Source organism: Pinus tabuliformis, chromosome 9 (assembly GCF_031772625.1).
Source record: "Pinus tabuliformis cultivar Carrire ecotype Pingquan chromosome 9, CPIR1, whole genome shotgun sequence".
NCBI classification, from domain to species: domain Eukaryota; kingdom Viridiplantae; phylum Streptophyta; class Pinopsida; order Pinales; family Pinaceae; genus Pinus; species Pinus tabuliformis.
Genome location: NC_142307.1, coordinates 1,593,184,909 through 1,593,256,997, shown reverse-complemented (window position 1 = coordinate 1,593,256,997; position 72,089 = coordinate 1,593,184,909).

Here is a 72,089-nt window from a genome sequence, read left to right as displayed (position 1 = left end):
AAGTCTATGTGAGGACATGCAACAATTTCTCCATTGATTGAGGAATTTATCCATGAGTTAAAGAGATAAGGATGAGTTGTAATATTGAGTTGTAATTAGTTGGCTCAGTTAACTGAGTCAAGTCCAATTAGATTAGTTTAATTAGTTTGTTGAACTAATTGTGAGTTCAGTTAGTTAATGCATGCATGCATGTAAATGCTACACTTCAGATAACTGAATATTCTCACATAAATAACTCATGCATGTCATTTCAGTTAGAGACCCAGTTGAGATCAGGTAATGGTAAAGTGTACTATCAGTTGCAGGAATATTCCTTGGAGGATATCTCTTGCATGTAGAAGGAATTCATTCCTTGAGGATTGCATAGTTACTTATTCAGTTTAGTGAGTGTGAATGAGGCCAATTCACACAGGTGGCATCAGTAGACCCCAAGGAAAACTACGCAAGGAAATAGGAGGCTTGGAGGGATGGAGGAAGACATATTTTGATCTATTCAGTCTGTGACCTGTATTGTTCTATTGCAGAGAGAGCAGGATTGCTTGATAGCTAATTCTTTGTGTAATCTAAACATATTTCCACTTGTTTGATATTAAAAAGATTGGGGTTTTAGGCTGAGGCTTTTCCCAGGATTATTCTTCTATGTTCATGTGTGATTGCTTCTCATTCTCAGTTATATGTGTTCTTATTGATCTTACTCATATTCAATTAAGCTTCTACAAAGTTTGTTGTAGAAGCAGATCCTGTATTTTGCTTTAGTATATTGCATCATCTGTTGATCTACATTGGGAATTTATACATGGTATCGGAGCAAAGATGATCAAAGGAGATAACTGTATACAAGAAGGGAGAAGTTCGAAGTTTTTGGTTCCTGAATATTGAAATTAATTTCTGTTAAAATTGGAAACTAGGGAAAAAAAATTCATGTCGGTCATCTTATTCATGGCTGATAATATTTTTATTAGATTCCTCTCATCGAGAGGTGTAGGATTGATATAAATATCATCCGATTCCAATAAGTATTCATGGAGATATGAATTTATTTTGATTATGGAATTATTATCAAGTTGACCTACAACTCATGTAGGCTCAGAATCCCAACAATCGCATCTATTCAAACACCAACATTGTGGATAAATATAGGAGGACTTTTCCTCATTTGGACTGTTGAGCTAATTTGTGTACCTAAATTAACACAATTATTTCTTATCAATCCGGGTTGTTTATGCTTTGAAGCAAGTTCATTATATGTGAAGATCAAATGTAATCAAACCTTGAAAGATAAGTTATTCAAAAGCTTAAAATAATGCATCCTACAACTCTAATTCAATTAGTTTAAAAGAGGAAAAAACATTGAAATGGTTCTTGACTCAAGAAGTCCACTTTTGCCTCAATTACCACTTAATGAATCAGAGATTAAAACCAAGAACTTAAGATGGATAAATTATTAATGAAAGAAGATCTTAAATTAAGAGACACATAAGGTATTCCATCATAATTCATTCATCTCAATATTAAAATCTCAATAAGAAACTACTTGCATGCAAACAAAGGAAACTAGTTTTAATTCATCATTTTAGTAGAAGGGATGCTCAACTTGAACACTAGTTTTTCCAACTTAATAAAGTGATGAATAAGATAAGAACTAATGAGATCAATCACTATGCATGAACCATAAAGCAATCTGAAATAAATCTTTGAAAAACCAGTTCTACAATAACCAGATTACAAGAAATAAAACTAGTTAACAAGGAAGTGTACTTAGCTTGGAATGGGGGCCCTCCACCCTTGCCTTGCACACTTGAGAGGTGATATCAGAAGCTTCAATTTAGTCACACATCCATAGAATTGAACAGAAAAATAATAATAACACAAGTCTTCAAATTAACTCTTCAATCCAAAGGTGTCACAACATAAAAGTATAATAAGTCAATACATAAGCCATCAAAGTTTTGGTTTTTAAATAAGAAGTCTCATGAAACAAACTGATCTATATTCACTCAAACTAACCCACCTACTCTCATCCACCTATCTAAGTTGAATTCATTACTCCCATCCCAAGATATATGACCAATCTTATAGAATCTCAAAACTGCCCTATTTCTATGGGATTTCTGAATGACTAGTCATGATTGACTAGCACCAAATGGGCCTAATAAAGCTTGTTCTATTCGAACTAAGCATAGTTGGCTTAGTCCTAGTTCCCAAGCTTTCCATCCATGCATTCAATTCATGCCCAAGTGTCTTGCAACCATATCAACCATAGAGCTATTACGGGAATTTCTGAATCTGCCAATTTTGCACTATAAACCAAACTTTCATAAAAACTTTAGAAATTGAAAAATTAAAATTAAATACCTGAATGGGTATCAAATATACATTAAAATGGGATGAATGAAGGGAAAATGGATGGAAAATAGATGGATTAGTAAGTTTCTTAGAGCAAAAATAAGACCAAAACTAAGGCCCAACATCTCTCCCTTGCTTATCATCAAGCATGTCCCCATGCTTGCTTACTCCTCTTTGACCTTCTTCTCTCTGTAGTAGATGTTGTACTTGTAGATGCTTCCTGTTGTGCTGCCCTGACCAAACAATCCAAACCTTTGTCATGTCTATCCCTGAACAAAGCTTCTTTTACCTTCTGTTTTTCATACTTTGCCTACCACATATTCTTTTCCTTCAGCCATTTAAATGCTTGCTCAGAAAGTAGATCATTTTTCTGTTTCAATCTCCCCAATTCTTCATTTAACTTTTCATTTGCCTTGACCAACTTAGCATTATCTTTCTTATTTTCCTTGTTTTCCTCTTTTAATTGTTTTTCCAAGATTTTGCTAATTTCCAATTGGTCAGTTAAGTCCCTGATTCTTCCCAAATTGATTTCTTTTTCAAAATCTTGTGTTGTTTTCATTAATGATGCTGCTACTGCATCATCATATGAAGAATCCCTCTCAAATACTTCTTGTGCAATGTCATTTTCTTCTTGTTGTCTTGGGGAATATGTTTCTACTTCCTTGTCTAAGTCAATGGGACTTTTATTCCTAAATCCTCTAGGAATAGACATAATAGATGTTTCATTCTCTTGCATGGCCATGTTATTTTGTTGTTTAGCTCTTGTTCTGGGATACAAGGGTGAATTCATCAATCCTCTGTTTTCCTTCTCTATTTTATCTTGTACTTCAGTAATCTATTCAATGAACTAATTTTTAGACATGAACTCTCTCCATACTATGCCTTGTGACCTCACCTGATACTCAACTAGGATATTGATCAATCCTTGGTGGTAAATCTATCCTGCTTTAGGCCTGTGTTCATGTTTTACTATTTCAATCATTCTCAAGAGGCTCCTATATAGGAAATATGGCAAGTTAATCCTATCATATCCCTTAATATGCTGTAGAAGCCTGACATGATACAAGTGGGCAACGCTATATCCTCTATCACAAGTCAAAAACTTCTGGATGACCAAAACCAACTCACCCCATGGTTCATTGAACCATTCCCTGGGTATCCCTTTTGTTCTATCAAAAGTCCCTTTCCGGTTCTTCTCAAGAAAAAAAGTCCATGTTTTCTCCTTGAAGTGCAGGCCTTTGTAATATTTCTCACCTATCATGGGTAGATCTAAAGCTTGGGAAAGATATTCCTAAGTTATAGGAATAATAACATCTCCTACCCGTGTCTGGTCCTGAGTGAAATTATTTATAAAGTCCCTGGTTATCTGTTCAGAGTGGCCATCAAATTTTTGTAAAAAGCCTATCATCCCTTCTTGGTAAAGTTTTTCTATAGTTTGCTTCCCCTAGCTCTCTATCTAAAATTTTGGCTCTACTCTGGCTGACATTGTTTCTGAAAACCAGTGAATGTATGCCTCTGCTGTTATTAATTTCATCTTGACAATAAAAATTTATAACTATTTTTCTTTTTCAAAATGAAATTTTGAAGGCAAAGAAGCTTACCTTCCTCCTCACAACAATTTAACTCTGATTCTCTGTTTACTCTTTCTCTGCAGCAGCACTGTTTTAACTCCCTGTTCAAACACCTATATATCCCTGTCAATTTGCTAATCTCTGTTCTTGTAAACAAAATATATATGAAAACAATTTTTCATACTGTTCCATGTCACCAAAATCAAGCCATATTTTCACTGTGTATGTACAATAAAAAAATAAGCAGTGTTTTGACTACAACGCATGCATATGGTTCTCGGCCTCATCATAAAAATTTTGAAAATTTCCACAATGCTCTCGGCCTCAAAACAAAAATAATAAAAAAAATAGCGCATTTCAAATGAGTTTTAAATGGATCGGCAAATGAACTCCCTTTGGTAATCAAAACTCGGCCTTATTACACAGCAACTAAATCACACAGCTCTTCATTTGAACATGACATGGCTCGTTCGGCCCACATAAACTTCAATCCCTTGTTTTGGTCAAAACAAAAACGCGCAACAACAAAAGGGTTTATAACATAGACATATCCATTGTGTTTGTTCACCGTTCGGCCGTTTCCATGCATATGATATATCAGTGATATGAATGAGGACAACGCGCAATAAAACAAACTGTGTAATTAAAACAAGGCGCAGTCAAACAATGGTGTGCATTTCAACCAACAGTGCGCATTCAACAGTGCCATGCAACAAAAAAACGCCACAAAAATCACATTTCGGTGCCTCCTCTGTTCATATATTTCGTTGTGAACACGCCATGCCGTTAAAACTTCACATATGATTCCATACCCTAACGTGTTACCCATGCAATGAGTTTACATTTAAATGCTGCGTGATTCACTAGTATTTTATGCCATAATTTACGCAGTGAATAAACCGACTTATTGCTGTGGTTTCAGCGTTACCTGGTTGTCAAAGAGCACTGAGGAATATTAAACGGCGCTCCAAATCCCTGTTCAATCATTCAATTGACTGGTGGCAAGGATAGAATAATGTAACCATTAATAACAGACATTTCACAACTATACTCCATTGTTTGTCGAGCTTAAACAAACTATTCCATTACCTGAATGAATCCTGAAAATCGATGATCACTTGTTGTTAAAACCGGGATAATTTTCCTTCTTAAATCTGCCTAAACCCGCTTCACTCTCCTTTTCACTAGTTTGCAGCTCCAACCACCATCATTCTGAGCTATTTGGCAATGAGGAATGAGGTTAAACAGTGCAAGAATTCGGTCGGTTCATGACCGTTTCATGGGTGTACTGTGTGCTTCTCGTTTATTGGTGTTACAGTGCGTGGTTGGTATGGGTGTCCTATTTGACCAGTCGCCTGACTGTGTCATGAGGATGGCCTAATCATCGTTCTAATTTGAAATGCATGCGCATAACTCTTGTACAGTGCCTTGTCCAATGACAAACAGTTGCCATGCCACGGTGTTGACCCCGTACCTGTGTGCTGGCTGGTATTTGTCGTTTTGGTGATGTTATTTCATTCATTGCTTAACCTTTGGCTACACTCAATATAATTGCCACCGTTGCGTATTCATTCCCGTGCTCCTCATGCGTGAAATGATATTCAGTCATGCATTTGTATTGCAATGAGCTTGTTATGCAATTACCATTTAAACAATACCCCACCGCAATACTCCTCACTTATATGCGTAGTCATGTCATATGGTTTGCGCGTGGCCTTCCCTTCATACACCATACCTTGTATTATATGCGCCCTTCCTTTCATGCCCTAAGTTTATACCATATATATATATATATGCTCTAACTTATATCATATATATATATATACGCTTTGGGTTATGATATATGTATGACTATAGCGCATGCAAACCATTTGGACTATGGCATATAGTTTCATATGGTATATATTTGCTTTGACTTTCATATAGCGCATGATTTTTGTTTGTTTTGATTATGTAGCACATCTTTATAATTTTAAAATGACCATCTTGGGTCATATTTGAAATTATCACCATCACTAATTCTTGACTTGTATGTGCAGGTTGAAAAGTTGTCCCAGTTTGGTATTTTTAAGTTTCTAAAGAAAAATACTTAGGGGTTAATGGGGTTAATGATCATGAAATAAATAGGGAATATGTATGGAAATGAAATGGAATATGATGTATAAGGGTTATAGGGTATGTATAGGGAATATAGGATATGAAATGATAATGAATATCCTCAGGTATTAATTTCAACTTAACAAAAACTAAAAATTTCTAAGAAAAATTTGAATTTTCAAGCACAAAATGACTATACATATACTCCCCTGGATGATGTCTGTACAAGTGAGATGAAAGCAATTGATCAGATGTTGTAGATGGATTAAAAAGTAAACTTTATTGCTTCTCCTTGTTCTTCATGCTCTGGTTCTTGAATTGTTGTTCAGGTCCCTTTGTAATGATTTCTTGTTTCAGGTCCCTCTGCAATGCTTACAGAATATGTACATGTTGTTTTGACATTGGCAGGTCTTTCAGGTCCCTCGGCAATGATTTCTTATTTTAGGTCCCTCTGTTGACAATACAAGTTCCTTCTATACTTCAGCTTTCCAGCTAAAGATTTGATGCAATTCTCCCCCTCGTTTAGGATGTGAATTGTCCTCAAGTCAGTTGTTGGTGGAGAGTTCTTGCATTGAAATTATGTGAGAACACTAGAAAAAGAATAAGGAATTCATAGAGTCCAAGTTGCCCTGGTTTTCCCCTATGAATTCATGTTTGCTAAGTGCCAGTTGCCTAGTTTTCACTAGCAAACAAATTATTTGTTTTTTTTTTTTATGTTTTTTTTATATGTTTTTTTTTTTTTTATTCAACTACAAGACTGGAAGATGGTTGAGCCTGGTGTGCCATGATTTCCAGTTATGTATCTTCTATCAGTTGTTTCATAAATGCTTCTTTACTAATAGGCCTATTATAAACTTTGAGCCTATGTCCATTCACTATAACTGAGGTGGAGTCTTGGTTGATTGTCCTGATCTTTACTGCTCCATTGTCAAAGATTTCGTCAATTTCATATGGGCCTAGCCAGTGTGTTGTGAACTTTGCTTTGAATTCTTTGAATTTGGAGTCAAAAAGTAATGCCCAGTCTCCCTTGTGAAATGTCTTTATTTTGAGATAAATGTCGTGCCACTTCATTCTTTGTTATTGCACCAATGTAGTATGTTCTATGGCTTGTTGATGATGCTCATCCAATTGATTCAGTTCCATGATCCACTGCTGTTGTGCTTCAGTCAGGTCTAGTCCTAGTTCAACTGCTAGTCTGTATGTTTGTATCTGAAACTCTATAGGCAATAAGGCCTCTTTTCCATATACTAACTAGTATGGACTAAAACTAGTTGTATTCTTCCATGTGATTCTGTAGGCCCATAGTGCATCTTTTAATTTTTCAGACCAATCTCTTCTGTTCAGCTGTACTATTTTTGTCATGATATTTTCTAGGACTTTATTTGTTGATTCAACCTACCCATTTGCTTGAGGATGATATGGTGTAGATTTCCTATGTTTGATCTTGTATTTCTCTGTTAGATCTCGTACCAGCTTTGATGTAAACAGTACTCCTTGATCTGTTACAATTTGTCTAGGTACTCCATATCTGACAAATATTTCTTCAAAAAGAAAGGTGACCATTATATCTTCTGTTGCTCTGTTCACTGCTTTAGCCTTTGCCCATTTGGTTACATAATCTGTACATACTAGGATGTACCTCTTTCCATTTGATGGTGGATTGATAGGTCCAACAAAGTCAAGTGCCCATTGCTCAAATGGTTCTATGAGGACTTGTGGCTTCAGCGGCATCTCATCTGATGTGATTGGTCTCCCCGTTCTCTGGCAACTGTCACATTGCTTGACATATGCCTTAGAGTCTCTGAAGATGGATGGCCAGTAATAGCCCAATTGTAGCACCTTATATGCTGTTCATTTGTCTGCAAAATGACCACCACATGGTTCATCATGACATGCTCTCAGAATGTCTAATATTTCATCTTCTCGCACACATTTTCTAATCATCAGATTTGAACTAGTATAAAATAAATCACCATTTACCCAACTATACCTAGAACTTTCTCTAACAATTTTTCGTTTTTGCTTTTTAGAGAATTGAGTTGGAAATTTTCCAGAAGATAAATAGTTTTCAATGTCTGCAAACCATGGTGTTTTTACTGTTATGGCAAACAGGTGTTCGTCTGGAAAGTTATCTACAACCGGATTTGGATCGTTGGGTGAATGTATGCGGGACAGAAAGTTAGCCACTTGATTTTCCTTGCCTGGCCAATCTTGTATTGTGATATTAAATTCTTGCAATAACAGTAACCATCTTGTTATTCTTCCATTGGTGATGGGTTTATTCATCAAGTATTTGATTGCTGAATGATCTTTATGAATGAAAACTTGATATCCTGTTATATAGTGTCTGAATTTGTTTATTGCATGTATAACGGCTAACATTGCTTTCTCTTTGACTGTGTAGTTCAATTCTGCAGGTGTTAGATTCTTTCTTATAAAGTATATTGCATAATTGAACAAGTTCTCTTTCCGCCCAAGAGAGGCACCTATCGCAGTATCAGATGCATCAGTTGATATATGAAATGGCAAAGACCAGTTTGGCCCACAGAGAATGGGTGCAATTGATCATTTTTCTTTCAGAATTTGAAATTGAAAACATCTTCCTTTGAATCTCTAGATCGACAATACGCTTGATATTTTTTAAGGAAGACTGATCTCATATCATCCCAAGAAGCTATTGTTTGTTCTCCTAAACCCATAAACCATTTTAAATATGTTGCTTTTAAGGTTGCAGGAAAAGATGAAGTTTATGAATGTCATCAGTGTATCCATATGTTCTACATAAAATATCAAATTCAAACATAAATGCATCAGGATCTTCCGTGGACATTCCATAAAAATTTGGCAATACAGAAGGTGGAATATTTTTCATTTTCACTTCTTCTCCTAATATTACACTTATGTCTACTATTGGAAAGCAAAAGGTAGCCTCTTGGTCATTACCATCTTCTTGTCTTTTCCGATCATTTTCTATATTTCTACCATTTTCTTGTTTTGCCTCCTCCTCTCTCTTTCTTCTCCATTCTCTTTGTTGTCTTTCATATTCAGCTCGTTGTTCAGGAGTGAAAATAACAGATCCATGTCCCTCTTCTGCCATTGGTTGATTTGTTTCAATTTTGAGTGGAGTTTCAGGTTGTTGAAAGATAGGAGGATTTATGGATGAAAGACAGGTTGTTTTCCTTTGATAATTTCTTTTTGTTTTCCAGAAATTGAAGATTGTTTTGCTTTACTTCCAATCTAACAAAGTTTGCCTCTCAATCAAAGTTAATCTTTGTCCAGTTCTTTGTTTTTATGCCAATTCCTCAATTATTGGATTACCAGTAATTGGGGTGTTTGATGATCCTATCTCTATTTGTGGGGGGTTTTTAATAAATCTACCTTGAGGATCTCTATATCTAGGCATAAAGAAACATAACTAAAAAGGGATGTAACTAATTTTTTTGTTGTTTTTAAATTTATCTTCCTATTGACTATGCCGATATTTCGATCCCCGGCAACGGCACCAAAATGTTGAGCTAATTTGTGTACCTAAATCAACACAATTATTTCTTATCAATCTAGGTTGTTTATGCTTTGAGGCAAGTTCACTATATGTGAAGATCAGATGTAATCAAACCTTGAAAGATAAGTATTCAAAAGCTTAAAATATTACATCCTACATCTCTAATTCAATTAGTTTAAAAGAGGAAAAACATTGAAATGGTTCTTGACTCAAGAAGTCCACTTTTGCCTCAATTACCACTTAATGAATCAGAGATTAAAACCAAGAACTTAAGATGGATAAATTATTAATGAAAGAATCTCTTAACTTAAGAGACACATAAGGTATTCCATCATAATTCATTCATCTCAATATTAAAATCTCAATAAGAAACTACTTGCATGCAAACAAAGGAAACTAGTTTTAATTCATCATTTTAGTAGAAGGGATGCTCAACTTGAACACTTGTTTTTCCAACATAATAAAGTGATGAATAAGCTAAGAACTAATGAAATCAATCACTATGCATGAACCATAAAGCAATCTGAAATAATTCTTTGAAAAACCAGTTCTACAATAACCAGATTACAAGAAATAAAACTAGTTAACAAGGAAGTGTACTTAGCTTGGAATGGGGGCCCTCCACCCTTGCCTTGCACACTTCAGAGGTGATATCAGAAGCTTAAATTCAGTCACACATCCATAGCATTGAACAGAAAAATAATAATAACACAAGTCTTCAAATTAACTCTTCAATCCAAAGGTGTCACAGCATAAAAGTATAATAAGTCAATACATAAGCCAGCAAAGTTTTGGCTTTTAAATAAGAAGTCTCATGAAACAAACTGATCTATATTCACTCAAAAAAAACCATCTACTCTCATCCACCTATCTAAGTCGAATTCATTACTCCCATCCCAAGATATATGACCAATCCTATAGAATCTCAAAACTGCCCTATTTCTATGGGATTTCTGAATGATTAGTCATGATTGACTAGCACCAAATGGGCCTAATAAAGCTTTTTCTGTTCAAACTAAGCATAGCTGGCTTAGTCCTAGTTCCCAAGCTGTCCATCCATGCATTCAATTCGTGCCCAAGTGTCCTGCAACCATATCAACCATAGAGCTATTACGGGAATTTCTGAATCTGCCAATTTTGCACTAAAAACCAAACTTTCATAAAAACTTTAGAAATTGAAAAATTAAAATTAAATACCTGAATGGATTTCAAATATACATCAAAATGGGATGAATGAAGGGAAAATGGATGGAAAATAGATGGATTAGTAAGTTTCTTAGAGCAAAAATAATACCAAAACTAAGGCCCAACATGGACTCACTCATATCATCACATCTCTCTCTCTCTACTGCGCAGAAAAGAGTCTCTTCTCTACTACGCAGAAAGGGACTCTCCCTCACACATGTGAAGCCAGAAGTTGCTGAAACTGAGGTTGAAACTGCAGAAGTAAATATTGACCTACGTGGATTAGAAGATCTCCTCATCTAAACTGCATTGTAGGTTCATCTGAACCTCCTTTGAAAGCTATAACTTTTGGTGGTGGAATCAATTCAATTCGACAGACAGTTTGAAGATATTGACTACCATAGTTTGAAGCCAGAAGCTGCCAAAACTGAAGCTGCAACTTTAGAAGTAAAGTTTGACCTGCGTGGAATAGAAGATATCCTCATCTAAACTATGCTATAGGTTCATCTGAACCTCCTCAGGAAGCCACAACTTTTGGTGGTGGAATCAAGCCAATCCGACAGTCAGTTTGTGAGATATCGTCTACCCTAGTTTGATGATGAGGCTGCTAATGTTGATGTTGCTGATCTAGGGTTTGCTACTATTGATATGAATTAGATTTATTGTACTATTTCTCTCTGCTGAATTATTGAAGATAAAAGAAGATTTGATCGAAGGGTTTCCCCACACATTGTGGGGTTTGTCCCTGGGTAGCCGCCACATCTTGTGTCTCTTGTCTTGGCTTGTTTTCTGTCGATAGTTTAATGTTCTATCTGGACTTTACTTTATGTACATGTGATTGCTAATCTATGGAATATAATAAGGAAAAGAAGTAAATTTCGATAAGCATAGAACATACCATATCTCAACATGGAATCAGAGCTGAGGTGAAGACAAAGCCCGAGCAAGAGCAAGAGCAATCACCGAAGAGAAGATAGGCAAGACTATCTTAAAATAAATATGGGGTCCTCAACACTCTTTCCTGCCGAAGACAAGCTCCGTGAGAAAGTTGACTATCATGGATGGAAGATATCTATCAATCTAACCCTAGAAGATCAAGGAGTGCTGGACCATGTAAGAGGCAAATTGTTAAGCCTCCATCAAATGCATCTATTGTTACCTGGAACAAATGGAAAAACAGAGAATTTGAAACAAACAAGATCATCTAGAACTCTATCGACAAGCACTTGGTGGCCTACATCTCTGACTTGAACACCTCCAAGGAAATCTACAATAGACTGGTGAGTTTATTTAAAGTTAATGATGCAAATCAAGTTTTGTTTCTTAGAAATAAGCTAAGGGAAATCAAGAAGGGTAAATATGAGAGTATGCAAGCATACTTCTTAAGAATCACCGAGATCAAGAACGATCTCCTATATATTGGGGAGACTATGACTGATAGGGAAATGGCAATCATGACTCTTGGAGGATTACCATCTAAATGGTACGTGTTCAAGACTACTCTTCTGAACAATCATGTAATTCCTAGTTTCAAGGAATTAATGGCTAGATGCATTCTAGAAGAAACAATGGTAGAAGAGTAAGAAATGCCCTTGCCTAAAGGTCCTCCTACTGCCTTTTCTTCTCATGCTAAGAAAAGAAATAATTCCAGGACTAAATCAAAAGGAAAGGCTGGACCTAAGGGTGGAAGAAAAGGATGATGTTACATTTGCAATAAAGCAGGTCACTATGCAAGGGAGTTCCTTGATAGAAAGGACTCACACTGGGATGATGATCAAAATCCCTCTGATGGAAATCAAAGGAATGACAAATTCAATAGCAAAGGTAAGAGGAGAGCTGGGAATCAAGGAAGAGGACAAGCATTCAAGAAGGCTTGAAATTCTAGGATGTAATAAATTCACCTGACCTCCGAAAGAACTTGGTGTCCATCTCGGCAATGGAAGACAAAGGCTACAAGGTAACCTTCAGCGATGGCAAGGTATGTGTATCAAAAAATAATGTTAAAGATGCCTTTATTCTTGGGTTCTATGTTATCAGGCTGATGAATGTCAGGTAGGTGTCATGTCTTATGACACATCTATTCATTCCAAACTTTGGCATTGGAGTTTTTCCTACCTTCATTACAAATATCTACTCGATTAAGACATATGGTAACAGGGATGCCCGAATTCCAAGTAGAAAAAGAAGGTGTATGTTTGGGATGTGCTGAAGAAAAGCTAAAAAGGGGACCATTCCCCTCAAGCCTAAGCAAGAACTCCGATATATTATAGTTGGTTCAATCAGGCATACCTGAGGTTGGCATTAAGAGGGAGACTACTACACCACATACTCCATAGCAGAATGGTGTGGCAGCGTATGATTGTGGAATCTATCCCTATGATGATGTAACAATGCCTGATGTGCAAGAACCGATGGATCTTATTTATCCACTTGAGCCTTCCTCTTCCAGGAAGAGGCCTTCATGGCTTAGGGGGATACTTGATGATGCTGAAAGACATGCTGCACCATGAGGAACCTTCCATGAAAGTAGGAAATCCAACAGGTATCAGGGATACCTGACCTGTGAGCACAATCATACAAAATGAGCCTTCATCATTCTCAGATGCTGTCATGCATCAAGTATGGAAGGATGCTATGACCATTATGGAGAATGATGTCTGGGATATAGTTCCCAGACCCTAGGACAAGACAATTATTACTTCAAAATTTCTTTACAAGATAAAGCTACAATAGATGGAAGTACAGAATAGTATAAGGCTCGTTTTGTTGCTCGTGGTTTCTCCTAGAAGGAAGGTATAGACTATGATGTGATATTTGCACCTGTTGCCAGATATAAGACCATCCGCTTGATCATAGCCCTTGTGGCTTCACAAGGATGGAACCTATATCAGATGGATGTCAAGACCATGTTCTTGCACAGTTCGATCAAAGAAAAGGTCTATGTGGAGCAACCCAAAGGATTTGAGATTTAAGATTGAAAATATCATGTATGTAGGTTGAAGAAGGCTCTCTATGGGCTGAAGCAAGCACCCCGAGCATGGTATGAGAGGATCGATAGCTACTTGATGAAGTTGGGATTCACTAGGAGTGAATCCGATCCTAACCTTTACCTTAAGGTTGAAGATGACAAGCCTCTCATACTGGTGTTGTATGTGGATGAGCTCTTTCTAACAGGCGCATACCCTCTCATTCACAAATGTAAGAGGTATTTGGCTTCTGAATTTGAAATGAAGGACCTAGGACCGATGCATTATTTACTAGGACTTGAAGTGTGGTAGAAGCCAAGGGAAATTTTCCTATCTCAAGGAAAATATGTGGTGAAGATTATGAAAGTATTTGGTATGATGGACTGCAAGCCTGTGACTACCTCAAGGATATTAACTTTCAGAAGTTATATGGTAGTGATGTCAGACCAGATTTGGGAAATGCTTATGAGTTTCAAAAACTCATTCGTGTTGATGTTCTTGGTGAACCCCCATCTGAACATATGTTTTTCAGTTAGCATTGTGAGCTCATATCTGGCTGAGGCTCACTAGATTGGTGCCAAGAATCTTCTGATATGTCTTCAGGACACAATCTCTCATGGGTTGAGATACATTGCCAAAAATATGAAACTGCATGATTATTCGAATGCTGATTAGGCAGGTAGTGTGGACAATCACTAGAGCACTTTTTAGTGTTGTTTCTCTTCGGATTATGCTTCGATATAATGGATGAGAAGGAAGCAGAAGTTGGTTGCCATAAGAACCACCGAAACCAGATACATATCTACGAGTATGATCTCGTATGACGCTGCCTGGTTGGGGAAGCTCTTCAGTGAGATGTTGGAACACATACCACTGTGATTCTCTGTAACAACCAGAGGTGGGATTCAATTATTGAGGAATCCCATATTCGTTGATTGCTCCAGAAAATAGAAATCATCTGGGATATCGTAAGTCGATGAGAAAGGAGGCTCCATCACATTAAGATGATGTACAAATCGATACACCTTGTCAAAGCCCCGAGGAAAGATCTAATCTGTGATTTTCCCAAACGACTTGGAGTCATCAAGAAACACTTGTACAAGGGTCCTACATGTTGCATACATTGAGCTCTAGGAGCTCTAAGGGCTTGCGGTTCTTACTGGAGCAACATACGACCACAGGGTGACTCACCCTCCCCTAGTGGTGTGCACTGGAACAAGATGATTCGCTCTCTTGAGGGACAAGATGATTCACTCTCTTGTGGAACAGGATAATTTTCTCTCCCGTGTAGCCAGATGATTAGTTCTCCTGTGAGGCCTGGATTGATGTGTTCTCCATGGCAATTGTAGAAGGATTGATCTGTTCTCCTGTGAGGCCTAGATTGATGTGTTCTACATGGTGATTGTAGCAGGATTGATGTGTTCTCCTGTGAGGCCTGGATTGATGTGTTCTCCATGGCGACCTGGATTGATGTGTTCTCCATGGAGATTGTAGCAGGATTGATGTGTTATCCTGTGAGGACATGATTGATTAGTTCTCATGTCGAGGCATCCTACCCATGCAGTCTGGGACTCATGGGAAGTACCTCTCATCTGATCAATGAGCAGGGAAATGAAGTTAGGGACCATAGTAGTACCGATGGATGCATCGTTGTATCTATCATACTCCCTATGCTAGGATGACCTCCATTGATCTGGGATTAATGATATTGGTTTGGGACCAGTGGTAGGAGTTGTACCATACTATGACATTGACTTTGGGTTCATTGAGACTAGTCTGGGACCAGTGATACATACTCTGAGACTGACTTCGTGTCAGTGCAGTACTGATCTGGGACTAGTGAGAGTGGTACATACTATTACGCTGACTTCAGGTCAGTTGTGACTGGTCTGGGACCAGTGGTACATTCTCTGAGACTGCGATATTGGTTTAGGACCAGTGGTAGGAGTGGTACTTACTATGAAGCTAACTTCGGGTCGATTGAGACTGGTCTGGGACCAGTGGTACGTACTCTGCGATTGAATTTGATTCAATGGAGGATGATACTGGTCCGGGACTAGTGGAGTTGTACCCACTATGACACTGACTTCGGGTTGGTTGAGACTAGTTTGGGACTAGTGGTACATACTCTAAGACTAACATTGAGTCAGTATGATACATCCTCGATCATTTCTTCTTCTTCATAATTCGGACAAAAGCTGAGCAGAACATAACAATGCAAGAGCATAGCAGAACGAAGCAGAACAATACAGATCAGTATAGGGCAAAGAAAGACAAAACAGAATAGGAAAAATAGAGTAGAACAGGGCAAGGGACAGGCTATACAGGGTAGTGCATTTGATGGATGAATAGTAACAACTGATAGACAAATTGCAGATGAAGTTCTCCCTAGTTGAGAGGGAGTTTTAAAATTGGCAACTAGGGAAAAAATTCATGTGGGTCATCTTATTCATGGCTGATAATATTTATATTAGATTCCTCTCGTTGAGAGGTGTAGAATTGATATAAAGATCATCCGATTCTGATAAGTATTCATGAAGATATGAATTTATTTTGATTATGGAATCATTATCAAGCTGACCTACAACTCATGTAGGCTCAAAAGCCCAACAGTCGCATCTATTCAAACACCAACATTGTGTATAAATAGAGGAGGAATTTTCCTCATTTGGACTCACTCATATCATCACATCTCTCTCTCTCTACTGCACAAAAAAAAATTCTCTTCTCCACTTCGCAAAAAAGGGTCTCTCCCTCACACATGTGAAGCCAGAAGCTGCTGAAACTAAAGCTGCAACTGCAGAAGTAAAGATTGACCTACGTGGACTACAAGATCTCATCATCTGAATTACATTGTAGGTTCATCTGAACCTCCTCTAAAAGCTGCAACTTGTTGGCATTATGATTCTGGTGTGGCCCTATGTTACAGGTGTTGTACTTGATGGCAACTCACTCAAGTGGCAATGCTGGCAATGCTCTGTTCAGGCTCTCAAAATGTTGGAAATTAAGAGGTACGCGGGTGAATGGTTCAAAAAGTTCGGACCTGCAGGTACGCCGGCCAGGAAGAGTGTTCATATCCGTAGGTTACCCATTCATGAGGTGTGGACCCCCAATTCACTCACTTCAAGGCAGAGAAGCGCGCTCACGTGGGGTTTCTTATGTTTGGCCCGTGGTATTTACCCCACCGATCTTGATTCTATGGTTTTGGCCCATGGTATAGGATCTAATTTAGCCCTGGTTTGGATCCCTTGTATTGGTTATTGATGGTTTTGTCCCATGGTGTGAATAAGGGCTTGACTATAAATAGGGAAGGAGATCACTTGGCTAATGTATCTTTGAAAGTTGAATATCTTAAGATTTGAATTTTGGGTTATCAGTTTTAAAAGCTAGATCTAAATCAAGGTAAAATTTGAAGGCGAATCTTTGCCAAGTCGTGATCTCTCGGGCGCATGATCAGATCTGTGGATTTGACTGTCTGTAGTACATTGGAGGACTGTTAATTTGGCCCTAATCAGAGGTTCGCAGGCGATCTAAAGCGAGAGTGTGGGGGTACGTAGTACAGAAGAAGGCGCAGTGTGGGTATATGCAGCGCAGTGCGGGGTACACAGTACAGAGGAAGTCACAGTGCGGGTATACGCGGCGCAGCTAAAGGCGCAGTGCGGGGTACGCAGTACATAGGAAGTCACAGTGCGGGTATACGCAAAGCAGTTGAAGGCACAGTGCGGGGTACGCAGTACAAAATAAGACGAAGTGCGGGTATATGCAAAACAGTTGAAGGTGAAGTGCGGGTATCCGCAGGTTTATATTGGTGAAGTTGCATACCTGTTTTTTGAAATACTTATTGGCTGCCTATTTTCTATTTGCTGTTGTTTTTTGGGTTTAGGATACTGGTGTTGGTTTTTTGTTTACAGCATTCTAAGAAGTTAGAGTGGCTCATTGGTTTGATTGTATAAGGAGATTGGTTGATTCACATGTACTTGATGTTTATTTGATGTTCTTGGATCCAGTCTGAAAATTAATGAAAAGTGGTCCTTGAATGAAAAGAAGTAGGGGGTTGTAGCCCCCTTCCAGGAGAGACTCGAAAACTAGAGAGAGTTGTAGCTCTTCGCAGGTTGTAGCCTACGTACTGGTAAAGGACTGCACCAGTACAAAATCATTGTAAAAGAAGTTTCTAATTGAAAGAAGATAGAGACATATTGCAGTAGGTGGTTTTCACCCACATTGGGTTTCCACCTTATATCTGGTGTTCTATGGTGTGACTATCTGTTTTTCATGTTCTTGTTCATTATTATGCATAAGTTAATCATCAATATCTGAAGGATAAGTTGAAGTATAAATTTGGATGGTATATTGAAAAGTTTTAATAATACTAATTCACCCCCCTCTCTCAGTATTATTTCCAACACAACTTTTGGTGGTGGAATCAAGTCAATCCTACTGACAGTTTGCAAGATATCGACTACTCTAGTTTGAAGCTGGAAAATGCTGAAACTGAAGTTGCAATTGTAGAAGTAAAGTTTGATCTGCGTGGAATAGAAGATATCCTCATCTAAACTACACTGTAGGTTCATCTAAACCTCCTCTGGAAGTCGCAACTTTTGGTGGTGGAATTAAGCCGATCCAATGGCGGTTTGTGAGATATTGTCTGCCCTAATTTGATGATGAAGCCACTAATGTTGATGCTACTAATCTACGGTTTGCTACTCCTGATATGAATTAGATTTAATGTACTATTTCTCTCTACTGAATTATTGAAGATAAAAGAAGATTTGATCAAAGGGTTTCCCCACACATTGTGGGGTTTGTCCCTAGCTAGCCACCACATCTAGTGTCTCTTGTCTTGGCTTGTTTTCTGTCAATCGTTTAATGTTCTATCTACACTTTACTTTATGTACATGTGAATTCTAATCTATGGAAAATAATAAGGAAAAGTAGTAAACTGTTATAAGCATATAATATACCATATCTCAACAATTTCTTATCACATCTCAATTTCACCAATGGAATTCAACGGTTTAAGACTCGAATATGCTCTTGGTGGCAATTCGAATTATATAGCTTGGAAGGATCGCATGGAGGCAATATTAGAGGATAATGGCCTAAAGGACTTCATTGATCAAGAATTCTCCAAGCCGATTGATGCTACTAAATTGGTGGTATGGAACAAATGTGTGGCTAGAGCAAGGAGAATCCTTCTAGAGGGAGTTTGAGACCACATAATCTCAAGTCTCCATGGGAAGGAGACATTGTTTTTGATGTGGAAAGCATTGAAAGATATATATCAAAACAACAATGGTTAGAGGAAGCTGGCGTTCAATTACAAGCTTCAGAAAATCAAGTGTGAAAAGGGCGACATGATCTCTACGTATCTGAAAAATCTCACCACCTGTAGGGATGAACTTGGAAGCATAGGGATCATGACAACCGATGATGACATGGTGAGTCTTTCACTCCTTAGTCTTCCTAAGAGTTGGCATAGCTACCAAGACTCAGTTAATGGAAGAGAAATACTGCCAGATTAGGAATGACTTTAGTCGGATCATATGCAAGAGGAGATAAGAAGAAGCACCAGAGATGGATCCTCATCGAAGCAAGATGGTGAGGAAAATCTAGCCTTAGCGAGTAAGGCAAGGAAGGGGAAATGGAAGGCATCCTGATCCAAATCCAATTCTTCCCATGGTGGGAAGAAGTTTGACAAATTGAAAGTGCAATGATTTCATTGTCATGAAGTGGGCCATTATGCTACGAATTGTCCACACAAAAAATCTGAGAAGGGTTCCTCGAAGGGATCTGATGGTGAGGCACTGGCCTCAAAGTTTGAGCTAGATTTCTCTCTTATCGCATGCATGGTTTCATCCATGGTGGGATGTGTTTGGTACTTGTAGAGTGGCGCTTTATTCCACATGTCAGGTGACAAGAATCTTTTCAGTGTTGGGTGTGGAGCCTGATCATCTTCTTTATTCAAAGGTATCACCGCGTTGTACCCTAGTTTGAAATGGGGTGGCAATGTTGCTCGTAAAATATTCATTGCAGGGGGGTCCAGGGGGGGCAGCTGCGACCTTTTGGGAGCCCCCCCTTGGCGGGGGGATTGGGGGCAGTGCCCCTGAAACTAAGAATATATATAAAATTTCCTTGTAAAGTGTTGTAATTTCGTAATCAATCTGGGGTGTTCATTAAGTGGAAACCTGACAGTAGAAGTTATGTTTAATTTAGGTTTTTTTTCCCTAGAAGGAAACCCATCACTATATATGAGGGAATTGTATTGCATCTATGTAGATCTATATTCTGAGTGAGGAAGAGAGAGGATATTGAGAGCAAAGAGGGAATTACAGTGGATATGTTGTAGGTTGTATCTCTTCAGTTTGCTGGATAATATAAATCAAAGGACTAGTTGTTTCTCCATGGATGTAGCCAAAAATGGGTGAACCATGTATATTTGTGTCTCTATTGTTTTATGTGTTTATAATTCTGAAATATTTTATGTGTTCCATTTCTCTATAATATATAATTTTCTAACAATTCATATCAGAGCCGAAGGTCTATTTGGCCAAAAAACTCGCAGGAGAGAAGGGTTCTTGGTTCGAGTGGGAGAAATGGAGGAAGATGGTAGGTTTAGGGTCAAAAAATTCAATGGCCAAAACTACCAGCTGTGGAAGATGTATATGGAAGATTATCTATATCATAGAGATCTATACAAACCATTGAGGGGAAAGACAAAGAAGCCGACGAGTATGACAGACACAAAATGGAATATTGTTGACAAAAAATCACTTGGAAGAATACAGTTGTGTCTAGCGGAGTTAGTATCATTTAATATTTCAAAGGAAATGACAACAGAGGGTTTAATGTCAACATTGGCCAAACTATATGAAAAACCCTCAACATCAAATAAGGTATTTCTTATGAAGTGTTTATTTAATATGAAGATGTCAAAAGGTGGATCTGTTGCTGATCATATAAATGAATTTAATACAGTTACCAGTCAGTTTAGTTCTGTAGAGGTAAATTTTGATGATGAAGTTAGGGATCTATTATTTCTGTGCTCATTTCCAGAAAGTTGGAATTGTTTAGTTATGGCCATTACTAACTTTGTCTCTGCATCTAGTACTTAAAAGTTTGGTGATGTTGTCGGTGAAATCCTTAGTAAGGAAATGCGACAGAAAAGGTCTGGTGAGACAACATGTAATGCTTTGACTGCAGAGATTAGGGGAAGAAAAATGGAAAGAGGAAAGAGCCCTGGATATTGAAGTAAGTCAAGAAAAGGCAAATCCAAGTCGATCGGGGATAGTGTGCTAGAAATGCAGGAAGAAAGAACACCTAAAGAAAGAATGCAAGTCTTGAAAGGGAAAAGAAGGAGATGTTGTTATAGACATTTTTGGGGACTGCAACCCCAATCAAACATGTCCATAAACCAAGGGCTCCTAAGTCCCTAAAAGTGTTGTTTCATACCCTAAAGGAACATGGTCGACTGATTACATCATCTCCCAGAAGTTCTCCATAGGAAATTGCTCAGAACTGGTCAAAACTGGACCATACAGGTTGCTCAGTGCTAAGGGTGTGATGCATCCCACCTTCCCAGTGTAAAAGGTGTGATTGATACTGAAAAGCCCTTCTGTAGGGTGCGATGGGTGAGAGTGGAAAAATGGCAGAGACAGTTTGCGAGGTGGATGATCAGAGAATCTTCTAGAAACTTCTCCTATGACACTTGCTTCTCTGAATTTTCCCAGAGATGAGTAAGAGATCATCAATCTCCAAGTTGGAACCAAGAACTATCAGAGAGAGGACACTAATCAAAATCCCAGAAGCTGACTCACCCCCCTGCAATCATCTATATATGGATCCCTCATCCAAGAGATCCATGGGGCTGGAATTTTTTATCTTGTAAGGAAGTGTTGTTGGTTTCTTGTTGGAATATGATAGTGTTGGGTGATCTAAGATTTTCATGAGGTGAAAGAAGGGCTTTCATGCTGGAGGATGACACTGGGTCAGAACAATTGGTTGTAATCCTCTTTGCTTATTCTTGATATAAATAAATCTATTCAAGTTTTCCTCCACATTCTTGTATGTTTGATGATATATGCATTTGTGTGGTCAATATATATCTGGTCCTATATTGTTTATAATTGTAGATCTCTATTCTTCGATACTATTGTGCTGCTTTGATTCCAAAGGTGCTCTTTGAAGCTGGGTAGACGAAGGAGAAAGCGGCAAGGATCTATCAGAAGGGAGAGGAACCAAGTGCAAGACTGCGATTGGTGTCCTTCATTCCTCTCTTATCTACTTATCATAAAGGAAAATGAAAGTAGTTTTGGTTTGTTTGTTTCTAAGATAGCTACCAGTCTAAGTGGGACTAGCAGCGCTGAGTGGACACTAGATTTCCTGATAACAAAATGGCTACTCCACTGGGGAGTGAATAGATTGTTTTCTTGTCTATATTTGCTTGTTTTATAAACTTATAGACGGAGCCTAAAGTCTAGCCAGCTAGCCTTCAAACTGCATTTGCTATGCAAGTGAAAAGTAGATCAATTTTGCTTCAATATATCTCTCGGTTTTGTTTATAAACTGAACAATCGATTTGCAAACCTTCTAATTTCCCTAGTGGTGGCTCTAGTAACCTCATTAGATCAGTCCCTGTGATTTCTATTTACTGTACATCACTTTCACGGCCTAAATCCTTAAACAGAGCTGCAAACTGTGACCTGGAACCCAATTGAAGTCTCATCCCTGGACCATCACACCTTCTACTCTTGGGAATCTGGATGCATCACACTTCCCATGTGTGGTAGGTGCACTGCATCGCACTTTCTGTGTGTTACAGGTGCGTTGGTCAGACAAGACCTCTTCTGCTCTCAGTTTTTGGTTTCTGTGTTCACTCTCTTCAGCTCTATTCAGGAGTTTTGCTGTCTATGATCAGTATACCACTGTGGAAACCCCCTTCCTTTCCATCATTCTGCCTCCATTATGCAAAGAAATGTGAATGTTTTTATGTATTGTGTGCCATTTTCAATTCTCTTTTACAAAGAAGTAGCATAATCAAACTTTCATCTTCTGATTTGAAAGTGTCACAAGTGTCATTTTCAGTCAAAGAAAAGAATTCTATTGTTCTTGATGGTCGATTATACAGTTACTCTTTTATTTGATTTGAATTAGTAGTTTTTCAAGTGTCGAAAGTATTTTTCAATTCAAAATAGCAATGTCGTCATTATCTTCCTTTTGTTTTTGAAGAGAAATTTGTTAGTACTATTGCTTTGAAAAGATAATTCAGATTTGTACTTAGCATTCTTCTTGTCATTCACGCATTAAGAAAGATGAAAAAAATACATGCATGTGCATTTGAATTTATACTGCTTATTGGTTTGATTTAGGACAGTGCATCTAGTGTTTGCTCTCTGCTCTATGTTGAAAGAATATCGTCTCTCTTTCTTTAGTAGCTAGGATTTTCATTGCAAAAAGAAGATTAAACGACTATTTATAATCTTAGATTGCATTTTAGGAATTATATATACATCACGCAGTGAACCTAAAAGGAAAATTTCTTAAGAAAGATCAACTGTAAAATAAATCTAATGAACCTAAAAGCGCTTTGGAACCTAACGCACAACATCTAGAAGTCTAGGCTAGAGACGTATTCCGGCGTTGTAAAGCCTAGTAACTGTCACTTTCACTGTTGGTTGGGTGATTCCTCCTCTTTGAGGCGACAAGTGCTAGTACGAACTTGTGCTCCCACGTACCGTCGAGTATATATTAGGAGACCACAATAGGCTATATCCTTTATCCATAGGAAGCTGTGTTTGTCGCCCTATCGATTGTAATGCACTGAACACAGTATTTGGGAAGATTGACTGCCGTACCATAAAAGGTATTCTGCAGTTTTGTGATTGGTTTGGTAATCCCTCTGTTTAGATTTCCAGAGTAGTATCTTTTGTTCCTTTTCAGACTCCTTAAAGGAAAAGGTACATCTGAGCACTTGTCACTTCAGGCTCATTAAAAATTGAAGGCGACTAGAGTCATCTTTTGTTTTTTCTAGACTCTTAAAAATTGAAAAAACAAGTTGTGTCAAAGTGTCTAAAATTCATTTAATTCGGAAAAATTTTCGCCTTTATTTTTAGTTGATCGAGTAATCTGCAATCGTGGAAGAATGTCAATTGAAACCCCGTCATTCGCGGAGGCTTACGAGTCAACTGTTTTTTTTCTTCAGAATCAAAACTATTCTGGACAAAGCGAACTCATTTAACGGTTCAAAGTCCCCTGGTCGGGTTGGAACAAGTGTTCCGACACCCTCGGAAACTCCAGTTACTCCAAACATTTCTGGTACCCTTGCCTTTACAGAAGAAGTTCCACAGCCACTAGAGGATAGTAGAACTGATCCTAGTATACCTAAACCAGCTCAATCTGTAGCTGATTCAGAAGGTGTTGTTCCCCAAACATCAATCGCTGCAAAATCCATACCTTCTTCAGCACCGGAAATATTTTATGGACCTAACGATCTACCTCTTCCACCTGGTTTGATTGCCATAAAAGAAATTGTGGAGGATCCACCATCTACTACTCCATCGCAATTTGGAGTTGGGGTCACTATATATCCCTCTTCATCAGAAATTAGTCTATTGTTTTCGAAGGTTCCTGTAGAATCGCTAGGAAACCTTTTGGATAGACTAGATATGTCTGAGCAACCGTCAACATCTAGGACTGTGTCATCTGATAGAGTAGTGGCAGAACTTCTTGCTACTACTCCGACAATGTTCGCCGGCATACCATTTGTCGCGACTAGCTCTCAATCGATGGATGGAATCCGTCCAAAGGGTGTTTGGACAGTATGGTTTGTTCCTGTTTGTTCGTTCGGAATAATATCTAGAATCTCTTATGTTCAGTCCCAAAAAATTGATCCTTCACAGTGTCAATTTGGGCAATCAGATCTTCAAAGGCAAATCATTCCATTAAGCACTGGACTACCGTCGTATGGGGGGCAATATTCCCTTTCATTGTCTCCTCTGGGAGGTCAAACATATGAGGGTTCGTAACAAAATTCAGGTTATGCTGGAATTACATCCAGTGGTTGGATACTAATACTGCCTCAACAACCAAGAGTTGTATACTCAATGCAACAAAGTATGCCTATGTCAAATATTCCCACTACACTGGCTATTGTGACGGTGTCTCAAGTACAAGCGTTACTTATTGTATGCCAACCTCAAGTCTCTTAGGTCGCAATCCAACAACCCCTTGTCCCTGCGACGCCACCACAATCATCGGTTAGTGGCTCCTTAACTAGAGTGACCCAGGCTCAAACGGGTACCATTACCCCTCATCTTGGTCAAACAGCCAGTATTGGACAACAACACATGATCTCACAACCATGGCTGGTGCAATATCAACAACCATAATTCCAATAAGTTTACCAAGGATCTGAGCACCGAATCTTTCCAAGTAATGGGCAGCTGTATGTTCAAAATGGTCAACATCAACCATTTCATAATGGTTATGCCCATCAACCTTATCAAAGTTACCAATATCAAATGCACTATGCTGGTATGCAAAGACCCACTGCTTAGGCAATCCCATCTTATCCTGGGTACGCTTCGTCGAACATGAATCAATAGTTTCCCTTCGTGGCAACTTTAGAATTACCAGATCTAAACCGGCTAACAAACGATCCAATCGCTTACACCCCTTGGTGGCCAGTGATTCCTCATAAACTTCCGTCAGATATTCCTAAATTTAATGGAAATCTGGGTGAAGACCCATCGAATCATGTGATGACCTTTCATCTATGGTGTTCATCTAACACTCTAAACGATGATTCAATCAGGCTTTGCCTTTTTCAGCGAACATTAAATATTTTGGCAGAAAAATGGTATATTGAATTACCTAAAGCTTCGTTTGATAACTTCAGTACCCTAGCCACAACCTTTTTAACCCATTTTTAGTTACCCATAAGGTACGAAACGGGAACAAAGCTTCTTATCAATTTCAAGCAAACGACAGCCACTCACATATCCGATCATATTCATGAGTGGCGATGTCGTCGCAGAATGGTAAAAACATATGTTCCTGATCAGTTGTTGGCTGAATGGTTTATTAAGTCATTGTTACCTTATATTACGAAAGATGTGGCAAAGGGAGGAGTCGTCATTGAAGAGCAAGTAATTGCTTGTGCGCAATATCTAGACTTGGTCTATACTCAGTCTGGCATGCTCTACGATAAAATCCCTGATGCTCCTAGACCAGAATTTTTCGTTCCTCCCTCTAATAAATCAAACAAAGACTCTCATGCCGGAGATGGCATGATAGGAACGACCAGCACAAAAACCGTAAAGGCTAAGTCGAAAAAGGCCGGTATGGTTTCAGGTCATAATGTGAATAAAGAAATTCTCGTCTCGGAAGTAAATTTTGTATTGACTGACAAAGGAAAAGAAACCAAGCAACCAGGAGGCAAGAAGAAAAAGAAAGGGAAGAAGAAAAAAAGGAGGAGTCGTCCCCTGAAAAATCTTCTGCAAACCCTTCTAGAGATAGGAAACCAAATCGTCCATGCCTAATATGTGATGAGGATCATTGGACAAGAGAGTGTCTGTATACAACTAAGCTTAGAAAATTCTTCAAGAATTCAAAAACCTCGCCAGTATTGACTGATTCGTTTCCAAATCGAAGAACAAATCTGGTTGCTAATGACAATGCTTCCCCATCCCAAGTGCTAATGTTGTCGGTTTCGAAGCAGCAAAACAATGCTTTGATATCGACAAGGAATAAAGATTATGGGAATCCACAACTGTCGGACAATAAGGCCAATGATCAACCCAGTAGTTCGACAATAACTTCGACCAAAGTTGTGCCACCCATCATTACTGAGCTAACGATAAATCCGCCAAAGGGAGTAGTACACAAATCGACATTTAATCCTCATGCCAGTGCAGCAAAACATTATAATATAATGGAGGATCTTTCCTAATCACCATCCACTATGTTGACACTTGAGGTACTGCAAAATTGCCCCTCCCAAAAGTAGGCTTTATTATTAGCAATAGGTGGGATTGACCCAACAAATTCCAATCTTGTGTCCTTTAATCACAAAGGATATGACCCTTAGTTACCAGCTCAACTAGCTTTCCTCATTCAAGTGAAAGCCCTCAACAAAACTATTCATCGAACAATTATTGATGAGGGGGCATCCACATGTATTATGTCGATGAGTTGCTGGAAGAGTTTAGGATCTCCACCCTTGTCACAATCTTTGACGACATTAAAAGCATTTGATGGACAAACATACACCCCATATCGGATTTTAAGTAACTTGCAAGTCGAACTGGGGGGAAAAACAGTAGAAATAGATGTTGAAGTAATTGACGGAAACCTCGATTACAACATCCTAATGGGAAGGCCCTGGATATATGATATGGCAGCCGTTGTGTCGACCTATTTCAGGAAGATTGCATTTCCCTTTCAAGGAGGAATTACAATCCTCGACCAACGAACATTTCTCCCCAACAGTTCACAAGTTACGAGAAGCATTCCGATGATCCACGAAAGCCCTCATTCACTTCAAAATATCAGAGTAGGCCTACTAAAAGACCCTATATTAACAGGACTTTTTCCCTACCACCTCCAATCAATCTGGCAGAAGTGGCAATGGTGGGAACCTGCAATATGATATATTCTATACAAAAGATCTCTAAAAAATGATATTAACATGGATCATCTGCGGGTATTTCCTCCAAGCCCAATGGAAATCTTGTAGCAATCAATGTTTTTGGCATGGGAGGAAAACCCAAATCAACACTCATCAAGCCTTTGGATAGATAGGTCTAAGGAATATGGTACCCCTTCAGATCCTTGGTCGCAAGTACACTACACAGACGAAGGAATTGTTCAGTCAATGATGATTGATGGGGCACCATGGGAAGATTACCACCATCGTTCCCATCTTCTAGATTACAAAGAAGATACTCCTAGTGACCTTCATCATCCCTTAGTTTTTTATTTTTTATCAAACACTGTAAACACGGTGGATTCCGAGTGAAACTTGTCCAATATTGAAGAGACTATCGCCATAAATATCTCGACCAAAATAGATGTTGTAGAGAATATTCATGTCGGAAAATATTGTTCTCCTTCAGAACTGGAAATATATAACGCTCTTTTTCACGAATTCAGAGATGTCTTTGCTTGGTCGTATGATGAAATTCCAGGCATTGACTCAAGCATAGTTGAACACGAAATTAAGATGTATCCAGATGTCAAACCGGTACGACAACGGCTATGGCAAGTGCACCCCAAGAAAGCCGCTGCCATCAAGGCAGAAGTTGAAAAACTTCTCCATGCTAGTTTTATTTACCCGGTTCCTCTAACCGATTGGGTATCGAATATTGTTCCTGTAATGAAAAAACAAGGAATGATTAGAGTGTGCGTCGATTATAGGGATGTAAATCAAGCTTGTCTGAAGGACAACTACCCTACACCCTTCATTGACTAGATAATTGATGAATGCACTGGATGTGAAATCTTCTTATTTATGGATGGATTTTCCAGGCATAATCAAATAAATATCCGCCCACAGGACCAGTCAAAGACTGCATTTATTTGTCCGTGGGGCACATTTGCATATCGCAAGCTACCCTTTGGTTTAAAGAATGCAGGGGAAACATTTCAGAGGGCAATGAATTATGCCTTCCATGACATCAAAAACATCGTTCAACCATATCTCGACGATCTTCCAGCTCATTCATGAAAGCGGACCGATCATCCACAGCATTTGAGAGTGATATTTCTACGTTGCCGACACTACAAGATACGACTCAATCCACACAAATGTGTGTTCTGTGTCAGTTCTGGTTGTTTACTTGGCTTTGTGGTCTCAAAGGATGGGATTCGTCTTGACCCATGTAAGGTTTAGGCAATCATCAATTTTCCTCCACCTTCAAATTTGCTTCAGATTCAGAAACTCTAAGGGAAAGCAAACTTTCTGAGGAGGTTCATTCCAAATTATGCCGAACTTGCTAAAGGTTATACTCGTCTATTGAAAAAAGAAGTACCCTTCATCTGGGATCAGGTTGCGCAAGCTTTCTTTGATGCTTTAAAGGAATCCCTAATAAAAGCATCATTAATGTACGCTCCTGATTATCAAAAATACTTTAACCTGTATCTGGCTATAGCGGATACGACCATCGCAATGGTTTTAGTTCATGAAGACAATGGAATTGAACATCCTATATATTATTTAAGTAGAAACTTAAATGATACAGAAAACAAGTACTCCTACGTTGAAAAGCTAGCTCTCGCAGCTGTTCAAGTGATACAGATATTTCGACACTATATTCTCTTTCGAAAAACTACCATTCTGTCAGATTGCAACCCCATGACTTATATATTGTTGCGACAGTTGCTGGGGGGAAAATTTTCAAAATGGATAGAAATTCTACAAGAGTTTGATCTGGAATTTATAAAATCCAAATCAAAGAAATCCCTGGTTTTCACGGAGTTACTATGTGATCTCCCATCGTCGTCCAACGATGTCACATTAGAAGAAGCGATTGTGGACGAATCTTTGTTTCTGATATCTTCAAGCAATCCGTGGCATGGAGACATAATAATCTATCTCCAAACCCAAACATATAGGTCTACTACCTCCCGCCCGGAACAATGATGCATTCGATACCAAGCAAAAGACTACATGATCGCCGGTGATACACTTTACCATCATGGTGTCGATACAGTTCTGAGGAGGTGCCTCACCCACGAGGAGGCCGAAAAAGTCCTGAATGATTGCCATTCAGGCATGTGCGGGGGGCATAAATCTGGTTACGCTACCGTGCAAAAGATTTTACGAGCAGGATACTTCTGGCCAACAATGTTCAAAGATTGCATAACTACAGTCAGTAGTTGCCATTCATGTTAAATCTTTGATCGGAAAACCAGAATACCACCCGCACCTCTACAACCAATAGCTATTGTTAGGCCATTTTCCAAATGGGGCATAGATTTCATGACATGTAACCCCACCTCGGTCGGGGGGCATGGGTATATCATAGTCGCAGTAGACTATTTTACCAAATGGGCCGAGGCGATGCCTACATTAAACAACAGTAGCGAAACGACTGCCCTCTTCTTTTTCAATCATGTAGTCTCCAGATTTGGTGTTCCATGGGCCATAGTCATGGATCATGGATCTCATTTCCGCAATCACATGATGGTTGAATTGGTTGCCAAATTAGGACTGTCCCACGACAACTCTACTCCATATTATCCGCAGGCCAACGGACAAGTTGAGGCAATCAACAAGGTCCTGAAGCAGATGTTGCAAAGGATGATTAGAGTCCACAAAAGGAGTTGGCACGTGATCCTATACTTAGCCTTATGGGCATACCAGATATCGGTGAGGAATGCAATCAGGTTTACAACCTTCCAATTGGTGTATGGCTTGGAAGCAATCTTACCGGTTCAGTGTGAAATCTCGTCCCTCAAACTCGCAGTCGACCTTCTCCCCAGAACTTCAGAAGAGGAGGCTCATTTCTTGGAACTAATCCAATTGGATGAAACCCATCATGATGCCGCTTTGGCTAATGAAGCCCATAAGAAACGAGTCAAGGCACAGTTCGACAAGAATGTCAAACCCCGTGTCTTCTCAGAAGGTGACCTGGTCTTACTTTGCGACCAGGAAACTAAAAAAATGGGAGCAGGTAAGTTCAAATACTTATGGATGGGCCCCTATATTGTTAAACGTGTATTAGCAAAAGGAGCCTACGAGTTAGTAGATTATGATGGGATTCCACTAGCGCAACCTCGCAATGGGTTGTACCTTAAACGTTACTATGATTGACTCAAGATAGTAGCCCCTATGCTTTTGTTACATTTTTGTTTTCGCTAAGGGTAATTGTTTTGGTTAAGTGATCCACTTTTACATTTTTTGCAGATGTAGAACCTATTGGAATAATTTGTTGGATATGCCGACAGAGCGAGTCGTAGTTCACGGAACCTATCTTCTACAGCTTGGGCCATCTTCAATCCAAGCGGCGAGTTAGTGAGTTTCAGAGGGGTATGTATTGGTCCATCAACGAACAATATTTTTGAATACAAAACGTTGACAGAGCTCCTCTCTGATGCCATTACGCGTCGCATACACCAACTCATTGTTAGGCTAGACTCACAACTTGTCATCCTACAGCTCACTGGTATCTACTCTGTATGGAATCTAACTATCTATCGCATGTTCCTAAGGGTCAAGATTTTGGAAAGGCAGTTTCATTCTATTCAATATCAGCATATTTCTAGAAACTTAAACACATTAACAAACTCATTGGAAAATTATGTGTTAGATAGACATTTGCAACATTTATAAAAGAAGCATTTCATCAAATATTTGCATCAAGATCACGTAACTCAACCAAAATAAAACTCTGAAAATCAAATATATATATATATATAACTATTTATGGTTCATACATAATGTTCTGTAACCAGAAAAAATCGGTCAAATGACCCAAAACTCAAAATGCTAGGGGGCACCCTAGTCTAATGATGCTAGTGATAACAAGTCACTGCTTGTGCAATCATGCGCAAAAGCCTAGTCCATCGACTCGGCACGCCAGTAGTATGTCGCTGCAACCTCAGAGGCATCTCATCGGTCCTCATGTCTGGAATACCAAGAGTAAGGCCCTTGACCTAATCCTTCAATGCTGAAAGAGTCTTGACCACATCAAGGTCGCGAAGGATAGCCCTCCCTACAGCCTCTCCTGCTGGAACGGCAGCTGGCACTCTCAGACGTACTACTGGCTGAACTGGTCTGATATCTACATGAGCACATGAGTTTTGATTAGTCCTGATAGAAGAAAGCACAAGAACATTATAAAAAGAAACGATAAACAGAGATATGGTCAGAGAATTTACCGATAGCACCCCACTGCTCACCAGCCGGCAACACCAAATCTGGGTCACCCCGGAAATCCATACCAGCATATGGATACTCGGAAAAAACCATCTCCTGAAGATTGAACCACTCAAAGAAGGTATCAGAAAAGGAAACCTGGGACTTACTAGCATGTCGGGCCATAAGGTCGACCCATCTTTGCATCCAGGCCTCAGTCGGTGGAGGTAAGCCAAGCAAAATATACTGTGGCTGCATCAGTGGGATCTTTTCCAAGGCGAAAGTGGTGAAAATAGAACCATATCCAAAGTTCTTCAATTTTTCATTTTTTACCTTGGTCAGTTGTTATTTCATCACAGGGAGTACTGCATCACACCAGTTGAACACCTTTGGTTCACGACATTCCAAGGCGTACTACATATAGGACCTGTTAGCCACTTGAAGAGCGGCACTACCAGCCAGTCTAGCAAAAGTGAATAGAATGGTCCTCAAGTACTGGTCATTTACATCTTGGATTTTGATCTTGCCATCCCCACTCGGCTGAGATCCATCTCTGAAATACAGACGAATATAATCTCTCACGGATTCGCCCCCACGGGCGGAGCCTGATAATGAAAGAGGGGCACCATGCCTCGATAAACCAGTCAAAAAATAGATGTCCACGACAGTCAAGGGGATACATTTGCCTCTAACCTAAAACACCTGGTTGGTAGTATCCCATGCATCGAGAAGATATTGCAACAAGTTGATTTGTTGCCTCATGCTAGAGATGCAGAAAAACTTGAACAGGCCATAGTTCCGCAGTGCAGTTATCGTAACCAAATCATGTAAAGAAAGCATGTCCTCTTCTTCATGCTCATGTTCTCGCCATGTAACAACCATTTTTCTCGATAAATCTCTGCAAAACAAGCAAGAGAAGAGTCAGGATCCTGATTTGGCAAAAAACAGGCAAAAATTCCATGAGAAAACAGTGCAAAAATTTCCCTTTTCGCACCCATCGCACCCCCAGCATTGTATTGGCTAAGATGCATATTGATTGGCCAATGGCTAAGCCAATATGCATCGCACCTTTCGATGTAGGAAGGGTGCGATGGAGCCAGGGCGAATTTTTAAAAGCCCAAAGGCTCAAAAAAATAGGGAAACATGCACAAAATTCAAAAAGGAGGGAATGCAACTGAAGAGCTGAGGTTTAGCTCCTACCTAGTCCAGCCAGTGCCGAGAATCATCCACAGAATCTCCCGAAATCAGCTGGAGAAAATCAAAGGGGAAAAGCACCTCCAGAGCTCCAAAAAACCAAAGTTCAAATGAAATGGTAAAATGAGGGGTAAAAACCACTTTTAAATTACTTTTCATGTAATTCAAGTAAAATATTAGTGTTTTAACTTATTTTTGAAACATATATTGTTCATTTCTAATAAGTTTGATGAAGCAATTGAGCAGGCGGTACAACCTTTGAAGGAATAAAGTGATTGACAGTGAAATTAAATCGATGACCATTATCACGAGCAACTTTTATGTGGAGTTCAAGCTCGTTAAAAATTAAACCTTAGCAATGAGCAAATGTTTCCCCCAGAGTTTAAGCTCATTAAAAAATGAACCAATTTCTGGTAAATAACCATTGTGAATGCATTATCATAAGCTTTTGAGCCCTAGTCATGTTCTCATCATCACCTCCACTCTATTTCAGCCGATCATTCACCTCCATTTGATTTTTACCCCTTTTGAGGAATAACTGGGAAGAGTGATCTTGTTAGCCATCCTTGTGACACTGTCGTGATTGGAAAATTCCAAACCTTACCTGGAATTAGCTGCTACCTGAAATTATCGCTCATTCCTCAAAAACAAGTCTCCTTTAAGCTCTTTTCACCTGACTCATAAAACATGAAAATATTGTTGAGCGATTGACCTCTCCAGCTCATTAAAGCGACCAGAAGTGCTATCCCTCCTCTAGATTTTAATCTTTTTAGACCTGAGGGATTATTACACAAAAAGATAGAGCGCTTGTTTTGTTCGGCTAGTTAAAATTACCAAAAATTTATCCCTTTTGTATTATTTTATACTTTTCGGACTTAATGGATTACATAACAAAAAAGGATTATTGGAGTTTCCTTTACGTCCCTTTCAGACTCTCTAAAATTGAAAACGACCGGTTATCTTTGTCGTTAAACTTGTTAAAACCGAATAGTGACAAACTTGTCCATACAGACAAGAATGAGTTTCAATGTCACTAGGCTCATTAAAATATAGCGACGAGTTTTCCTGCAGGGCAAATTATAGAACAAGCATATGTTATCCTCCTCAAGCTTGAAAAAAATAAAGAGGTATCGGTCAGCAATGACTGGGGAAAAATTGGGAAGAAAACTTGAAGAAACTTTATTGGTAGCAAGTCGCTCTTGAACATGACACTTTCACTCCGCATCCGAGTTGGGTTGGGTTGTTTCGTTCACTGGTCATATCACCATTGGTCCACCGCACCATCCATATTTGGTTTAAGGCTACCAATCCATGTTAGTGTTACCGACATGTTCAAGAGAAGTCGCTCAGAGAATTCACCTGTGTCTCATCCGCTACAATACATTCACACTCCATTCTTTCATGACCGCCACCCTGAACCCTGTATCATCAGATCATTTTCACCTCCAAAATCATTTACTCCGTTCCGTGTCGTAGATATGGGATTCGTTAAGGCCCTCCTACGACGGCTCGCTTCTTGTCGACATCAGCTCATTATCCAAGAAGTCAACTTAGGAACAACCCTTTCAATACTTTGAAGCTTGCATGCCTCAATGGCAAGTTTCTCACTTTCGGCGACAGGTTTAAATCATTGGCCTTTGACCGAAAGATTTTTCATGATGTTTGATGCCAAGTCCCTTTTCACACCACACAAATTGTACTGTAGTACCTTGAGGGTCATCATCATTATCGGTGATTCCTCTCGCGCCTGTTAACAGCTAACATCATTGGCTGGTAATCAGGTGATGTATTTCCATGTTGACCCCAGAACATCTTTCAAATGGATCAACTTGTACTCCGAGTGAAGATTGGATGAGTTTGAAGACCCAGATCTAGTTTCATCCATCTGGGCTGCGATATATTCAGGAGAATAATGACATCAAATGTACATTGTTGCTGCACAGATGATCATCTGAATCAAAGGATGATAACTCTATTAGAATCATCAGTCTCCCGCACAGACGGTTGTCTGTCTTATGTACATGAAAATGAATTTATAAAGCTAAGCATGGGAATGCCCGCCTCAGTTATATCATGAAAAATATTATGAAGATAATGTATTGTATTGTATCTTATTACAGGTCGCCTTCCAGCTCGAAAAAACTTTGGATACTCATGATAAAGCATTTCACCCGACATCAAAATATTAACGACCTCATGCTTTAGGGGGCAACTATTATAGACATTTTTGGGCATTGCAACCCCAATCAAACATGTCATAAGCCAAGGGCTCCTAAGTCCCTAAAAGTGTTGTTTCATACCCTAAAGGAACATGGTCGACTGATTACATCATCTCCCAGAAATTCTCCACAGGAAACTGCTCAGAACTGGTCAAAACTGGACCATACAGGTTGCTCAGTGCTAAGGGTGTGATGCATCCCACCTTCCCAATGTAAAAGGTGTGATTGATACTGAAAAGCCCTTCTGTAGGGTGCGATGGGTGAGAGTGGAAAAATGGCAGAGATATTTTGCGATGTGGATGATCAGAGAATATTCTAGAAACTTCTCCTATGACACTTGCCTCTCTAAATTCACCCAGGGATGAGTAAGAGATCATCAATCTCCAAGTGGAACCAAGAACTATCAGAGAGAGGACACTAATCAAAATCCCAGAAGCTGACTCACCTCCCTACAATCATCTATATATGGATCCCTCATCCAAGAGATCCAGGCGGCTGGAATTTTTTATCTTGTAAGGAAGTGTTGTTGGTTTCTTGTTGGAATATCATAGTGTTGGGTGATCTAAGATTTTCATGAGGTGAAATAAGGGCTTTCATGCTGGAGGATGACATTGGGTCAGAACAATTGGTTGTAATCCTCTTTGCTTATTCTTGATATTAACAAAGCTATTCAAGTTTTCCTCCACATTCTTGTATGTTTGATGATATATGCATTTGTGTGGTCAATATATATCTGGTCCTATATTGTTTATGATTGTATATCTATGTTCTTCGATAGTATTATGCTGCTTTGATTCCACAGGTGCTCTTTGAAGCTGGGTAGACGAAGGATAAAGCGGCAAGGATCTGTCAGAATGGAGAGGAACCGAGCAAGGAACCAAGCGCAAGACTGAGGTTGGTGTCCTTCATTCCTCTCTTATCTACTTCTCATAAAGGAAAACAAAAGTAGTTTTAGTTTGTTTGTTTCTATGATAGCTACTAGTCTTACTGGGACTAGCAACTCTGAGTGGATACTAGATTTCCCGATAACAGATGTGTAGCAAGAAACTAATCATGAAGTGAATGTAACAGGTGATGTGTTGCAAGATGCTTTGACTATTTCTTTAGAAAATATTATTGATGCCTGGGTGGTAGATTCAAGGACCTCAATCCATGCCACACATGATAGGAAACATTTTTATGATTATGTTCAAGGAGATTTTGGACAGGTTCGATTGGGTGATGATAAAACCTATAAAGTAGTTGGAATGGGTATAGTTTTCATAAAACAACAGAATGGAAATCAATGGCTAAAAAATGAGGTAAGGCATGTCCCAGATCTGAAGAAAAATCTAATTTCAACAGGGCAGTTGGGAGGTGAAGGTTGTGTGACTACTTTTACAGATAAAACCTAGAAGGTCACAAAAGGATCCCTGGTAGTAGCAAAAGGAGAAAAGGTTGGTACATTGTATTTATGCAATGGTATTTATAATTCTATCAATTCTTTAAACTCTGCATAAGAAGATACAACATTGTGGCAACATAGGCTTGGGAACATGAGTGAGAAGGGGATGTAGGTTCTTCACTCAAGAAATTTTTTGCTAGGTTTGAAGCATGTTGATTTAAAATTTTGTGAGAATTGTGTTTATGGAAAATAGAAGAGAGTCAGATTCCTTAGAGATGGGAAAGAAAAGAAGAGCGAAAAAATAGAGATTGTGCATATAGATGTATGGGAACCTGCTCAGGTATCATCTCTTCATGGATATCGTTATTATGTTACTTTTATTGATGATGCAACCAGAAAAACTTGGATTTATTGTATTTGAAATAAATCTGATGTTTTTGATACTTTCAAGAAATGGAAATATTTGGTTGAAAATGAGATAGGAAAAAGGTTGAAGTGTCTCAAATCAGACAATGGAGGTGAATATTGCAGCAAAGAGTTTGATAGGTACTGTTTTGAGAATGAAATTCACAGAGAGAAGACAGTTCCAGGAACACCAAAAGAAAATGGCGTGTCAGAAAGGATGAATAGGACAATCATGGAGTGTGCAAGGTGCATGAGATTGCATGCAGGATTGCCTTTACAATTTTGGGAAGATGTTGTAGATACTTCTGTTTATCTAATAAACATAGGGCCTTCAAGTTCCTTAGATTGTGGTATTCTAGAGGATGCATGGACAGGTAAAAAGGTAAACTACTCCTTTTTAAAGACTTTTGGTTGTGAAGCCTTTGTCCACATTAATAAAGAAAATAGAAAAAAGCTTGAGGAAAAATCAAAGAAATGTACCTTTATTGGATATGGTGTTAATGATTTTGGTTATCACTTTTATGATTGTGAAAAAAACAAAATCATTAGGAGCAAAGATGTCATTTTCAATGAAAAGGTTTTGTATAAGGATCAGTTGTAGGAAAAGAAACAGGAAAAAGAAAACAGAGAATACACAGTGCTTGACTAGATCACAGAAAAAGTGATGGTGCCTAAAAATCATAATGATCAATAGCCAAAACAACAACCACAACAATAACAATCACCTCAAACACCTGAAAGTGGTGTTAGAATATCTACCAGGATAAGTAGACCCCCTGAAAAATACTCTCCTTCATTATATTATGTATTGTTCACTGGTTCTGGTGAAGCAGAATGTTTTCAAGAAGCAATGCAGGCAGAAACCAAGAAGAAGTGGGAGCAAGCCATGAAAGAAGAGATGTACTCTTTAGCACATAACTAGACTTGGGACTTAGTCAAGTTTCCTACTCATAAAACAACATTGTAGAATAAATGGGTTTACAAGTTGAAGGAAGAAGATGGAGGTAGAAAAAGGTATGAAGCTAGACTTGTGGTGAAAGGGTTTGCACAGGAAAAGGGTACAGATTTTGATAAGATATTGTCTCCTGTTGTTAAAATGACTTCAATCAGAACTACTTTAAGTCTAGTAGTAGTTGAAGATTTGCATCATGAGTAGTTAGATGTAAAGACAACCTTTCTCCATGGGGATTTGGAGGAAGAGATATATGTGTAGCAACCACAAGGATATGAGGTAAAAGGAAAGGAGAAACTAGTGTGCAGGTTGAAGAAGAGCTTGTATGAATTAAAACAGGCTCCAAGGCAGTGGTATCTAAAATTTAACAGGTTTATGTTTGAACAAGGTTATACTAGATGTCACTCTGATCATTGTGTTTATCTCAAAAGACAAAATTATGGCAACTATATTATATTGTTCTTGTATGTAGATGACATGCTTGTTGCAGGTTTTAACATGTAGGAAATAAATGTTCTCAAAAGAAAATTGGCAAACTCATTTGCAATGAAGGATTTGGGTGCTACAAAACAAATCCTTGGTATGAGAATAACTAGAGATAGGAAGAATCACAAATTAACATTGTCTCAAAGTTAGTACATAGAAAAGGTGTTGAAGAGGTTTAATATGCAGAATGCAAAACCAGTTAGTGTACCTTTGGCTAGACATTTCAAATTAAGTAAGCAGGAGTGTCCCAAGACTTAGGAAAAAAAGACTCATATGTCTAAAGTTCCATATGCATAAGCAGTTGGAAGCTTAATGTATGCAATGGTCTACACAAGGCTTGATATTGCACATGCAATGGGAGTTGTAAGTAGGTACATGAACAATCTAGGAAAAGAACATTGGATGGCGGTGAAGTGGATTCTTGGGTATTTGAGAGGCGCCACAAATCAAGCATTATGCTTTGGTGGTTCAAACATTGCTCTACAGGGATATTTTGATGCAGATATGGCAGGTGATAGAGATAACAGGAGAAGCACAACAAGATATGTGTTTACTGTAGGTGGAACAACTGCCAGTTGGGTCTCAAAACTGCAAAGTGTTGTTGCACTCTCAACAATAGAAGCAGAGTATGTTGCTGCTATAGAGGCTAGTAAAGAAATGATTTGGTTACAAAGGTTTCTGGATGAATTGGGTAAGAAGCAGGGGTTGAGCAGGTTATACAGTGACAGCAAGAGTGCCATACATCATGCAAAAAAATATGCATTTCATCCAAGACTAAACATATACAGATCAAGTACCATTTCATACAGTCAACATTGGAAGATGCACAGTTGAAGCTAGAAAAGATACACACCAGCCAAAATCCTGCAGATATGTTAACAAAAGTTGTAACCAGGGAGAAACTGAGAATCTACTTAGTTTCAATTAGTCTTCAAGTATGATGAAGAATATGAGAAACAACCAGGTCTAAAGTGGAGTCATTGTCTAGCAAATGGTGGAGTTTCTATAATCAGTCTCCAAGTGGAATATTGTTGGGTGTGGAGTTTGATCATCTTCTGTATTCAAATGTATTTCCGCATTGGACCCCAGTTTGAAATGGGGCAACAACGCCTCCTGTAAAATATTCATTGCAGGGGGCATCTAGGGGGGGCGGTTGCGACCTTTTGGGAGCCCCCCCGGGCAGGGGGATCGGGGGCAGTGCCCCCAAAGCTAAGAATAGATGTAAAATTTCCTTGTAAAATGTTGTAATTTCGTAGTCAATCTGGGCCATCCATTAGGCGGAGATATGACGGTAGAAGTTATGTTTAATTTAGGGTTTTTCCCTAGAAAGCAACACCTCACTATATATGAGGGAATTGTATTGTTTTTATGTAGATTTGTATTTTGAGTGAGGAAGAGAGAGGAGATTGAGAGCAGAGAGGGAATTACAATAGATATGTTGTAGGTTGTATCTCTTCATTTTGCTGGATAATATAAATCAAAGGACTCATTGTTTCACCATGGACGTAGCCCAAATTGGGTGAACCACATATATCTGTGTCTCTCTTGTTTTATGTGTTTTCTGTGTTTATAATTCTGCAATATTTTATGTGTTCCATTGCTCTGTAATATATAATTTTCTAACATTTAGTACCCTAGAGGAGAAGGATCTCTATATGTAGATCGAGATGGGTGATGATGGAAAGTACCATGTTTCAAGTGAAGGTACGATTGTGTTTCAAAGGGAGCATGGAGCTCCTCTCATCTTGACTAATGTAAAGTATGTACCAGGTTTGAAGAATAATATTGTGTATGTTTCTATGCTAGAAGATAAAGGCTACAATGTAGTCTTTATCAAAGGAAAGGTATTCTTGAGGCATATCGACACTAGATAAACAAAGCGAATAAGGATTCGAGTTAAGAATCTCTACAAGCTGGAGTAGATGACTGTGCTGAATTGAGTTCCAAAGCTGAGATGGTGTAGAGCCAAGATGTTGGTGAGCTATGGCATAGAAGATTGGGCCACTTGCACCATCGAGCCATGAAGTTCATGCAACAGATTTCTACCAGATTACCCAATGGAAAAATGGAGCAGAAAAATACATGCAAAGGTTATACCTTGGGTAAGTATGCAAAATCTTCCTTTCTGGATTAAGATAGTAGAGATGGAGAAATCCTAGAGTGAGTTCACTCAGATGTTTGTGGACCATTCTCTATAGCCTCCACCACTAAACAAAGGTACTATGTTATTTTTATTGATGATTTTTCTCGTAGATGTTGGATCTACTTTATGAAAAAGAAGGATCAAACCTTCTTGAGGTTTTTGAGTTTAAAGCCTTGGCAGAGAAAGAATCTGGAAAGAAAATAAAGGCCTTGCATAGTGACAATGCTGGAGAGTATGTCTCCCTGCAGTTTAAAGACTTCTACGCTACAGAAGGAATTAAATGGGACTTGATGGCACCCCATAACCCACAGCAGAATGGGGGGGTCGAAAGGAAGAATATATTGATTGTGGGAGAAACTCAAGCGATGTTGCATGACCAAAGCCTACCACTGCATTTATGGGCTGAGGCATGAAATACAACAATATACTTGCAAAATGGAAGCCCGCACCATATACTGGGAATGAAGACACCTATGGAGGCATTTTCTGGGAAGCAACCAGATGTGAGTCACTTCCAAATATTTGGATCATCAGTTTACTGTCATGTGACCAAGGATGCCTAGAAGAAGCTAGATCCCATAGATGAGTTGGGAATACTTGTGGGGTACACGGATACACCCCACAACAATCGGGTGTACCTACCTACTAGTCAGAGGACTGTGGTATGCAGGGATCTAAAGTTCAATGAGAAGAAAGCCATGTGAGTATCATTTGAGAGGGAGCTGAAGGTGCATCGAGATGAGGAATTTTCAGTTCCTAAGGAGGAGGAGACTTAGATTGATACAGAGTAGCCGCATGCAAAGGATCCGAGAGTGGAGACATCCACTCATGCTGAGGCTTCTAGATATGGGTAGAAATGCTCAAGGAAAGCTGACAGGTTGATGCTGGATGCGCAGGAGAATGTGGGACAACCATCTTCTCAATGCAGATAGAGGAGGTCACCTGAGTGGTACACTGGTTACATGGCCCTGGTTGGGGAGTGTGTATATGCTGAGTCTTCTTCATTCGAGGAGGTAGTGCAACAACCAGTCTGGGTTGCTGCAATGGTGGAGGAGTAAAACTCCATCATGTGGAATTATGTTTGGGATGTTGTCCCAAGACCTCAAGACAAGTCAGTGGTGAGTTCTAGATGGCTTTACAAGGTAAACCAAGCAGCTGATGGCAATGTTGAGAAACATAAGGTAGGGTTTGTCTCCTGGGGTTTCTCACAGGTCAAGGGGATAGACTACAATGAGACTTTTGCTCCCGTAGCAAGGTACTCATCGATTAGATCGATTTTGGCACTATCAGCTCAGACGGGGTGGAAGATACACCAAATGGATGTGAAGATAACATTCCTCAATGGGAAGATTGAGGAGGAGGTGTACATTAAGCAGCCAAAAGGTTTTGAAACCTTCGATCATGAGTCTCATGTGTGCAGACTCAAGAGGACTCTATATGGGCTGAAGCAAGCACCCTGTGCTTGGTACACTAGGATCGACAACTATTTCACTAGGTTGGGCTTCACCAAGAGTGAAGCAGATGCGAAACTTTACCACGTCATGGTAGAAGGTAATCCATTGATCATTGTTCTTCATGTCGATGATCTGATTTTGACACGGGATGATTAGCTAATACAGTCTTGCAAGGAGGACCTTGCAAGAGAGTTCAAAATGAAACACATGGGTCTTATGAACTACTTTCTATGTATGGAGGTGTGGTAGAGAAATGGAGAATTTTTTGTGTCTTAGGCAAGTATGCCAATGAGATCCTCAGGCAGTTCCATATGGGGAAGTGAAAACCCATGCAGACTTCTCTAGCTGGGAACTGGAGGAAGGAGGATGCTACTTCAGGTGAGGTAGTAGCTACTACTATTTATCGGCAGCTGGTGGGTTCACTTATATATCTGGTGAACACACAACCTGAATTATGCTTTATGGTGAACCAGTTGAGTCAAGCTATGGTTCAGCCTACCATGCTATTTTGGAAGGCAACGAAGCATGTGCTAAGATACCTTAGAGGCACATCTCAGTTTGGATTGTGGTACATGTGGATAGAGGGAATGAAGCTTCAGTGCTTCACAAATACAGATTGGGCAGGGATTCCATCAAACTGGAAGAGCACTTCTGGAGGAATCTTCAACCTTGGTTCAGTTGCAGTTTCCTCGTACATTAGGAAACAAATATCGGTTGCACTTAGCTCAGAAGAGGTTGAATACATGGTTGCTAGTCAGGCTGCATGTGAGGCCATTTGGATGCATATGATTGTATCAAAATCTCTAAGAATCCAGTTTTTCATGACAGGTCCAAGCAAATAGATATCTGGTATCACCATCTTTGACACTGTGTGGTCAAGAGGATCATGTTGTTGCTATATGTTTCTACCGAGGAATAAGATGCAAATATTTTGACAAAGGCATTGTCAAAATGAAACTTCGAGTTCCACAAAGACAGGATTGGGGTTACTTATAATCCCATTCTTGTTGAGATGGAGTGTTGAAAATAGCAACAAGAAATGTTAGATATAGAAGTGCTAAATTTAGTAGTACTATAAATAGCATTTCGGGATACCTTCCTATTGTAGTCAGTCCCTAAACTAAAATAGAGAAGTAAAATTCGAAATTGATCTTAGCAGCTGTTTGTAAAATAATTAGATAATTCACCATGAGTTAAATTAGTTGTGGAAAATCAAACATGACGTCTATGTGACGACATGCAGTAGTTTCTCCATTGATTGAGGAATTTATCCATTAGTTAAAGAGATAAGGATGAATTGTAATATTGAGTTGTAATTAGTTGACTCGGTTAACTGAGTCAAGTCCATTAGATTAGTTCAAATAGTTTGTTGAACTAATTGTGAGTTCAATTAGTTAATGCATGCACGCATGTAACTGTTGCACTTCAAATGACTGAATATTGCCTCATAAATAACTCATGCATGTCAGTTTAGTCAGAGACCCAGTTGAGATCAGGTGATGGGACAATGTATTATCAGTTGCAGTAATATTCCTTGGAGGATATCTCTTGCATACAGAAGGAATTCATTCCTTGAGGATTACGTAGTTACTTCTTCAGTTTAGTGAGTGTGAATGAGGCCAATTCACACAGGTGGCATCACTGGACCCCAAGGAAAGATGTGTAAGGAAATAGGAGGCTTGGAGGGCTGGAGGAAGACATATGTTGTGTTTATTTAGTCTGTGAGTTGTATTGTTCTATTGCAGAGAGAGCAATATATCTTGAGAGCTGATTACTTTTGTAATCTGAACATATTTCCACTTGCATGATATTATAGAGATTGGGGTTTTAGGGTGAGGCTTTCCCCAGGATTATTCTTCTGTGTTCATGTGTGATTGCTTCTCATTCTCAATTATATGTTTTCTTATTGATCTTGATCATATTTGATTAAGCTTCCACAAAGTTTTTTGTAGAAGTAGATCTTGTATTTTGCTTTAATATATTGCATAATTTGTTGATCTATAGTCGGAATTTCTACATTGTTGAATGTATTAGGGGAAGCTACAATGAAGGATTTGTGAGACAAGCTACGGACTTTGTACCAATCTAAATTTTTGGTGAATAAACTATTCCTACGGAAAAAGCTATTTGACCTGAGGATGAAAGATGGAGACTCAATGACAGAGAATCTGAACTGATTTAATACTATGGTAAGTCAGTTATTATCTATTGATATTAAAATTTTAGATGAAGATAAGTGCATCTGTTTGTTGCATTCTCTAGCAGATTCATAGAATAGTCTAGTTATTACAATAGGTAGCAATACAAATACCTTACAGTTTGATGAAATAGTCTCATCCTTGCTTATGGAGGAGATGACGAAAAAATATGGAGAGCTAGAATGGTGATGCCTTTTCAGTACGAGAACGGTCCCAGAATAGAATCAAATATAAGTCATCGAGTGGGAGATCTAAATCTAAAGGGAGATCTAAATCTCCAGGAAAACCTGTAAAAGTGGTGTGCTGGAAATGCTGAAAGGAAGGGCACTGCAAAAGGGACTGTAAATCTAAAGCTCCTGATAAAGGAAACAAATCTATTGATGCTCCTTCTACAAACACAAAACCACCTCAGATGAAGGTGGGGATGTTTACTTGGATTCCTCAAATACACATGTAGATCATGAAGCATGGTTGATTAACTCAGGTGCATCCTTGCACTTCACTCCTCTTAGAGAGTGGTTTTGCAAGTATGAGAAATACGATGGTGGTGATGTCTTCTTAAGGGATGATAGGAAGGCTAGAATCGTTGGTCGCAGAAAAGTAAAGTTGAATTTGCAAGGTGGAAGGGTTAGAACACTTCTGGGTGTTTTGCATATTCCTACATTGGCCAGAAAACTCATTTATATAAGCAAGCTAGATGATGTAGGTGTAAAAACAATGTTCGAGAAGGATACCTGCAAGATGGTTTGGGGAGCACTAGTATTGATGCGAAGAGTTCAGATTGGAACTCTGTACAAGTTGCAAGGTAGCACTATTGTTGATGGGTGCAACATTTCCATGGTACCTGAAAGTGGAGCAAAAAATTTAGTGGTCTATGGAGAGAGGACCATGCTGTGGCATGAAAGGCTAGGACATATTGGAGAGAAGGGCCTTCGAATACTTCGTGGTAAAGGTATGGTAAAAGGTATGAGTAATAGCTGTCTAGATTTTGATTTCTGTGAAAATTGTGTATGGGAGTAGAATCAGGTGAGTTTTCCCTTTGGTGGTAAGAGGGGGAAACAAATATTAGATCTTGTGCATAGCGATGTGTTTGGATCTGTGAAGGTTCCATCATTGGGTAAGTCTGTGTACTATGTATAATTTATAGATGACTTCTCAAGGAATACATGGATAGATTTCCTTAAGAAGAAATCTAAAGTCTTTGACAGGTTTAAAAAAATTAAGGCTCTGGTGGAAAACCAGACAGAGAAGAAGATAAATGTGTTGAGGACAGATAATAGTAGAGAGTTTTGCAGTAAGGAATTTGAAGAATTTTGTAAGAAGTTTGGTATATCATGGCAAAAGACTACTCCATACACACCTGAACAAAATGGAGTTTCAGAAAGAATGAACAAGACATTGATGGAAAGGGCAAGAAGCATGCTCAGTGGTGCCGGGTTAGGACAAGAATTTTGGGCAGAGGCGATGGGGATAGCATGTTACCTGGTCAAAAGATCACCTTCATCACCATTGGAGGATAAGACTCCACAAGAGGTATGTACTGGTAAGAAACCCTCTCTTTCACATCTGAGGGTATTTGGATGTGTTTTATATGTACATGTTCCAAAGGAAAAAATAACCAAGTTGGATAGTAAATCTGAAAAGTGCATCTTTATTGGGTATAAGGATGGTTTAAAGGGTTATAAGCTTTGGAACCTAGAAACAAGGAAGGTTGTGTATAGCCGAGATGTGGTGTTCAGAGAGGTGAAAGATGTTATTAAACATGAATTCCAACCAAACGAACCTAAGTGTTATAGACATTTTTGGGCACTTCAACCCCAAACATAGATGTCCATAAACCAAGGGCTCCTAAGTCCCTAAAAGTGTTGTTTCACACCCTAAAGGAACAAGGTCAGCTGATTACATCATCTCCCAGAAGTTCTCCACAGAAAACTGCTCAGAACTGGTCAAATCTGGACCATACAGACTGCCCAGTGCAGAAGGTGCGATGCATCCCACCTGCCCAGAGTAAAAGGTGCGATGCATACTGGATAGCTCTTCTGCAGGGTGCGATGAGCAAGAGTGGACAAATGACAGAGATAGTTTGCAAGGTGGTTCGACATGGAATCTTCTAGAAGCTTCTCTTATGACACTTGCCTCTCTGAATTCGCCCAGGGATGAGTAAGAGATCATCAATCTCCAAGTGGAATCAAGAACTATCATAGAGAGGACACTAATCAAATCTCAGAAGCTGACTCACCTCCCTGCAATCATCTATATATGGATCCCTCATCCCAGAGATCCAGAGGCTGGAATTTTGTATCTTGTAAGGAAGTGTTGCTGGTTTCTTGGTGTAACATCATAGTGTTGGGTGATCTAAGCTTTTCATGAGGTGAAGAAGGGCTTTCTTGCTGAGAGGATGATGCTGGCTCAGAACAATTGGTTGTAATCCTCTTTTCTATTCTTGATATTAATAAATCTATTCAATTTTTCCTCCACATTCTTGTATGGTCGATGATATATGCATTTGTGTGGTCAATATATATCTGGTCCTATATTGTTCGTGACAATAGATCTCTATTCTTGGATAGTGTTATGCTGCTTTGATTCCATAGGTGCTCTTTGAAGCTGGGTAGATGAGGAAGCGAGTGGTAAAGATCTATCATAAGGGAGAGGAATCAAGCAAGGAACCAAGCACAAGATAGAGGTTGGTCTCCTTTGTTCCCCTCTTATCTACTTCTCATAAAGGAAAATGAAAGTAGTTTTAGTTTGTTTGTTTCTAAGATAGCTACTAGTCTTAGTGGGACTAGCAGCTCTGCATAGACACTAGATTTCCCGATAAAAAATTGCGACTCTGCTGGGGATCGAATAGCTTGTTTGGTTTTCTATACTTGTTCGTTTTATAAACTTACAGATGGAGCCTGAAGTCAAGCCAGCAAGCCTTCGAACTGCATTTGCTATGCAAGTCCAAAGTAGATCAATGTTGCTTCAGTCTATCTCCGAGTTTTGTTTATAAACTGAACAATTGATTTTTAAACATCCTAATTGCCCTTGTGGTGGCTCTAGTAACCTCCTTATATCTACCCCTATGATTTATTTACTGATTATCACTTGCTCGGCCTAAATCCCTGAACTGTGCTGCAAACTGTGATCAAGAATTGGATCAAAAGTCTCGCACTATACCATTGCACCCTCTCTTCAAAGATATCAGTATGCATCACACTTCCCGTGTGCAGTAGGTGGGATGCATACTGGAATCCCAGTGTAACAGGTGCGATGGTCAAAGAAGGTCAACTTTGCCTCCAGACTTTGGTTTTTCTTCACTCTTTTCAGCTCTATTCAGAAGTTTTGTTGTCTGTAGCCAGTATACCTCTGTGTAAACCCCCTTCCTTTCCATTATTCCACCTCCATTGTGCAAAGAACTATAAATTTTTTTTTATTTATTTTGAGCCATTTTCAGTTCTCTTTTACAAAGAAGTAGCGTAATTGAACTGTCGTTTCTTGATTTGGAAGTGTCGCAAGTGTCGTTTTCAGTCATAGAAGAGAATCCGATTGTTCTTGATAGTTGATTACACTGTTACTCTTGTATTTGATTTGAATTAGTAGTTTTTCAAGTGTCGAAAGAAAGCTTTCAATTTCAAATCGCGAAGTGTCATCATTGTCTTCATTTTGTATTGAAAAGAAACTTTTTAGTAATGTCGCTTTGAAAAATAATTTAGATTTGCACTTAGCTTTCTTTTATCATTCACACATTAAGAAGGCTAAAAACAAATACATGCATGTGCATTTGCATTTAGACTATTTGTTGGTTTGATTTAGGACAATGCATATAGTGTGTGCTCTCTACTCTATGTTGAAAGAATATCATCTCTCTTTCTTTAGTAGCTAGGATTTTCATTGCAAAAAGAAGATTAAATGATTGTTTATAATCTTAGATTGCATTTTAGGAGTTGTATATCTACATCATGCGGTGAACCTGAAAGGAAAATTTCTTAAACAAGATCAACTGTAAAATAAATTTAATGAATCTAAAATTCTTTGGAACCTAATGCACAACATTTAGAAGTCTAGGCTAGAGACTATTCTGGCATCGTAAAGCCTAGTAACTGTTGTTTTCATTGCTGGTTGGGTGATTCCTCCACTTTGAGACGACAAGTGCCAGTACGGACTTGTGCTCCCATGTACCATCGAGTATATATTGGGAGACCACAATAGGCTATATCCTTTATCCATAGGAAGCCGTGTCTTCCGCCCTATCGATCGCAATGCACTGAACACAACATTCGGGAAGATTGACTGCCGTACCGTAAAAAGTATTCTGCAGTTTTGCGATTGGTTTGGTAATCCCTCTGTTTAGACTTCCAGAGTAGTCTCTTTCATTCTTTTTCAGAATCCTTAAAGGAAAAGGTCCATCTGAGCACTTGTCACTTCAAGCTCATTAAAAATCAAAGGCGACTAGATTCATCTTTTGTTTTTTCTCAACTCTTAAAAATTGAAAAAACAAGTTGTGTCAAAGCGTCTAAAATTCATTTAATTCAGAAACATACTTCCCCTTGATTTTTAGTTGATTAAGTAATCCGCAATCGTGGAAGAAAGTCAATTGAAACCCCATCATTCACGGAGGCTTACGAGTCAACCGTCTTTGTCTCCAGAATCAAAACTGTTACGGACGAAGCGAACTCATTTAACTAGTTCAAAATCCTCGGGTAAAGTTGGAACAAGTATTCCGACACCAGAGACTCCGATTACTCCAAACATTTCTAGTATCCTTGCCTTTATAGAAGAAGTTCTGCAGCCACCAAAGGACAGTAGAGTTGATCCTAGTGTGAAGGTAAACACTTGTATTACTGAACCAACTCCATCTACAACTGATTTGGAAGGTGTTATTCCCCAAACATCTGCCGCTACAGAATCTATACCTTCTTCGACACCAGAAATATTTTATGGACATGACGGTCTACCTCTTCCACCTGGTCTGATTGTTATAGAATAGATTGTGGAGGATCCTCCATCTAGTACTCCATCGCAATTTGGAGTCGGGATCACCCTATATCCTTCTTCATCATAAATTAGTCTACTGTTATCAGAAGCTCCTATAGAATCGCTAGGAAATCTTTTGGATAGACTAGAAATGTCTGAACAACCGTCGACATCTAGGACTGTGTCATATGACACAGCGACGATAGAATTTCCTGCTATCACTCCAATAATGTTCACCGGCATACCATCTATCCCAAATAGCTCTCAATCGCTAGATGGGGCCCACCAGGGGCTATTTCGACAGTATGGTCCGTTCCTGTTTGTTCATCCGGAATAATATCTGGGAGCTCTTATGTTGAGCCTCAGCAAATTGATCCTTCACGATGTCAATTTGGGTAGTCTGGTCCTCAAGGGCAAATCATTCCTTTGAGTACCGGATTACCGTCGTATGGGGGAAATATACCCTTTCATTGTCTCCTCCAAGAGAACAACCATATGAGATTTCACAACAAAATTCAGGTTATGCTGGAATTACATCTAGCAGTTGGGTGCCAATACTGTCTCAACAACCAAGAGTTGTATACTCGATGCAACAATGTTTACCTATGTGAAATATACCAACTATGCCGGCTATTGTGACGGTGTCACAAGTACAAGCGTTGCCTGTTGTATGCCAACCTCGGGTTTCTCAGGTCATAATGCAACAACCTCTTATCCCTGTGACTCAACCACAATCGCCAACTAGTGGAATGACACAGGCCCAAACGGGTACAATTACCCCTCATCTTGTTCAAAGAGCCAGTATTGGACAACAACACATGGCTTCACAACCATGGCTGGTGCAATATCAACAACCGCAATTCCAACAAGCTTACCAAGGATCTGAGCAACAAATCTTTGCAAATAATGGGTAGCCGTATATTCAAAATGGTCAATATCAACCATTCCATAATGGTTATGCCCATTAACCTTACCAAATTTACCAGCATCAATTGCATTATGCTGGTATGCAAATACCAACTACTCAGGCAATTCCATCTTATCCTGGGTATGCTTTGCCAAACCTGAATCAACAGTTGCCCTTCGTGGCAATTTAGAGTTAGCAGATCTAAATCGGCTAACGAACGATCCAATTGCTTACGCCCCATGGTGGCCAGCGATTCCGCATAAACTTCCGTCAAATATTCCTAAATTTAATGGAAATCCGGGTGAAGACCCATCGAATCATGTGATGACCTTTCATCTATGGTGTTCATCAAACACCCTAAATGATGATTTTATTAGGCTTCACCTTTTTCAGAGAATTTAACTGGCCCGGCAGCAAAATGGTATATCGAATTACCTAGAGCTTCGTTTGATAACTTCAGTACCCTAGCCACAACCTTTTTAACCCATTTTCAATTACCCATAAGGTACGAAATAGGAACAGAACTTCTTACCAATTTCAAGCAAACGACGACCACTCCATATCCAATCATATTCATGAGTGGCGACGTCGTCGTAGAATGGTAAAAACGTACATTCCTGATCAACTTTTAGCTGAATGGTTTATTAAGTCATTATTACCTTCCATTACAGAAGATGTGGCAAAGGGAGGAGTCGTCACTAAAGAGCAAGTTATTGCTCGTGCGCAATATTTAGACTTGATTTATACTCAGTCTGGCACACTCTATGATAAAATCCCTAACGCTCCCAGACCGGAATTTTCCGTTCCTCCTCCTCCTAAATCAAACAATGACTCTCATGTCGGCGATGGTGTGATTGGTACGACAGACATGAAATCAACAAAGGCTACATCTAAAAGGGCCTGTAATATTTCTAGTCAAAATGCAAATGAGGAACTTCTCACCTCATAAGTAAATGCCATCTCAACTGACAAAGGCAAAGAAACCAAGCAACCAGGAGGCAAGAAGAAAAACAAAGGGAAGAAGAAGAAATAGGAGGAATCATCACTTGAAAAATCTTCTGCAAACCCTTCTGGAGATAAGAAACCAAATCGTCCATGTCTTATATGTGATTAGGATCATTGGATAAGAGATTGTCCATATAAAGCTGAGCTTAAAAAATTCTTCAAGAATTCAAAAACCTCGGCTGTATTAACTGACCCGTTTCCAAATCCAAGAACAAAGCTGGTTGCCAGTGACAATGCTTCCCCATCCCAAGTGCTGATGTTGTTAGTTTTGAAGCAGAAAAATGATGCTTTGATAATGACAAGGAATAAAGATTACAGGAATCCACAGCTATTGAACAACAAGGATAAATATCAACCTAGTAGTTCGACAACAAATTCGACAGAAGTTGTGCCGCCCATCATTCCAGAGCTAACAGTAAAACCGCCAAAGGGAGTAGTACACAAGTCGACATTTAATCCTTTTGCCAGAGCAACACAACACTATAATATAGTGGAAGATTTGGCCCAATCGCCATCCGCTATTTCGACACTTGAGGTATTGCAAAATTGCCCCTCCCAAAAGCAGACTTTATTATCAACAATAGGTGGGATTGACCCAAAGGATTCTAATCTTGTGTCCTTTAATCACAAAGGATATGATCCTCAGTTACTAGCTCAACTAGCTTTCCTCATTCAAGTGAAAGCCCTCAACAAAATTGTTCATCGAACAATTATTGATGAGGGGGCATCTACATGTATTATGTCGATGAGTTGCTGGAAAACTTTAGGATCTCCAACCTTGTCACAATCTTCGACAACATTAAAAGCATTTGATGGATGAACATATACCCCATATGGGATTTTAAGTAACTTTCAAGTTGAACTGGGGAGGAAAACAATAGAAATAGATGTTGAAGTAATCGATGGAAACCTCGATTACAACATCCTACTGGGAAGGCCCTGGATATATGCTATGGCTGCGGTTGTGTCGACCTACTTCAGGAAGATTGCATTTCCCTTTCAAGGGGGAATTACAATCGTCGACCAACAAACATTTCTCCCCAATAGTTCCCAAGTTACGGGAAGCATTCCGATGATCCATGGAAGCCCCCATTCGCTTCAAAATATCAAAGTAGGCCTACTAAAAGACCCTATATTAATGGGGACTTTTGCCCTCCCACCTCCAATCAATCTGGCGGAAGTGGCGACAGTAGGAACCTGCAATATGATATCTTCTATTCAAAAGATCTCAGAAAACGATATTAGCATGGATCATCTGTAGGTATTGCCTCCAAGCCCAATAGAAATATTGTAGCAATCAATGTTTTTGGCATGGGAGGCAAACCCAAATCAATGCTCATCAAGCGTTTGGATAGATAGGTCTAAGGAATATGGCACCCCTTCAGATCATTGGTCGCAAGTACATTAAACAGACGAAGGAATTGTTCAGTCAATGATAATTGACAGAGTGCCATGGGAATATTACCACCATCGTTCTCATCTTCTGGATTGCTGAGAAGATACTCCTAATGACCTTCATCATCCTTCAGTTTTTTATTTCCTATCAAATATTGTAAACACGGAGGATTTCGAGCGAAACTTGTCCAATATCGAAGAGAATATCACCATAAATATCTCGACCAAAACATATGTTGTTCAGAGATGTCTTTTCTTGGTCATATGATGAAATGCCAGGCATTGACTCGAGTATAGTTGAACATGAAATAAAGATGTATCCAGATTTCAAACCAGTACGACAACGGCTACGGAAAGTGCACCCCAAGAAAGCCACTGCCATCAAGGCAGAAGTTGAAAAACTTCTCCATGTTGGTTTTATTTACCCGATTCCTCTAACCAATTGGGTATCGAACATTGTTCCTGTAATGAAAAAACAAGGAACGATTAGAGTGTGCGTCGATTATAGGGATGTAAATCAAGCTTGTCCAAAAGAAAACTACCCTACACCCTTTATTGACCAGATAATTTATGAATGCACCAGATGTGAAATATTTTCATTTATGGATGGATTCTCCGGGTATAATCAAATAAATATCCACCCACAGGACCAGTCAAAGACTGCATTTATTTTTCCGTGGGGTACATTTTCATATCGCAAGTTACCCTTTGGTTTAAAGAACACAGGGGCAACATTTCAGAGGGAAATGAATTATGCCTTCCATGACATCAAAAACATCATTCAACCATATCTCGACGATCTTTCAACTCATTCACGAAAGCGGACCGATCATCCGTAGCATTTGAGAGCGATATTTCTATGTTGCCAACACTAAAGATATGACTCAATCAACACAAATGTGTGTTCTATGTCAGTTCTGGTCGTTTGCTTGGCTTTGTAGTCTCAAAGGATGGGATTCGTCTCGACCCATGTAAGGTTCAGGCAATCATAAATTTGCCTCTACCTTCAAATTTGCTTCAGATTTAGAAACTCCAAGGGAAAGAAAACTTTTTGAGGAGGTTCATTCCAAATTATGCCGAACTTGCTAAAGGTTATACACATCTAATGAAAAAAGAATTACCCTTCATCTGGGATTAGGTCGCACAAGCTTCATTTGATGCTTTAAAGGAATCCCTAATAAAAGCATCATTAATGTATGCTCCTGATTATCAAAAAGACTTTAACCTGTATCTGGCTGCAGCGATTACAACCATAGAAATGGTTTTAGTTCAAGAAGACAATGGAATTGAACATCCTATATATTATTTGAGTAGAAACTTAAATGATACAGAAAGAAAGTATTCCTACGTTGAAAAGCTGGCTCTTGCAGCTGTTCAAGCGATACAGAGATTTTGACACTATCTCCTCTTTCGAAAAACTACCATTTTATCAGATTGCAACCCCATGACATATATCTTGTCACGACAGTTGCTGGGGGGGAAATATTCAAAATGGATAGCAATTCTTCAAGAGTTTTATCTAGAATTTGTAAAATCCAAATCGAAGAAATCCCTGGTTTTCGGGGAATTAATATGCGATCTCCCATCATCGTCCAACGATGAAACATCCGAAGAAACCATCATGGATGAATCTTTATTTCTGATATCTTCAAGCAATCCATGGTATGGAGATATAAGCATCTATCTCCAAACCCAAAAATATAGGTCTAATACCTATCACTAGGAACAAAGATGTATTCGATACCAATCAAAAGACTACATGATCGTCGATGATACGCTTTACCGTCGTGTTGTCGATAAAATTCTAAGGAGGTGCCTCACCCATGAGGAGGCTGAAAAAGTCCTGAATGATTGCCATTTAGGTGCGTGTGGGGGGCATCAATCTAGTTATGCTACGGTGCAAAAATTTTACGAGCAAGATACTTCTAGCCAACAATGTCCAAAGATTGCATAACCACAGTCAGAAGTTGCCATGCGTGACAAATTTTTGATAGTAAAACATGAAGACCACCAGCACCCCTGCAACTAGTAGTTGTTGTTGGGTCAGTCGCCAAATGGGGCATAGATTTCATGACATGTAACCCCACCTCGCCCGGGGGGCATGGGTATATCATAGTCGCGGAAGACTATTTTACCAAATGGGTCGAGGTGATGCCTACATTAAACAACACCGACGAAACTGCTGCCCTTTTCTTTTTCAATCATGTAGTCACCAGATTCGGCGTTCCACATGCCATAGTCACAGATCATGGATCGTATTTTCACAATAACATGATGGTTGAATTGGCTGCAAAATTAGGGTTGTCCCTCCCTGTTAGTGCTCGAATCTGCCTCAGGCTGAAAAAGGAAAAATTCAAGGCAACATCAAACCAAGCTCAGCCTCATAGCTAGCCCTACGAGGACAGGACACGGCTCTCTCCAGTCAATATCGATAAAATGAGCAATTGGGTGCGAGATGACTAAAAATGGGAACTGATTTTAGGCTAGTAAATGGATAGGAAAAGGGATAATTTTGATAAATGACTGGGTTTTCTGGGCAGCGTGGGATTGAGAATAGCATGAGCAGGGAAATTAAATCTGAGACATAGATTATCTCAGGAGGCAAGACAAGCAATAAATTTAGCATTCAATTTTAACATTATATGGAATGAAAAGAACGCTGAGAGGTTGACAAGGGAAATAGATGAATCCTTGTCAAATAGAAGAAACACAAAACATGAATACCTTCCCAAGGTAGAGCAACAAAACTGGATTCTGCCTTTCTCACTTAAAAGTATTCATTTAGAAATGATTATGAAATGAAATAGAAACATAACAAGCTACATATGAAACAAAGGAAAAAACAAATGCTGAATTCACGCCACAAGAATCTCAGGAGTCAGAGCTGTATCTTTTCATTAAATCCCTGTCAAAAAATATACAATGAAGTTTTCCTTCATAGCTCTCCCACTGTTTGCCAGAACTCAGAACCCTTTACACATAAATTTTCTTACAATAAATAGACTCAGGAATGGGAAACAGATCGATGAGAGACAGGGAGCTGGAAAGCCAATCTAAGAAGATAGGAAAAGAGCTGTCCATCTGTGTTGGGGACAGAGCAGCGTTACACCTCATTTTTCTCTGGTGACCAATTAAAAATCAGAAAGTGTAACGTGGATCCCGTGAAATCAATGATTGAGGACAAAAATGGGTGAGCATTCCTATCTCCCTGTCGCAGTAGATGTACTATGTTCTAATTTTGGCTTTTGGTCCTTTCACATTCTCGATACCGTTTGAATAAAACCTATTTATTTTTTTTAATAAAATGGTTTTCCACTAAAATTTTGCTTTTAATGAAGATATTTTATTGGTGTTCTGTTGCATTTAAATCTGAAGTATACATGGTTCCTTTTCCCTTTTAGTGAGTTCGGTAAGCACCTCGAATCTATGACCAACACCTTGACATCTGGTAGAGGAATCAAGTGTTTCTCTAACTGTCATTTCTGCGACGCGTAAGTCACGCTGGCTTATGTAAACAGATGTTTTGAGAGGAACAAACGCGTCCAGTCTTTGCCTGTTGTAAGTACTCTCTCCAGTCACCTTCAAGCCAGGGTCCAATTTTCCAGCCAAAGCTGGCAGCAATGTTGTCTTTCTAGACCAAGGGGGACCCAACAACAAAATCATTCTAGATGGTTTGAGGATTCCACTTGTGTCTTTTAGAATTGTAAAATTTACTTTCTTTGTGAGTGACAGTCCAACCATGCCGAACAAGTATTCCACCAGGTTTCTACGTGTATTCCATAGTGTAGGGAATCCCTTGCTGCCAACATAATACTCGGCATCGACTATCAAGTGTTAAAATCGGACTTCTACAGTTGGGGGCTGGCTACCAACTCTGTCAATATGATTCCTGAGCTTCTTCAAGAATTTCTCGTTGTCTTAGTCTGCTCAATCAGCATCAATTGTAATTGGTAGACATGGATAGTGCTATGAGCAACAAATCCGTATCTATTATTCTGAAAACTTGATGTCAACTCTTTGCCAAGGGACTTGTGTGAGGCCCCAAGCATTTCCTCTTCTTCTGGATCGAATCACAATTTTTTCGAAGATAGGGACACCCCAAAGCATTAGAAGCTGATTTTTTCCTTTTACAACCGAGGTGAGGTGTTGCAACAGAAATAAAGTCGATTGGTTCCAACCTAGCAATTTTACCCCTTGATGGCTCTTTATTATGGTGAATTAAGTCAATGTCCATCAACTCCCCACCATTTTCTCCTGCAATTTCACCATTTAAAGGTGGCTCATATAGTCTCCCAATCATGTAACTGTAAATGATGTGGGTGCAACAGAAACACCAAATGGCACACTCCAAAGAGCCTTGTAACTCCCATTTCCTACTTGAATATCATGGCAGCTTCCAATTCATCAGCAGGCTTGTAACGACCGCCTCTTTGCATAACCATTTAGAACAGATCTCCTAGGTTGCACAGCTCCAAAACTAGATGTATATTCTGCGAATCCTCATAAAAAACATGACGTTTCCCAGTACCTTCGTAACCAGAGGCCTTACACATGTCGTTAATTTCATTGAGGATCATATTAAGCCATGTTTTATTTTTGTTGAGGGATTTACAAGAGAAAGCGATGTGTGTGACCCTATGGAAACATATAGTAATTTTATGATGGGGAACCATGCTCAAGTCCACATTGCTGAATTCATAGTGATCGTGAATTGAGCAATTATAAATTATGGGCATCAGTACTGATCTCCCTCCCCTATGATAACAACTCTACAACCACTCTGCCTCTTTGCTTTGCTCCATCTTAATCGAAGACATGAACTTGTTTATGGATGAGATGAAGTGACAACTCTTTAAGTTGGTAGTACCTCGTCCTTCTGTGGGATATCGACTATGATGGCCAAGGCTGCTCTTTTGGGCTCCAACATTTTGCCAACAACAACAATATCAGTTGTTGGAGAAGAATTGAGCTGAAACAAATTGAGTTTTTGATGAATCGATGATGAATTTCGACCTTAGGGCTCTGTGCGCCGCGTGCACTCCCAGTGCACCGCGCTTGGTGAGTGCATCGCGCTAGTGTTAATTTTACATTGCGGAGGAGCGCCCCATGCGCCACGCGGCCCATGTGCACCGCACCTTCTTCCTATGCGTCGCGCAACTCCGTTTCAACACAATCGACCTCTAAAAATTTGTTTTTCTATCATATGTTTCTACACTCGAAGTGCTATCATCTAAAGTATTTCCTAACTTTGCCTCCACAACCATGGCAACTAAGAGCAAGTTGCCATCATTGTCTACTCGTAATAGAGGTGAACTCCCAAAATTCCAAATAGGTTGCAACTCATCTGCAAGAGCAAAAATTCGCATTTGGCCATCACTCAGGCCGATTGCTAAAATGCTATCCTTATTGACTGTGTTCTAGAGAAAACTGACTGAACGCACATGTTTTTCTTTAGTTTCACCACTGCCACCGCTTGCATTGCCACCTATAATAGAAAGAGGCCTCTGTAATGAAATAGAAGCATCAAATGGAGCATACAGACGAGCTTTTAGGCCTATTGAAGCACTTTCTTCTCGTGTTAGATCATTGGCTGAATTAACTAATTCTGGAAATATTGATTCTAACCAAGCAACAGCAAGGCTGAAATTGTTTGCATCCTTATAACCAATAGAATTAGACTGTAGACCCAACATATACGTTTACAAATATCTTCAATAGTTGAACTATTGTAGATGCTTCCAAAAGGGACTAGTGGACAAAGAGCATAAACAGTGAAATTGCTAAAAAGAACAAACACAGTAAATCTGTCCCATAAATGTTAACCTCCAAAAGCAAATGCCACAGGACGTATTGCAACGGCACTCATTAGATTCTAAAGAGTAGCTGGCTGTAAATGGTACTCTTGCTCTGGAATCTCCAAATTTGAAGATAAGTCGAAAAGTCTGAAAATGCAATCAGAGGAAAGAATCCCCAAATGTGTATCACTGTGAGGATGCCATTTCACTTGTAAAATTCATAAAGTTTTACTGTCTTTGGAAGAGTTAACTCTTCTAGACCCAACAGCAATTGCTCTACAGAGACCATCATCAGCAGGAGATTCTATTTGGTCATTCAAATACAGAACCATTATGCTTCCATCACTGGCAAGGACCACAGATTATCCAGTTCTGTCTATATCCAGATAGCGAAGAGGAAAGTTCACCTTCATGTTGGGTCGCAATGTTCAAAGTTTTAGTGTGCTTTACACATCCTTCGTTCCCACAAGTGTTCACCATGCTCTGTAGCAGGGTTTCAAGCTGCCATATCTCAATGTATCCTAAATGATCTGGATCAAGCTCCTCCATTATGAGACCAGCATATTCCGTAGTATTCTCCTTCAACTTTGCCAGTTTGTTTGCAGAAGCACTCAGCACACTAACCTCCTTAACCTCATCTTCTGATTTTCGGCCAACCAAGTTGTATAATTTTGGCATTCTGGTATTTGAATGCAAACTCTGTTTCGTTTGATTTTGCTTTGTCTCTTGGTGCTGATGATGTTCTTTATTTTTGTGCTTTTGCAGGGATAAGAGCAATTATAGTTGCTGCCATTGAAGAGTTGTACAACTTCGAAACACTTTGACATATTACATATTTATTACAAAAACACATTTGATTATTTCTTCTTCAAAATAGGGTTTTGAAGAAGAATCAATGTCACCTTATTGACGATGTCATTCCTAAAATAAAAACTTATTGAACCTCCCTCTGGCCTGCAATCATTATTTCACACTTCTAGAGAAAAAACCCCGGACTCAAGGATTAAAATGACCCTTTTTGAACAAACTGGTATTTGATGACTGCAAATGACGAGAAATGAACCTTGGTGAATTCGACTCTGACAGAAGACTAACAAGACTATGTCTAACATTGGCTCCAATTGGGATGGTAGCTGCCTCTCCGTGGAGGTGCAAAGAACTGCAGATCTTTGGGAGAGCAGACAATGCCTTCGTCCATTGGGCTATGGAGTCCATTATTCTGACAGACCAACATGACTCAATTTATTGATTGAAACTGACTCAATGCGAACTGAAATGACTGAAATACTGACTCGACAAACTATACTAAAAAAAACTAAGACCTGAACTTAAAACCTAAGGCTGGGTGGCAATACCTGGCCACCCGTGTTTCTTACAAGGCAATATGTGATCAAACTATATCAAAATGCCAATGCAACCAATCAAGAAGATGGCTTCTTGACTGATTCTTCCTATTAGATCTGCTGTTCAACAATATAAACTGATCACTGGGCATCCAAAAACATAGTTGACCACGATCTCCTTCATCACTAAACACTCCAATAATCACCGTCACTGCTGGCTGCAACAAACTTGCCAGAGGATCTTGAAAAACATGAAGATTTGCCATTGGATCATGAAAAACATGAAGATTTACCTCCTGCTGAAAAAACAAGATGTCTTTCTCCTTTCATTCTGGTCTTTCTTCATCAATAAGAGTATGTTCTGGGTCTTCAAAAAAATTTTAACTAGTAAATGAGCAGATTTCTTCTTGGAAAAACATTTCAACAGATGAAACATAAGAAGATGAATCTGAATGGAAATCTTGAATGTTTTGATCTTCTGTGGTGTGAATGTATTGAATGAAGGTCTGATCTTGTTTTTCATACAATGACTGGATCACCTCCTCATGAAGGTTGTATTCTAATGAACCTAGAACATTTGGATCCATAACTGTGTCTTCTGCACCCCAGATGATTTCAACAGCAAAGTTCTCTTTCATAGGATTCCGTACTTGGCATTCTTGGTCATCACAATCTGAATCTGGAATTGAAATAACTGTCTTGACATTATCACATTCTGAAATTAGAACTGAACTTACTTGCATGCCGTCTTCTTCTATTGACAGATCTGAACCAACACTTTTTATTTCATCACATTCAGCCATATGGAACTCTTGAACCTGCTGACCTATTTCATATAATTCATGTTGATTGTCAAGATGCAGAATTCTTTCATCTCCCACCGTACTACAATCTTGATCATGCTGCAAATTTTCAAAATCATCTTCATGCTACTGAAATGGGTTTTCACATAGGGCTTCCATGATCTCTTCATCCATGAAATTATCATCTTCATAATATTTTTCAAGGCTTTCAATAAAACCATCAGCATGCTTGCAACAATCCTGAACTAAATTTAATGATGGATAAGATTCTTTATATTTCTCAAAGAATATTGAATGAAAATCCTTTAGACAATAAATGAAAGAAGGTGGCAAACTTTCATACCAAGATCAGGCTTCGTATTCTAGGGTAGCCATAAACATTTTCATCAAACAGCCCTCAGGAAAATTGATCTTTAATCTACGCACATGAATGTGAAATTTCACCAGATGAAGAGCAGCGTCATTACCTTCGACATTTCTGAACACAGGGAAATTCTTTGACCAATCTACCTTGGGCATTTTATTTGGAAAACCTGGGATGTGATCTTGGCTCATGGGAGCGTATCTTCTCGCAATCCAATCCATCTTGAAAATCTTACCGCTACTGATCTCTCCGCAGTGGAGTCACCATGAAAGATTGATTGCATGGATTCTTCAGTGAATGGAGTCACGAGGTGAATGTTTTCAGCCTTTCCAGTGTCTGATCATCATCCACCATCAACAATCAGATCGGAACTTGAGATATGAACTTGGGGCAAGACAATCTACAAGCAAACTGCTCCCCAGTATGGTCGCCACTATGTTAGCGCTCGAATCTGCCTCAGGCTGAAAAGGGAAAAATTCAAGGCAACATCAAACCAAGCTCAGCCTCGTAGTTAGCCCTACGAGGATAGGAGAGGGCTCTCTCCTGTCAATCTCGATAAAATGAGCAATCGGGTGCGAGATGACTAAAAATGGGAACTGATTTTAGGCTAGTAAATGGATAGGAAAAGGGATAATTTTGATAAGTGATCGGGTTTTCTGGGTAGCGTGGGATTGAGAATAGCATGAGTAGGGAAATTAAATCCGAGACACAGAATATCTTAGGAGGCAAGACAGGCAATAAATTTAGCATTCAATTTTGACATTATATGGAATGAAAAGAACGCTGAGAGGTTGACAAGGGCAATAGATGAATCCTTGTCAAACAGAAGAAAACACAAAACATGAATACCTTCCCAAGGTAGAGTAGCAAAACTGGATTCTGCCTTTCTCACTTAAAAGTGTTCATTTAGAAATGATTATGAAATGAAATGGAAACATAAAAAGCTACATATGAAACAAAGGAAAAAACAAATGCTGAATTCACACCACAAGAATCTCAGGAGTCAGAGCCGTATCTTTTCATTAAATCCCTGTCAAAAGTTGTACAGTGAAGTTTTCCTTCACAGCTCTCCCACTGTTTGCCAGAACTCAGAACCCTTTACACATAAATTTTCATACAATAAATAGACTCAGGAATGGGAAACAGATCGATGAGAGATAGGGAGCTGGAAAGCCAATCTAAGAATATAGGAAAAGAGTTGTCCATCTGTGTTAGGGATAGAGAAGCGTTACATCTCATTTTTCTCTAGTGACCAATTAAAAATCAAAAAGTGTAACGTGGATCCCGTGAAATCAATGATTAAGGACAAAAATGGGCGAGCATTCTTATCTCCCTGCCGCAATAGATGTACTACATTCTAATTTTGGCTTTTGGTCCTTTCACCTTCCCGATACCGTTTGAATAAAACCGATTTTTTTTTTTAATAAAATGGTTTTCCACTAAAATTTTGCTTTTAATGAAGATCTTTTACTGGTGTTCTATTTCATTTAGATCTGAAGTATACGTGGGTTCTTTTCCCTTTTAGTGAGTTCGGTAAGCACCTCGAATCTATAACCAACACCTTGACATCTGGTAGAGGAATCAAGTTTTTCTCTAATTGTCATTTTTGTGACGTGGAAGTCACGTTGGCTTAAGTAAACAGATGTTTTGAGAGGAACAAGCACATCTAATCTTTGCCCGTTGTAAGTACTCTCTCCAGTCACCTTCAAGCCAGGGTCCAATTTTCCAGCCAAAGCTAGCAGCAATGTTGTCTTTCCAGACCCAGGGGGACCCAACAACAAAATCATTCTAGATGGTTTGAGGATTCCACTTGTGCCTTTTAGAATTGTGAAATTTACTTTCTTTGTGAGTGACAGTCCAACCATGCTGAACAAGTATTCCACCAGGTTTCTAGGTGTATTCCATAGTGTGAGCCCCTGCTACCAACATAATACTCGGCATCAACTGTCAAGTGTTCAAATCAGACTTCTACAATTGGGGGCTGGCTACCAACTCTGTCAATACGATTCCTGAGCTTCTTCAAGAATTTCGCGTTGTCTTAGTCTGCTCAATCAGCATCAATTGTACTTGGTAGACCTGGATAGTGCTGTGAGCAACAAATCCATATCTATTATTATGAAAACTTGACGTCGACTCTTTGCCAAGGGACCTGTGTGAGGCCCCCAGCATTTCCTCTTCTTCTGGATCGAAACACACAAATTTTTCGAAGATAGGGACACCCCAAAGCATTGGAAGATGATTTTTCCCTTTTACAACCGAGGTGAGGTGTTGCAATAGAAATAAAGTCGACTGGTTCCAACCTAGCAATTTTACCCATTGATGGCTCTTTATTATGGTGAATTAAGTCAATGTCCATCAACTCCCCACCATTTTCTCCTGCAATTTCACCATTTAAAGGTGGCTCATATAGTCTCCCAATCGTGTAACTGTAAATGATGTGGGTGCAACAGAAACACCAAATGTCACACTCCAAATAGCCTTGTAACTCTCATTTCCTGCTTGAATATCATGGCAGCTTCCAATTCATCAGCAGGCTTGTAACGGCCGCCTCTCTGCATAACCGTTTGGAACAGATCTCCTAGGCTGCACAGCTCCAAAACTAGATGTATATTCTGCGAATCCTCATAAACCGCATGAAGTTTCACAGTGCCCTCGTAACCGGAGACCCTACACATGACGTTTATTTCATTGAGGATCATATTGAGCCGTGTCTTATTTTTGTTGAGGGATTTGCAACAGAAAGCGATGCGTGTGGCCCTGTGGAAACATATATTAATTTTATGATGGGGAACCACGCTCAAGTCCACATTGCTGAATTCATAGTGATCGTGAATTGAGCAATTATTAATTATGGGCATCAGTACTGATCTCCCTCCCCTATGATAACAACTCTGCAATCACTCTGCCACTTTGCTTTGCTCCATCTTGATCGAAGACATGAACCTGTTTATGGATGAGATGAAGCGACCACTCTTTAAGTTGGTAGTGTATTCTTCTACCTCGTCCTTCTGTGGGATATCGACTATGATGGCCAAGGCTGCTCTTGTGGGCTCCAACATTTTACCAACAACAACAATATTAGCTATTGGAGAAGAATTGAGCTGAAACAAATTGAGTTTTTGATGAATCGATGATGAATTTCGGCCTTAGGGCTCTGTGCACCACGCGCACTCCCAGTGAGCCGCGCTTGGTGAGTGCACCGCGCCAGTGTTAATTTTACATTGTGGAGGATCGCCCCATGCGCCGCGTGGCCCATATGCACCGCGCCTTCTTCCTATGCACCGTGCAACTCTGTTTCAACACAATCGGCCTCTAAAACTTTGTTTTTCCTATCAGATGTTTCTACACTCGAAGTGCTATCATCTAAAGTATTTCCTAACTTTGCCTCCACAACCATGGCAACTGAGAGCAAGTTGCCATCATTGTCTACTCCTAATCGAGGTGAACTCCCAAAATTCCAAACAGGTTGCAACTCATCTGCAAGAGAAAAAATTTGCATTTGGCCATCACTCAGGCCGATTGCTAAAATGCTATAGTTACTGACTGTGTTGTAGAGAAAACTGACTGCACGCACATGTTGTTCTTTAGTTTCATCACTGCCACCGCTTGCATTGCCACCTATAATAGAAAGAGGCCCCTGTAATGAAATAGAAGCATCGAATGGAGCATACGGACGAGCTTTTAGGCCTAGTGAAGCACTTTCTTCTCGTGTTAGATCATTGGCTGAATTAACTAATTCTGGAAATATTGATTCTAACCAAGCAACAGCAAGGCTGACATTGTTTGCATCCTTAGAACCAATAGAATTAGACTGTAGACCCAACATATACGCATCTTTATAAATATCTTCAATAGTTGAACTGTTGTAGATGCTTCAAAAAGGGACTACTGGACAAAGAGCATAAACAGAGCAATTGCTAAAAAGAACAAACACAGTAAATTTGTCCCATAAATGTTCGCCTCCAAAAGCAAATGCCACAGGACGTATTGCAATGATACTCATTAGATTCTGAAGAGTAGCTAGCTGTAAATGGTACTCTTGCTCTAGAATCTCCAAATTTGAAGATAAGTCAAAAAGTTTGAAAACACAATCGGAGGAAAAAATCCCCAAATGTGTATCACTGCGAGGATGCCATGTCACTTGTAAAATTCGTAAAGTTTTACTTTCTTTGGGAGAATTAACTCTTTTAGACCCAACAGCAATTGCTCTGCAGAGACCATCATCAGCAGGAGATGCTATTCGGTCATTCAAATACAGAACCATTATCCATCCATCACTGGCAAGGACCATAGGTTGTCCAATTCTGCCTATAGCCAGATAGCGAAGAGGAAAGTTCACCTTCATGTTGGGTCGCAATGTTCAAAGTTTTGCTAAGCTTTACACATCCTTCGTTCCCACAAGTGTTCACCATGCTCTGTAGCAGGGTTTCAAGCTGCCATACCTCAATGTATCCTAAATGATCTGGATCAAGCTCCTCCATGATGAGACCAACATATTCCGCAACATTCTCCTTCAAATTTGCTAGTTTGTTTTCAGAAGCACTCAGCACACTAACCTCCTTAACCTTATCTTCTGATTTTCGGCCAACCAAGTTGTATAATTTTGGCATTCTGGTATTTGAATGTAAAATCTGTTTCATTTGATTTTGCTTTGTCTCTTGGTGCTGATGATGTTCTTTCTTTTTGTGCTTTTGCAGGGATAGGAGTAGCTATAGCTGCTGCCATTGAAGAGCTGTACAACTTCGAAACACTTTGACATATTACATATTTATTACAAAAACAGATTTGATGATTTCTTCTTCAAAACAGGGTTTTGAAGAAGAGTCAATGTCACCTTATTGACGATGGCATTCCTGAAATAAAAACTTACTGAATCTCCCTCTGGCCTACAAGCGTTATTTCACACTTCTGGAGACAAAACCCTGGACTCAAGGATTAAAATGACCCTTTTTTACCAAACTGGTATTTGATGACTCCAAATGATGAGAAATAAACCTTGGTGAATTCGACTCTGACAGAAGACTGACAAGACTGAGTCTAACACTCCCCACAACCTCTCCTGCCGGAGCGGTGGCTGGCGCTCTTGGACATACTGCTAGTCGAATTGGTCCAATGTCTGCATAAGCGCATGAGTTTTGATTAGCCTTGAGTAAAGAAAATATAAGAACATTATGAAAAGCAATAAATAGGAATATGGTCAGATAATTTACCTATGGAACCCCACTTCTCACCAGCCGGCAGTGCCAAATCCGGATCACCCCAGAAATCCATACCAACATATGTACACTCGAAAAAAACCATCTGCTGACAGTTGAACCACTCAAAGAAGGTATCAAAGAAAAAAATTTGGGTCTGACCTGCATGTCGGGCCATGAAGTCAACCCATCTCTGCATCCGTGGCTCAGTAGGTGGAGGTAAACCAAGTGAAATATATTGTGGCTGCATCAATGGGATCTTTTCCAAGGCGAAAGCGGTCAAAATAGAACCATAACCAAAGTTCTTCAATCTTCCATTTTTTACCTTGGTCATTTGTTCTTTCATCACAGGGAGTACTGCATCACACTAGTTGAACACCTTTGGTTCAAGGCATTCCAAAGCATACTGCATATAAGACCTGTTGGCCACATGAAGAGCCGCACTACCAGTCGGTCTAGTAAAAGTGAACAGAATGATCCTTAAGGACCTGTCAGTGACGTCTCAGATATTGATCTTGCCATCCCTACTCGACTGAGATCCCTCTCTGCAATACCGGCAAATATAATCTCTCACGGATTCACCCCCATGGCCCAAACCTGATAATGAGATAGGGGCACCACGCCTCGATAAACTGGTCAAAAAATAGATGTCCACGACAGTCAAGGGGATGGATTTGCCCCTAATCTGGAACACCTGGTCGATAGGATCTCATGCATCGAGAAAGTATTGCAACAAGTTGATTTGTTGCCTCATGCTAGAGATGTGAAAAAACTTTAGCAAGCCACAATTCCGCAGTGCAGTTATCGTACCCGGATCATGTAAAGCAAGCATGTCCTCTTCTTCATGCTCACATTCTTACCATGTAACAGGCATTTTTCTCCAATGAATCTCTGAAAACAAACAAGAGAAGAGTCAGGATCCTGATTTGGTGAAAAACAGGCAAAAATTCCATGAAAAAACTGTGCACAAGTTTCCCTCCTTGCGCCCATCGCACCCCCAGCAGTGTACTGGGTGGGATGCATACTGACTGGCCAATGGCCAGGCTAGTATGCATCGCACTTTTCGATGTAGGAAAGGTGCGATGGAGCCAGGGAGAATTTTTCAAACCCCAGGGGCTCAAAAAAACTAGGAAACATGCTCAGAATTCAAAAAGGAAAGAATGAAATTGAAGAGCTTAGGTTTAGCTCTTTCCTGGTCCATACGGCACCAAGAATCCTCCACAGAATCTCCTAGAATCAACTAGTGAAAATCAAGGGGGAAAGCACCTCCAAAGCTCCAACAAACCAAAGATCAAATGAAATGGTAAAATGAGAGGTAAAAACCACTTTAAATTACTTTTCACGTAATTCAAGTAAAATATCAGTGTTTTGACTCATTTTTTAAGCATATATTATTCGTTTCTAACTAGTTTGATGAAGCAATTGAATAGGCAGTACAACCTTTCAAGGAGCAAAGTTGTCAATGGTAAAATCAAGGTAATCAATGACCATTATATCGAGCAGTTTTTATGTGGAGTTCAAGCTCGTTAAAAATTAAATATAAGCAATGAGCAAATGTTTCCCCCAGAGTTTAAGCTCATTCATTAAAAAATGAACCAATTTCCAGTAAATAACCATCGTGAATGCATTATCATCAAACTTTGAGCCTTGGTCATGTTCTCATCATCACCTCCACTCTGTTTTGGCCGATCATTCACCTCCATTTGATTGTTTACCCTTTTTGAGGAATAGCTGCGAAGAGTGATCCTGTTAGCCATCCTTATGACACTACCGTGATTGGAAAATTCGAAACCTTACCTGGAATCAGCCGCTACCGAAATTTATCACTCATTCCTTGAAAAATGAGTCTCCTTTAAGCTATTTTCATCTGACTCTAAAATATGAAAATATTGCCAAGAAATTAGCCTCTCTAGCTCGTTAAAGTGACCGGAAGTGCTATCCCTCCTCTAGATTTTAATCTTTTCGACCTGAGGGATTATTACACAAAAATATCGAGCGCTTGTTTTGTTTGGCTCGTTAAAATTACCGAAAATTCATCCCTTTTGTATTATTTTATAATTTTTCAGAATTAAGGGATTATAAGACGAAAAAGGATTATTCAAGTTTTCTTTATGTCCCTTTCAGACTCTCTAAAATTGAAAAGGACCAATTTATCTTTGTCGTTAAACTCGTTAAAACCAAATAGTGACAAACTTGTCCATACAGACAAGAACGAGTTTCACTATCGCTAGGCTTGCTAAAACATAGCGATGGGTTTACCCGAAGGGAAAATTATAGAACAAGCATATGTTATCCTCCTCAAGCTTGACAAAAATAAAGAGGTGCTGGTCAGCAATGACTGGGGAAAAATTGGGAAGAAAACTTGAAGAAAATTTATTGGTAGCAAGTCGCTCTTGAACATGACACTTTCACTCCGCATTCGAGTTGGATTGGGTTGTTCCGTTCACTGGTCATAGGTCCATCACACCATCCACATTTGGGGTTAACACTACCAATCCATCATGTCAGCGTCGCCGGTATGTTCAAGAGAAGTCGCTTAGAGAATTCACCTGTGTCTCATCCACTACAATACATTCACGCTCCATTCTTTCATGACCGCCACCCTGAAACTTATATCATCAAATCGTTTTCACCTCCATTAAAATAATTTGCTCCGTTCCGTGTCATAGATATGGGATTCATTAAGGCCCTCCTACGATGGATCTCTTCTTGTCGACATTAGCTCATTATCCAGGAAGTTGATCTAGGAACAACCCTTTCAGTACTTTGAAGCTTGCATGCCTCAATGGCAAGTTTCTCACTTCCGGCGACAGGTTTACATCAATGGCCTTCGACCGAAAGATTTTGCGTGGTGTTCGACACCAAGTCCCTTTTTCACACCACGTGAATTGTACTGTCGTACCTTGAGGGTCATCATCATTATCGGTGATTCCTCTCGCGCCTGTTAACAACTTACATCACTGGCTGGTAATCAGGCGATGTCTTTCCATGTTCGACTCCAGAACATCTATCACATGGATTGACTTGTACTTTGAGTGAAGATCGAATGAGATTGAAGACCCCAGATCTAGTTTCATCCATCCGGGCTATGATATATATTCAGGAAAATAAAGACATCAAATGTACATCACTGCTGCATAGATAATCATCCAATCTAAAGGATGATGGATCTACCAGAATCATCAGTCTGCACACAGATGATTGTCTGTCCTATGTACATGAAAATGAATTTATAAAGCTGAGCATGGAAATGCCCGCCTCAGCCAGATCATGAAAATATTATGAAGATAACGTGTTGTATTGTATCTTATTACAGCTTGCCTTCCAGCTTGAAAAAACATTGGATCCTCATGATAAAGCATTTCACCCGACATCAAAAGATTAACGACCTCATGCTTTAGGGGGCAATTGTTATAGACATTTTTGGGCACTGCAACCCCAAACATATATGTCCATAAACCAAGGGCTCCTAAGTCCCTAAAAGTGTTGTTTCACACCCTAAAGGAACAAGGTCATCTAATTACATCATCTCCCAGAAGTTCTCCACAGAAAACTGCACAGAACTGGTCAAATCTGGGCCATACAGACTGCCCAGTGTAGGAGGTGCGCTGCATCCCACCTGCCCAGAGTAAAAGGTGCGATGCATACTGGATAGCTCTTTTGCAGGGTGCGATGAGCGAGAGTGGACAAATGGCAGAGACAGTTTGCAAGGTGGTTTGACATGGAATCTTCTAGAAACTTCTCCTATGACACTTGCCTCTCTGAATTCGCCCAGGGATGAGTAAGATATCATCAATCTCCAAGTGGAATCAAGAACTATTAGAGAGAACACTAATCAAATCTCAGAAGTTGACTCACCTCCCTGCAATCATCTATATATGGATCCCTCATCCCAGAGATCCAGAGGCTAGAATTTTGTATCTTGTAAGGAAGTGTTGCTGGTTTCTTGGTGTAACATCATAGTGTTGGGTGATCTAAGATTTTCATGACGTGAAGAAGGGATTTCTTGCTGAGAGGATGATGCTAGGTCAAAACAATTGGTTGTAATCCTCTTTTATATTCTTGATATTAATAAAGCTATTCATTTTTCCTCCACATTCTTGTATGATTGATGATATATGCATTTATGTGGTCAATATATATATGGTCCTATATTTTTCGTGATAGTAGATCTCTGTTCTTGGATAGTGTTATGTTGCTTTGATTCCACAGGTTCTCTTTGAAGCTGGGTAGACGAGGAAGTGAGTGGCAAAGATCTATCAGAAGGGAGAGGAATCAAGCAAGGAACCAAGCGCAAAACAGAGGTTGGTCTCCTTTGTTCCCCTCTTATCTACTTCTCATAAAGGAAAATGAAAGTAGTTTTAGTTTGTTTGTTTCTAAGATAACTACCAGTCTTAGTGGGACTAGCAGCTCTGCATAGACACTAGATTTCCCGATAACACTAAGAAGATAGAGTTTGAGCTTAAGGAGGAAGAACCAGACTCTACAACAGAGGAGGAATCAGAAGATGAAGAGCCACAAACTCTGGGTGTGAGAAGATCAATTCGAGAAAGAAGGCAGCCAGAAAGGTACATTCCATCTCCTTTCTATTCAAATTTTTCTTTATCTGTTACTGATGATGATCCCAGAACTGTGAAGGAAGCAGTAGATTTAGAGGATGGAAAACTCTGGAAAGATGCCATGGTTGATGAAATGGCATCTTTGCACAAAAATGAGGCATGGGATTTGGTGGAGTTGTTGATTGGAAGGAAACCCATTGGAAGCAAATGGGTGTTCAAAAAGAAGGCAAATGCAGAAGGAAAGGTGGAGAAATACAAAGCTTAGTTAGTAGAAAAAGGTTATTCCCAGGTGCCGAAAATTGATTTTGGTGATATGTTCTCTCCTGTTGCCAAGGTAGCTTCTATTAGATTAATTTTATTGTAGAAATTTTGAAAAATATGACACTTATTCACATATATTATCCCGATTATACACTATTGTGGAATACATGCACAATACATAATCTCCTCTACATTGATCATCAATTTAGCAGCATCAAAAACAATGAAACATTAATCGCATGCACACATTAACACAGTATGTAACCTGGGGAAAGAATACAGCTGAAAACCCCACACTATCTATATATTATAATGATTTAGAACATGTAACAATACATAGTACAATACTCCTCACAAGTACTCAGTACTATCTCCACCTGTTACACACAAACTAGCTCAGATTTGAATCAATCACAGGTTCAAATCTCCTCCGCTGCTTGCCTGCGTCCACTGCGCAATCCAAAGTGAAAATCATGTGACCACAAGCTACAATTTCCTTGGTATTGGCCCACACTACGTAGTCCCCATTAGCATAACTCGATCCCATTGATTGTGCAAGATCTCATGCACAACTATAGTCACAACTAATACCGATCTCAACCTCTAACACCTGTCTCCACTGAACTGTACATTCACTGAGTTAACTGATGTATTCTTCAGTTGCATTATGAGTTAATAATTAGTGAATTAATTAATATTTAATTCACACAACTCATCACTAGTGTATTCTTTAGTTAGACTAAAATACAACTAGTTCAACCAAGTCAAACTGAACACAACTCCATCAACTCCACAATCAACTCCACCAAAACTCAACCACATGAGTTCTAACTGAAATCCTGCATGCAATAGCTCAACTGACCCACAAGAAAACATATTTCCTTCTGACAGCTACATGTGCCACATATGTAGCTCAAACTGAAGTGCTCCAAGAGGATAAGATAATGTTTATAGTCCAAATATTATTATGAGACAATAATATTCGACTATTCTATTTTTAGCCTGGCAGTCTAAAAATAGAAACTTGCCTATATGTCTAAAAATATAAGTCCATCTATTTTTACCGACATGACCAATCATCCACAAATATCATCCTACAACTCATAGACCATGATCCATATGTTTAAAAATAGACATAGTCTAAAAATAGACTTTGCGCCAAAAATAGCCTGCGGGCCCACTTAGTGAAGGCGACTCCTTTCCACTAAGCTCCATCATCTTGTTGCATTTTCAACACTCCCTCTCAACAAGATATGGATTATCTGCAACCCCAATCCTACAACTTTGGAATGTTCTGCATGCAACACATTTGCCTGGTCCACTTGCTCCAACAACACTTGGAACAAAAACGCTCCCAACTGACCACTTTGTTGGGCTAGGAACATGCTCTGAAGCTGAAGCTCTACCTGCTACTGGAAAGTGCTCCCTCTTTGACATCTGCGCTACTGCAACATCTCCATGCATCTCGCACCATTGCACACTTCTCTGTGCCACCTAGCACTATGCAAAACACTTGTGCCTCTCGCATTGCTGCAGCCTGCTAGCTA